Source organism: Ptychodera flava (genome assembly GCF_041260155.1).
Source record: "Ptychodera flava strain L36383 chromosome 23 unlocalized genomic scaffold, AS_Pfla_20210202 Scaffold_23__1_contigs__length_28996876_pilon, whole genome shotgun sequence".
Classification (NCBI taxonomy): Eukaryota; Metazoa; Hemichordata; class Enteropneusta; family Ptychoderidae; genus Ptychodera; species Ptychodera flava.
The window spans coordinates 25,217,830-25,289,918 of NW_027248277.1; the positions used below are offsets into that span (position 1 = coordinate 25,217,830).

General features: G+C 36.4%; 3 protein-coding genes across 3 annotated transcripts; 1 reads left to right on the forward strand and 2 right to left on the reverse strand.

Annotated features, from left to right (window-relative positions):
- Positions 1-20,610: 20,610 nt before the first annotated feature.
- LOC139124144 (scavenger receptor class F member 1-like) lies at positions 20,611-30,046 on the reverse strand. The gene is made up of 6 exons (XM_070690284.1): positions 29,667-30,046; positions 29,032-29,090; positions 26,067-26,915; positions 24,372-24,639; positions 22,980-23,041; positions 20,611-21,934 (listed from the first exon to the last, which is right to left on the reverse strand). The coding sequence occupies exons 1-6, from the start codon at positions 29,795-29,797 to the stop codon at positions 21,888-21,890; spliced, it is 1,416 nt and encodes a 471-aa protein (XP_070546385.1). The 5' UTR covers positions 29,798-30,046; the 3' UTR covers positions 20,611-21,887.
- A 3,375-nt stretch (positions 30,047-33,421) lies between these two features.
- Positions 33,422-39,658, reverse strand: LOC139123871 (uncharacterized protein KIAA1958-like). Its single transcript, XM_070690022.1, has 3 exons — positions 39,622-39,658; positions 39,200-39,312; positions 33,422-34,567 (listed from the first exon to the last, which is right to left on the reverse strand). The coding sequence occupies exons 1-3, from the start codon at positions 39,656-39,658 to the stop codon at positions 33,422-33,424; spliced, it is 1,296 nt and encodes a 431-aa protein (XP_070546123.1).
- LOC139124145 (uncharacterized) lies at positions 35,938-42,678 on the forward strand. Its single transcript, XM_070690285.1, has 4 exons — positions 35,938-36,032; positions 40,422-40,744; positions 41,437-41,541; positions 42,342-42,678. Exons 2-4 carry the CDS (start codon positions 40,430-40,432, stop codon positions 42,495-42,497), a joined length of 576 nt encoding a protein of 191 aa, XP_070546386.1. The 5' UTR covers positions 35,938-36,032; positions 40,422-40,429; the 3' UTR covers positions 42,498-42,678.
- The last annotated feature ends 29,411 nt before the right edge of the window (positions 42,679-72,089 follow it).

The window sequence follows — 72,089 nt, forward strand, 5'->3', positions numbered from 1 at the left end:
GTCATTGTCGGTTACCGCGAGGTAGATTTCACCGACCCTGCTCTCGAGTCGGAGAAGTGCGGGGCACTGCATAACAAATATGGCGGACGACAAACTAAAGACACTAGTGCTCATAGAGAAAAAAAAAATCGCTCTATGGTTGGTACAGTTAATCAAAGCAATTGACGTGACATGGTGGAGTTGTTGGAATAAACAGGCAAAAAATAGCTAGTCTGTGGCGAAATCTTTGATGTCCGCTGTATTGTTGTTGTCGTCTGACATTTTGTTCCCCGGTAACGTTCGATTTTCCGATTCCCAGGGGAGCGCAATCGTAACGTTAAGACGTCACTTAGGGCTCCCCGAGGATCATAATCGAACGCGGCTCTTCTTCAGAGTAGGCTAGCTGATTAAAGCCTGGTATAATTTTAAGTCACAAAGACTCTCTCTTGTGTCGCTGTTCATTTTATTTGGCAAAAAATAGTTTTTTAGTGACGATGTTGAGACAATGTTTACTTCGAAATATTCCGTCTCTGATTCAGCTCATTTAATGCACTCGTTGTAACACGAACAATTTTTTTTCTCAAAATATTCGCAAAGGAAGAAAGGCATTCTCTATCTGTTTACGTCCTTCCTTGAGGATTCAGTAACGGCAATTTTTTGACGTTGTTGGCGCTCTTTTGATTTCATTACAGCTCTTTCTGCGACATTGTTAGTACGAGAAAACTGAACATCAATTTCAGGAATGTTGCTTACAAAGGAACACACGTTCTTAAATAAGCAGGCTCCAAACTTATGACGCTATGGTGCATCTAGATGTATAATTTTGCAGAAGTCTACTGGTATTGTTCTGGTAAATCGACTTAAAACCGACGTAATATAAAAAAAAGAGAATCGAAACTAAAAATCGTATTAAAATAAATAAATAACTAAATAATAGACCCCCTACAAATTTTATGACACAATTTGTTATCTTAAGCTTATTGTCGTCTTCTGCTTCCGACACTCTTTGTTCAGTTGGTGTTTTTAAATGTTGCTTAGGATTAATATTATTACTGCACTAATTATAGAGTAGGTATATTCTGGTATACAACAAGAATGTTTATGGTGCAATATCGTTTGGGTGTAAAGTGCAGACAGATTTTGAAACTTTGTGATTTCTTGCTAAACTGACTTGAAATCGGGTGTTCATAAATATTATATTTCCGCATGTCAGTGCAAATTCCTCACATAAGTTAATGCTATTATGTTTGAATTCGTTATCTTGGAACATAATGATGATAAATATAATTATTATGAGGAAATATTTGCAAAACTACGCCTATTCAACTGTAGCGGTTAATTGTATACGAAAACGTTTCCTGTAGCATCTAGAAATTGATAGTCTAAAAGTTACAAAGCATTGAACTTTTCCATATGGCTATAAAAGAAACCAGATTTTATAATTACAGTTACACCATGAACCTTATCCGATACTGCGATGAAATGACTGAGGTCATTTCACGCACCATTTTCGATGCAAAATTAAAGATGTTAGAAACAAACCGAAGTAAGACAAGGTATCATCCATAGCGATTGATAAAGCGCAAAGGCGGAGAGAGAGAGAGAGAGAGAGAGAGAGAGAGAGAGAGAGAGAGAGAGAGAGAGAAGAATACACTTGCAAACATAAGTAAGGAGGCAGGACAGAAATAGTAAGGCTTGTGCTCAGTTTTTTTTCAGTTTTTTCATATTTTACTTTCAATTCTCGACAAAGTGCTTTATATACAACAATATATACACATATACTGACTCTGTACATGGGTCAAATAAATTAAGTGTACACGTACGTATACTAATATAATGAAAAAGTACAGTGTTCACTATAATTTTTTATTAAGTATACTCTTGATCTGCACAGATACACGCTACGCATATCAACATATTGAAATGTTCCATATACAAAGATATACTTTACTTATCACGTGAACTGGCCCGTATCTCCACCTGTGTGACGTACACCAGCACAGATGAGAACTCCATATTACCCTGTTGTACGTCATCAACCGGAACTTTTTTCTGCATGGTACCGTTAATACCTACACGTCGCGACGCGACGGACACAGACCGATTTGTTGTGATCGATGCCGTGCTCTAATGACATGGATGTACCAATCACATTTACATTGTGTTTATATTACAGATGTGAAAGCCATCACAGTCACTATTGTTTCGACACATGCCACTTGTAAAACGAGAGTCACATGTTACCGGAGTCGAAACATTGCATCTGTTTCCTGTCCAGCCAGGTGTACAGTGACAATCACCAGGTGTGGTGATTTTGCATAAGGGACCATTGAAGCAATGTAGGCATCTCTCGGTGCAAAAGATTGTCCCGTCGCTGTCCTTTTCAGTTTCGTCACACTCTGTACATTCGTCTCCAATCCAGCCAGGTACACATTGACACTTCCCAGAGTCTCTATCACAAATTGCACGCGTGTAGCATTGGCAGTTGTTTTGACACTGATCTCCCCACCTTCCGACAGGACACGTACATCCACTGACGTGATAACATCTTTCATGACTTTCACACTTGCAAGTTTCCTTACACTCGTAATATATATATATATATAATATATATATATATATATATATATATATATATATATATATATATATATATATATATAATATATATATATATATATATATATATATATATAATATATATATATATATAAAGTAAGGAGTCAACAAAGAAAAAATACTGGAAAAGAATCAAATATTTGGCAAGAGCAAAACACATTAACTCAAAATTATTAAACATGTTGATTCAAATTAGTATGTTTTATAACATATATCAATAAGATATTTAGTATATTTTCAAATTATATTACAGCTTTGTCAGTACCAGTGAATTTTGTGACGTCCTATACCCACATTATTACTGATAATGTATTCCATTATTCTGCATTGTGGTTCCACAGTGACCATAATAATACAAGTGTGGTTTTTTTTAAAAAACGTAAACAAGACTACTCATTTAAAAGGAGGGAAAGTATGGGATATATCATGTAATACACAAATGATAAATCTTCATAATGGTGCACAATATTATTTCAGTCCTTCCGCATGCACTCGTCGTCTGCTCTGTCTGACTCGATACGATGTAGGTATAGGTATATGTGAAACAGAAAGCTCCTAGACGATACTGGGTTTGACACATGGCCTATTATGTATGTCAGTGGCCATGTAAACAACGCAAGCGTGAAAGACTACTCGAACCAGCCATAAACGGGCCAAAAACGGCAGAAGTGTCTACGAAAATGACTTTGGAGCCATTCAAAGTCTCGATCCACGGTCAGCTACTGCCAATAATCATGACGACCGTTGATCTAACATCTCGGCCACTTAGTTCTGGTGCACTGATTGTAATCGGAGACAACACTCATTCATTGTTTTGTTCTCCTTGTCTGTGGTTTCACCTTGCCTTGTTCTCGACATCGCGACGGAGAGACCACCAGCATGTTTGTCAACTGTACCTTTCAAGCACCCGTTTTCATCGAGTTTTCTCATTCGCCGAAATAAAACAGCTGTTCTCAAGAAGCACCGAAATCTACATTTTTAGATACAATTATAAATGAAATTTATACATTTGAATAACATTGTCGAACTATGTTGATATCGTTTGCAATGAATGCTGTACTACTAGCGACATAATAATGATCGTATTGATCAGCTGATACCGCATGCAGCTCGCTGATCATTATGATGTCGATGCATGAACATTCCGTTTTCTTTATGTCTGTCACTTCACCGTGTCAGTTTTTGAATAGCGTGATATCGAAAGGTGATGTTTCAAGTTCGATATGGACGCTAGGGATGCAATTCATTTTCATTTTCCTCGAAAATACATTGTTTTTTAATTCCAAATTGCTGCTCCTTTTATCTTGTTGGACGTGCGTGTTCAGTGGAGTGTAGTGTGGAGTGCGTGTAAATAACAGTACACAGAGTCAGGGCCGATCATGCCAGACGACGCTCACTGGATTCAAAATGAGTTTAAATTTTCTTTTTATTCGTTTTCTATATCTACAAATTCACTGGCATCGGAATAACTGTAAAATAATAGCAATAACGTACCCCCTCCCGGCCTATAATGGACGAAAACAAACTTTGCACTCCATAATGTACTCGGCTTCGCCTCTTACATTTTGTCGTGCAAAGTTTGCTTTCGTACATTATGGACCGGGAGGGGGTACATTATTGCTGAAGTCATTGCTCTTCCTTAGATTCAATTCAAACTGATCTAGAACTTGATCTAGGTTTATTGTTTTAAATGCACCTTTGCACTTATTTGAAAAAAATTGCTCACTCGAACAAAAATCTTTACATATTATGTAACATTGGATGTTTGCACTCGCCTGTATTTTGCTCGACAACACATGTTATGATATTTTATGTTACAATTTACTGAATCTAAGTCTGTGAACAGGATGTAACTATTGTGAACATGCATTGTACCTCTACCCACATACCGCCCCATGCAATTGAACTGGGCAACCCAGGATGAAGAACAAACGGCATCATTTTAAAGCCTGTAGTGTCCGAATAGTAAAGAAACAGATGTTTTTTTTTACAAACACCCTGGTAAAACGGGAAGGTAGAGTAGTATGATGCCTTTCCATGATATGGTTATTTTATAGCCAACTATCATTCCATCTCAGAAAAAAATCATGAAGAACACAGGAAATGCCGAAACTGAAGGAAAAAAGAAATCACACTTCTCGATTGTTTTAGCATTCTTCATAAAGGTAATCGAAACTGTCTGTTAGCCATCAGTAGCTGGAAATGACATACCTGTGCATCGGGTGCCATTTAAATGATATCCTGGACAACATTGATAAACTTTTGTATCTCTATGAAGGCAATAAATGTATAAATATATGTTAAATTTTCAAATAAAACTAACTACGGCAAGTGAAAGTAGATACCTGAAGGAAACGTGATTATCCCGACCAACAATAAATGTTTTGCATTATTTTCAGAGACACAGTTAACTCAACTAAGAAGAATTGTCAAAGATTTTGATTTCAAAATTACGATTTCTTCACAATACATGATTATCAAAACATGATTTCTAAATCACTACCAAGAGCCAATAACAAAAAGCCAAACTTGCCACTTGAGTTGCTAGAGAGGGTGCACATTATTTTTAAATATTAATGAAACCCAAGGCACACTTCTTTTAGTAAGCATTCAAATTTTGTCAACCTGCGGAATTCTTGGCAACTTTTTTGTGCAAGATGAAAATAGAATTGTGAGGAAGAGACTTTTCGGTTAAAAAGACTAAACTGTGATGATTATAACATGATTAGTGTAACATTACTCACATCCCACACGGTAAAAAGAAAGACGCCGACTCTTCAACTTTACCGACATTCGAGTACATTCCGGCAATAAATTTACCCTGTTTTAAGGAATCGACATGCGTGTGGGTCTTTCCTATCAACAGGTCCAAGTGTTCGTTTTGATGCATCAACTACGCCAGAATAAAAAACAAAAACTGGATGAAAAAGAAAGCTAACAACATTGTTATGCTAATCATGTTGAACCCTAAACGCCAAGAACGGCATTTCTGTAACAACAGAATCACCTTTGCGCCTTTAACACTAAGGCCGAATCATTCGCGTTGGTAATGAGCTATCCGTTTAGCAGAAACCGTTCAGGGGATATTTAACGCTATGCTGTTAAATGTTTGTAGATGCAGAGTCGTTCGTTGATATCTCTTCGCCAGAGTGTGTTGTCGGAGCGGATCAAACTGGTACCGATACAAGTATAGCTATGCATAACAAAACACGTCATTGCAAAACCGGTTTTTTGACGACCAAAATATTGTCGAAATAATCGTAATCATAATCTTTTTTCTTTCTATAGAGCATTACATATAGAAATGTCTTAATGCACTTTATATAAAAAATTAAAAATGACAACAGTAAAATTGTTCAATAAAAATAACACCCTATAAAAATCATGAAATGGTTAAAATACATTCACAAATAAAACGCATGTACAATAAGTCTTAAAATTGTATAAAACTCACGTATAAAATGATTTAAAAGGGTAGGTTTAAACCCGATTTAAAAATTATCAAATGACTTAAGTGAACAAAGGTGTGACGGTTATGAATCCCACAAACGAGATAGATGTGCGACTAACGGGTTGATGAAACGTAATTTCCCCATTGGAAAAGGAACTCAAGGTATGACTCGTACTACATGTAATCAAAAGCTCATCAAGGTAAGATTTCCGTTTCCTCTAAGTTTGCCTGGGGAGGGCGCGCATATCATGATGGCACTAAGGTGCACATTTTTGGTCTTGAGCGGACTAGATGATTAATAGCTAGTATTTAAATATAAAGGCCCTCTCATGTATCGATGTTCACTGTATTTGACAGAAAGTGGTTTCCATCAAAAGATATTGAGACATTGTTTGTCATGTTATATTGCGATTCTATTTTATCTCGTTTAATATGCTCGTATTTACACAAGGAAATCATTTCTTCATATTTGCAAGGCACAAACCACCTTAATGGAGCAGTTTAGGCGGAGGCTATCACCCAGGGTTTGATAGAAGGCATTCTCTATCTGTTAAAGTCCTTCCTGGAAGACACAGTAACGACACTTATTTTATATTTTTGGTGCTGTTTGGCTTTCTTTATAGCTCTTTATACGACATTGTACGTACGAGAACACAGAATGCCTATTTAAGAAATATTGATTGCAAGATATCACACTTTCTTCAATTATCAGTGACTTAACCTATGAGTGTGGGCAAATACAGACTATGGTGCATTAAGATATTAGACAATTTTGCAGAAGCATACTTGTATCGATCTGGTAAATCGCCTCAAAAACAGAACGTAAATAGGTATCGACATAATCTCTGAGCAAATAAATTAATAAATTCAATAAATCAATCTAATAAATAAATTAGTCAATTAATAAATCAGACCCAAAAAAATAGGACACAATTTATTTTATACCAGAGATGTTTCTTCCTCTTCGACACCCTTGTCGGTGGTTTTTAGTCCGGCGGACACCTTCCGGGGGACTTATAGGTTTGGTCATGTCCGTGCGTCCATGCGTGCGTGCGTGCGTGCGTCCGTTCACGCAGATATCTCAGAGATGCCAGGAGCGATTTCATTCAAACTTGGTACAAGTATTACTTCATATGTCATACAGATGCACGTTGAGTTGTTATGTGATACGATCTACTATGGCAGCCATACGGCCATTTTATTACGATTTCATGTACAGAGCCATAACGCAGACAGTTTCAACCGATTTTATTCAAACTTGGTACAAGGATTACTTCATATGTCATACAGATGCACGTTGATTTGTTTTGTGATACAATCCAATATGACTGCCGTACGGCCATTTATTACGATTTTTTCATGTAAAGAGCCAATACTAAGGCATTTTTCGACCGATTTATTCAAAGTTAGTACAAGGACATTGACCAATGACATAGATATGCACATTGATTTGTTTTGTGATACAATCCAATATGGCTGCCGTACGGCCATTTTGTTTCAATTTTTTTATGTACAGAGCCATAACTCAGGTATATCTCAACCGATTTTATTCAAACTTGGTACAAGGACATTGATCAATGTCATAGCTATGCCACACAATTTGTTTTGTGATACAATTAAATATGGCTGCCGTGCGGCCATTTTGTTACGATTTTTTCATGTACAGAGCCATAACTCAGGCATATCTCAACCGATTTTATTCAAACTTGGTACAAGGACATTGACTTACGTCATCCATATGCGCATTGATTTGTTTTGTGATATGATCCAATATGGCCGCCATGTGGCCATTTTATTACGTTTTTTCATGTCAAGAACCATAACTCAGACATCTATCAAGCGAATTTATTCAAAGTTGGTATAAGGAGATTGACCAATGTCATACATATGCACTTTAATTTGTTCTGTGATACAATCCAATATGGCTGCTGTGCAGCCATTTGTTATGATTTTTTCATGTACAAAGCCATAACTAAGGCATATCTCAACCGATTTGATTCAAAGTTGGTACAAGAACATTGACCTATGTTATACATATGCATATTTATTTGTTTTGTGATATGATCCAATATGGCCGACCATGTTGCCATTTTATTACGATTTTTTCATGTCCTGAACTACAACTCAGACATGTGTCAAGCGAATTTATTCAAAGTATTTTTATCACAGACCTAAAAAGAGGACTCTATTCTCTCTGAGGACCTGCAATCAAAGTACCCAATAACAAGTGGGGACTGTGTCATCAAGGATGACTTGTTCATGTTGCTTTGTATTATTTCCGAAGTAACGATAAATTCGTGTATACAACCATAAACATTACTAATGCAAAGATGTGCGGAGGGTAAAGAGCACACAGATTAGGCAATGTTGTGATTTCTGGCTCAACTGACTTCAAATTGTTGTTCATAAATATTACATTTTGCGTCAAAGTGTCGATTCCTTACATAAATCCTATTCTGTATGAATGAATTACCTTTTGAGCATACCGATTAATGATTATTTTATAATTAATATTTTCGAAAAAAAATACTTATTCAACTGAAATCGTCAAATGTAACCGAAAAAAATGGGTGATATTTTTTGGAATAATAGTCTAAGAGTTATAAGACATTGCAATTTTTCATCACATATAAATGTAACCACATTTTACAATAATGAACCTAATCCGATTCTGCGATGAAATGACTGAGGTCATTTACGCATATACGATGGCAAAGTTTGCTAAGCTATTAGGAACAAACCGAAGTTGTACAACATAGTCATCCATAACGATTGATAAGCGCAAAGGGAGAGAGAGAGAGAGAGAGAGAGAGAGAGAGAGAGGAGAGAGACAGACAGACAGACAGATATAGAGAGACAGAGTATCATGCAATAAAAGTGAGAGACCAAAGACAAAAATGGAAAAGCTGTAAATCAGTTTTTATTGGTAAGTTTGAGCTTCTTAAGAATAAACGATTACAATCGCATCATGTTCATTTGTGTTTAATTTTTCAGTTAATCGCTTTTGCTATGTATTTCGTTTGGCGATGAAATAGAGCCCTGCTTGATTTGTGTCTAGTATAAAAGTTGAAGTCCATTAGACTGCATTCAATATTATCAGACATACGTTAAAGTATTTTATATTTTATGAAATTAAGCAGCATAACTTTTCAATTGTGATAACTTTGAATATACCGTTCCAAACAACAGAGACAAAATTGTAGTTTACTTCCGATATAAAGGGATTATACTATATTTTGAGACAAGCAAGACAAAATGTATAAGAATGACAAGGTGTCGTTTTTATGATACGTCAGTATGTGAGAGAAAATATATCCATATATCTTTCTTTCATGAATTTGACTTTGTTTGTGTACCGCCTGTTTATTGTCTATTCTGTGGTGTTTTGTGTCTATGTTTACAACTATTGTCTTAAGAATTCTGACCTAATGTTATTGGATTATGGATTGGTATTATTGTGATTATGTAACAAGCATAATATAGTTTTGCTAATGTAACTCCAGTTTTTTATGTCTGGATATCTCCTTGTGTCTTCATTCTTCCCAGGATTGGCAGTCAATGTCATCGGGCTTGTTTGGTTCTATCATTTCTACTGATAGGGGATGCACGTCCTGACTCTGAACCAGACAGCTGGGTCCAACGTTGATGTATCTCCATTGAGGTATGTAGTCAGGCTCTTCATACGAAACGTCGGAGAATTGGGACATATTAAAGTATCGTTCACTATCACTGTCAAGTTTTTGATCAGGGTCCCTGATTAATGGTTGATACCCGAATGTGTCAGCATTACATAGTGGTTCATAATCATGTTCACAAGTTCATCTCTGTCGCCTCGGCTCGATGCTGTCCATCATGTTGCGCTAAAATGAAATGAGAAAATGATAGTTGCAGGCGTCTTTGCAACTTGAATTAATCATTTGTAATTACATTTATGAGTTTGAGAAAGTCAGTTTTTAGTGTTATATTTTAAATTAAATTATGTATGCGAAAAGCCTAGGCTGTCTAGTGTTATAAGGAATTTCAATATATTGCTACTATTAGGAAGTTATGAAAGCGTCAAAGAGCTTTTTAGATTATGCTTTCTTTTATACTCCCTTATGTAAAATAAGTGAAATATTTTTCAAGTTTCACACAGTACTTCAGACCATACTCGTCTGCTCATGCTCCTAACTTCAACTACAGAGGTATGAGTAACTTCTGGCCTCTTGTATTTGTTCAAAGAAAATATTTAGAATCGAAAAGAATCAATTAGCATCTTTGGAATATTAATTTTTAGAAAAACCCTGAGTTGTAAATAACATACATAAAACAGCAAATCGTAGGTGCTCCCCTTATTTACAAGCGAGTTCGTAATGTTGCAACCGTTGCTTGCACGTTTCAGAAGCATTTTAACAAAAAATATCAGAAAAAGTTGCTAGTCTTTACAAAGTAATATCTAATTTTTCATTCGCTTTCAAAGAAAACCAGATCCAATGTATTTAAAATAAACAATTCAAAATTTTATTTGCAAGTAATAAAAGGGATGAATTAATGTTGATGATCTCTTGATTTGCACATTCAAAGATTTTGAAGTACATTTATACGTTTTACGAAATGATTAAAGAATGTCCAATTAAAGGTTAGATGCAGACTGTGTCATAGCTTCGGATAGAAAATTCACGCGTAGATTCTCCTCACCTGTCAATTCAAATGACTCTCTTTGTAATCTAGTCTCTGAAGCGGTATCATGCCTGTATCTGAAAAAAAAAGAAAAGTTGAACTACACAAAATAGGAGACACCGATTGGATTATCTAGAAATGGTCAATCTAACAATGAAACAATGAATCATTCATTCAGATTTGTGTGTAAATTTGAAGGCAATTCAGTCATTTTTCAAATAGCATAGCCATGCAAACAATGAGAATACAACCTTTGATAATTTTCCAGCAACTGGTGTTGTCAACACGATACATAAGCCAGGTCAATGGCACATGTTTTCTACCAACAGGGTATGTTCTTCAGACCTGATTTTAAATTCGCTTTGAGGTCAGAAATATTGCAAACAGTAACAATTCCATCTGGCAAAAGCTTTGATATTGCAATGGTAAGGGTCAAACTTGAAATAATTAATACCTACTGAACTTGGAATGAGTTACCATTGTAATCTACATATAATGTATATTTTTAATGTATGAAAACAACTTTTAAAGCAGAGGGCAAGATCAAATCATAAACGTGTTATACATACAATAGAAATACCATGACATTTACCTCGTATCTATCCATTGTCGTCGCACAAGGTAAACTATGAGAGGTACTAGGATGACGATGATCACAAAGATAATGACAACGGTGGAAATGATAATTGTCGATAACATCTCCATTTGCTCGAGAAGATCTGCAGTTTTAAGGCCTGGCACAGTGCCGTCATCATGTAGCTTTGCCTTGTCTTCTTGTGGATCCGAGTCTGGTGATATTTGGGAATCCTTTCCTGCATCTGTACCATTGGCGCCTGAAACAATACGCGGAGAAACGAAACATATTTGACTTTGATCCTCCGCCGGAAAACATGGCTTTTCAATATAAATGTAAAGTAAAAGGTGTTATCACCCGTTCAAAGAATACAATAGTTGATAAGTATATAAACCGTCGAATCTCTCTTAGCAAACCTGCAGTATGGCTTCTTCGCGTGGCCATACTCACACCAATTGCAAAAAGGCTTTTTATGTAGCGACAGTTGTAACATTCTATGTTGTCCATCATAGCAAAACAAAAAAGGCGAACGTAATAAAAATGTTATTATCCTCGTTTCATTAATTTTTTACATAAATTCCGTCGTGCATATCTTTTCTGTAGAAATTTGACACATAAATCAAAACACCCATAAAATTATTTGACAATGTCTATCTGTTTCAGCAGCACCTGGAAATGTGGAATGAAATCTTGCATTATCTTGTATTATGCATCTTTCTGTTCCTATACATTATTTAGAGCCAATAGTTCACTTTTCATAATGTGTATGGAAAATCATATAAGCATAAAATTGCACAGGTTAAGATCATCTTCATAAAAAGAACTTTTTTCAGGACGTCATGTGTTATGAGTTTACAATGATTAATATTTATAATATATTATTATTGATATAATATATTATTATTATTTATCTATCACAACAATTATGTGACTTGTGTAGTGATTTTTTTCAATGAAGTTGTCTATGTTGATCTTTTAACAGATTATCAGAAGCTTCCATAAACACTAAGCTTATATCCTGAGAAACATACCTCTACATCGGTACCCATCGAAATAGAATCCAGAACAGCACCGATATACCAGTACATCCCTTTGGAGGTAATGAACACATAAAGAATAAACACATTTCAATTAATGATAACCTAAACATTATAAATCCATTACCATGCATGCAAATAATGACAAACTCGTCTCTAACATTCTATCACGCGCACCTGGCACGTATTGTTAATACGATCGGAACTGAATCGGGATAATTTGATATTTCTCAAAAGTGTTAGGTGCCCTATAGCTGTAAAGTCATCATCATCAGATTTTCATGTAATTGTTGTGAGGCTCTAATAAGCAATATACACCTCCAAATTCAAAGTTAGCTAATGATTGATATTTGAACAAAGAGCTTTTTCCTATGAGAACAATTGAACAAAATTTACACCAGAGAATTTACATGTTTGTTTATATCTTAGGAAAATTAACTAAACAAGTACTACACTATGTAAACATGACAGGTTTGACCAATTTTAGGCGGGCTGCGTCATTTTAACAATATTCGATAATTATTCATTACTTCACTTCCCCTGAACTCGTTTCATTTGTGCAGTGTAGGTAATAATGATATTTCTATCAGTCACATTTAGGCACGTTAATGTAAAAATCTTACCCTGTTGTGTCGTTGTACGACGGGCATGCATGTAGGTCGTCTTTGCCCAGAGGTGCGACTTCGTGTGACATTGCATCAGTAATGTCGATCGGGAAACACAATGACTGAAAGGCGAGGTAAAATAATAACAGAGCAGTTCCGATCATGTCGCTTGTCTACGATACAGAGCGGTATTAATTTGTCCCGCAATATCATCACCTTTACGTATGCGTGTAAAAACAGCAAAATTAAACGTCCGTGTTCCGAGAACTTTGTCCGCTTTGCAGGTTAATAGGGAGCGCCAGGTAGATTTTTCGTCAGTGCATTAAGTTGTCAAATCTTTCTAAAGACAGCTGTTGATGGGTAGGTAGCCTTGATCGGTGAACGCTACGTGTGCTATTTATAGCAATTTCTGACATCATTATGACAAAACTTGCGTAGCTCCTCGTGTTCTCGGGTTTGCTAGGTCATGTGGGCGCATGTCAGGAAAGATGACCGTATCCTATCACATATTAGATAACCGTGAACATCTGTTAGGTTTAGAGATATTGTTTCATTGTTATATTATGGCACTGTTTGGTAAATTCGCTGTATGTGAAAGTGAACATCGATAGAGGTGAGTATTGTTGATACGATTCGAACTGATTCGGGATGATTTGATCATATTTCTAAAAGACTTAGATATCCTGTGATAGCTGAATATTGTAATGTTACAAATAACTCATAAAAAGAAAAACATAGTAGTTTATGTAGATTAACACAGAATTACTTCATCATCCAATTATCAATCCCAAATTAGTTCAAATCGTGTTAATTGTTGTGTAAAAACATTTCCTCTATCTCTACAACAGTCCTTTGTAGTTTATTGTAGAATATTTTCACCGATTAAGGTAAAGCAGTCACACGAATGAGAAGCAGGGAATAGACAAATGTTGGCAAGAAAATACTTTTATTCTGTACAATTTATGACCTTAAACAAAGACAAATACTTTTTACCGCATGCATGCCAGCGAAGTCAGCTCGTTGTTTTGTTAAGACAATGTGTTCTACCGGTAAATACTGCAATTAATTTAATGTTTCTTAAAGTTTGTGAATGGACATATGAGGGGGTACAAAGCTTCGAACGCTTACTAAAATCGGTATTAGAAAAACAGCGAATTTACGATAAATCATGTTAAACTAATTAAAGTCCGGGAGTTTTCTTATCTACCTTTCAGTGATGAAAACTGTTATAGTTGACGTCATGGGTTTCGGCCCCAAGCTTCCTGTGAACTTTGACACATACAGTATGCTATATTTGGAATACAATGGAATATCCCAATATGCATTGTATTTTATATTTTGACTGCTATGTCTTCGCTAAGTGGTAGGGTACCGTACGTTTTTAATTCAAATTTGATCGAGAATTTCCCAAATTATACAGGTTGAAGGGCATTAAAAAGGTGTCATATTTTTCAGGGAGTCCGCATACTAAACTACAATATGCCTGCTTGGTGATATCAATCTTCAGGCCTGGTGAAGTGGTTTTGTATGCCTTGAAGCAAGATTTGTTTTTCCTTATCGCAGCTTTAACAAAAGCCTAAGGTAATTCCTAGCATTTGTTTGTGACAGGGACACGACCTGACTGTTTTGTCTTCCCTTATACAATGTTATAATCATGTAATTATTGTTCGTCAAAGTCCGGTTTTACTTCAAAAAGTGCAAAAATGTCAAGAATGGTTTTTCAAAGTCATACTAACTATTGTTAGATTATTATCTGCACTGCTTTTTCCATATCAATAAAACGCTTCTAAAGAAAATATGCCAGCCAGTAGCTTTTCCTAGAATTACTATTTTATTTTAATAGCGATTGCACAGTGCCGTAACCATCTGCAAAAAGCTGTTTCAACTAAGAATACAGGGAGATACCGTTGGTTACTAAAACTTTTGTGATTTTACTCTGCTGTACAGTTCACTGATTCTTTACTTATTTTGTTCTGTCAACTTTGGACCCTGTTTAATAGTTTCATTTAAGCCATTAACCAGAGAGTCTTGTCTCAATCACTTAGGGGTTTTTATAATGTTTTTGTGTACCGTCACAACTAACTTAAGAACTGTGATCTTGATCTTTGCAGTTTTGAAAATTATTGTAAATCTCTCTTGTATTTAGTTTTATGTTTTAATCTCTGTCACATAGCACGGCAATTTTCGATATTGTGTATTGGCTACGCAATGTAATAATGCTTTGCTATAGTCACGCTTTTGAAATGTTGCAGTATGGATGAGACTCAAATAGCAATTCTGACTTTAGTGCTTGCTGATACTTCCAATTTTACGGAAAAGGAAGTGTGTCACAGCAGCTGGTATTGATGTGTTGTTTGAATGTGTGGTAATGTTAAAAATAACACCAATGTTGTTCCTCACAGAGACAGCACGCACGATGCCATCTTATTAGATGTTAATGCCAATGAGTGGAGACGGCGAATGTTCAAATTATGGTTATGTTGGTAAGTTGGAGACAGAACTGTTAGATGTAATGCGTTGTGTCAGAATTGATAGAATTTGCATAATGTAAATTATCTTCTGAATGAATGAATGTTTGTTTGCCTCCGAGCTTCATAAATTTGCAGTGATGTTCGATCTTCAGCCTAAGCAATATCTGTTATTTTCTTAAGTTAAAACCATTTAATTTGTTGCAATACATTAAAATTGTCCTGCTCCATTATACGAAACGGACCCTTTACATGTAACATAATGTAAATTGGCTTTCAGGTGAAACAAGCCGTAGGGTAAGGGCTTGATAAATTAAAGGATGTTCAATTTCGTGAAATGGCATCATCATATTTTCTGTCTACACCGTTTAACAATCTGGTTCAACCACAACGATCTTATTCAGTGTTTTGTCAAACCTGTGACAAAGAATAATTATTTAAATACTTAAATACATGACATTCACACAAAGTTATTTTTCCTTCGCTGTCGACATCATCAAAAAAAGGCACATGCATACAACTGATATTTACCTTACGTTTCATTTTATTGTCTATATCAGCACACCGTCAGAAAGCGAGAGTTGCACCCTGTAAACTATGACAATTTCACTGTTTACCTCGACGCCATTCATCTTGTTATATTTTTCATCCACATAAAATACGTTGACAAAAAAATGAAGATATATTTCGCATTTTCCTTGAAGATATTAAGCTGAATTCATAAAAGAAATGTACAAGCAGAAGGACAAAGTTTCCAATCGTTGAGAGAAAGAGAGAGAGAGAGAGAGAGAGAGAGAGAGAGAGAGAGAGAGAGAGAGAGAGAGAGAGAGGAGAGAGAGAGAGAGAGAGAGAGAGAGAGAGACAGACAGACAGACAGACAGACAGACAGACAGACAGACAGAGACAGAGAGAGAGAGAGAGAGAGAGAGAGAGAGAGAGAGAGAGAGAGAGAGAGAGAGAGATTGTCTATGTTCCAACGTAGGCCATTTTTATTTCTTTTATTTTTGTTTATTATATATTTAGTTCAGGAATCTATACATTCCATATAAAATCATATCTTACTAAGGTATAAAAAATCCAAAGAATACAAACAAGTAAGAATAAATTATTTTCATTTGCGAGGGTCAAATTACATGTTTTCGTATCTATTTTGTTTCTCCATCGAGCTTTCAAGTGCGAAAAACTTAAATCAAAGGTATTCAACTACTCTTTGACATTCTCATAAAATGCACAAATCTAGTCCATGCCGTTCAGTTTAGATATGGGAATTGCTATAATAATTTAGCGAAGGGGTTTAAAAACAACCACGGTGTGCTGAACTGATAAAAATGGTTTCTGTACGTATTGCGCGTTGTGTACAACACTGTTGAATGCTTAAACGCCACTCTATACAGATCAATAGCGAGATTCCTACACATTTTGATGTATTAAGAGCAATCTAGTTGAGACACTACACATATAGCGTGTAAACCATGTGAATTTAAAATGCCAGAACAGATACGTGTTACTGCCGTCTGCACAATCGCCTTTACCGCCTGCTTGTCATTAAAACCCTAAACATCAATAAAAGCAACAGCAAAACCATACAGCAAAAGACAGTTGTTTCGTGTTTGCAGTCCGCAGATAGTGAATATCGCCTGCTAACTCGACACAATTGATATATTGTTTCTCTCGTCGTTTTTGTTTCTTTTGTATGAGTGGTTTTTTTGCATTTCCCCCTGTAACTCAATTAAAGGAAATTGTAGGGTTGCCAAAACTCTGTCATCACATATGTTTTACTATATGAGATAACGTTCAATGTAACGCAAAGATATTAATTTCTGACTGTTTAAAGGGATTGAAAATTGAAATTGCGGTGCCTCACTGCCAACAGGCAAGAAGAATTACGATTGCTTCGGCTGATTGTATTGGGAAGCTAAATAATTTACTGTTTTTGGTATGCGTTTAGCGTAGGAGTGACCACAACTCTTTGTTTTAATGTTCCCTCTGAATGTAACACTGACAGCATTGACGGATAATATACCTATGGACTGCGACACAAGTGACATGGTTATCAGTACGAAGAGATTTAAGCTGTTGTTAACATTGTAACCAGTGTTGGCATAGTTGATATTCCCAGCATGACAAATACAATATCACTTTTGCAATACTTTGACAGCGTTGCCCAAGAGGTTTCTCTGTACATATCTCATAAACCACAATGCATGGTTCTCTTCCGATTTCCGTTCTCATTGACTGAATAAAGTCGTATAAACAAAGTAACGGGAAACGAAACAGGCAATCGTTGTGTGCATGAATACATGCATTGAGTATTACTGTTAAACTGCATAAACTAACAGAATAGACAGAACGAAGTATGGCACTGCTTAACAATTTTATTAAAAATTTAAGTTACAAAGCTACGAGGTTCAATTTCATGGACATTTTAAATTAATGCACAATACCCTTTGAGTATTGAATAAACGTCGAACTCATGTAAAAGTATGAAATCAATACCCAAAAGCACTCTGGGTAACATGTCAGTATGAACAAATAAAGATTATCCATCACTCAAAATATAAATTATTTACATATGAAGAATTAATAAGTGAGAGACCTTGGTCAAAAGACTTCCTGGATAAAATGTAGGAATAAACCAAATTTAATATTAGTAATATTGAGAAGGATGTTCACATGTGAACAAAGTTCATTGAGGAAATACAGTGAAGAGAATGACCTCGACCTCACTTGTCAGTCAAGTGCAAGCAAAAAGCCTTTATGTCAGGATGATTCAAGCAATACGCATTTATGAAACAAAGATGTAGGCAAAATAATCCATTACAAACTTACAAATCTCTTCTTTCAAAACTGCTTATTTGATTGCGTAGACTTTAATATTTTGTAATAACTCATATTGATTTTTCATATAGATATGAGATTATGTAAATTTAAGGGAAAATTTTTCTTATTATTTGTCAGAAATGCTTGCCCTAAGCTTACTGTTCCTGCAAAATAAAGGGTAAAATGTTGCTTTAAATAAATAATGAGTGGAATATGAAATGTTGTAAATTTGTTCTTCATATTTTGAATGAATAAGAAAATGTAATCTGCAGTAGTTCCCCGTCTCATTATTCGGCTACTATATTTTTGATCGAGACAACTCTATAACAGTAAACTGAGTATTGGCCAGCTAATAACGCATAATCATAGTCAAGCTTTTCAAATATTACAGCGTGGACGAGAGAGGCACACGAACCTTGATACATATGCTCTCTGAGGCTACCAATGTTGCGAAGAAGGAAGTGAATGACAGTTATGTGGTGCAGATGTGTGCTTTGAATGTATGACTGTCGCCAAAACTAACACCGACGTTGTTCCGCAGAGAGAAAGACACACGATACCAGATGTTAATGACAGGGAAGGAAGACATTTAGTGGTCACATGATTGTTATGTTGGTACGTTACAGACACAGAGATGTTAGTGTAACTTCAATATGTTGTGTTTAACTCGACAGACTTTACAGACACATTTTTCCCTAAATCTTGTCGTTGAAAACAGCCGCTCTACTTTTGAATTTTAGGGGTGATAATCGAAATTTCGAGCTCAACAGTGTTTACGAATTTCAATTCGATATAATTTGTTGCATGTCATGAAAAGTTGTTTTCCGAGGGTCCCGCTCAAATTGTTAGAAACAAAGCCTTCGAATGAAAAATGGTGTAAATCTACATAAGCGGACCGTCAGAAATCGCGACTTAAACATTGTAAACAATTAAGGTATGATTTACCTTTGTGCCATTGATTTTGGTTATTTTCTGTCAGACTATGATACAACAAAGTAAAGACTTCGTGAAGAATTATCCTTAAGTTGAATATAGATGTCACTCCAAAAGCAACGTTTCAATAAAAGAACAATTTACAATTCGATCGAGAGAGAGAGAGAGAGAGAGAGAGAGAGAGAGAGAGAGAGAGAGAGAGAGAGACAGAGAGACAGACAGACAGACAGACAGACAGACAGACAGACAGACAGACGGTCACAGACAGACAGGGGCACAGATAGCAATGGCAGAAAGGGGAATGAAGGAGGTTTTACTCACTTTCAAACAGACTAATTAAACATACTTCGTCTTGTCATGTTTGCAATATCATGACAATATTAAATACACGTCTGTTATCAGTAGCTGTGTAAATAGTACGTCTCAATATAATTTTACCTTCGTTCTAAACATACACTCTTATCACAGGAAGCATACTGATGATTCTCAGTTGTACAGATTCTCATTTCATATAACGTTTCTATTTGGCACTATATCGAGCTATCCTGTGCATTTTTGGCATTGTCATCAAATGCTGGAGTCTTGTCAGAACCTGTTGAGTGTAATTTCTGAGAATTTTAAAACTGTTTATACAGGTGCAAGTCAAGAATTACGATCTTTGGAATTTATAAATGTTCGTGTCAATAGGTAATGCGAGTTGAATGCAACTGCACAGATCAAAAGCCGCCTACATCGTCTGATCCCTTTAAGAGCAATAATAATTGAAACCGCACTCCCCCAGCATGTTGACCGTGTAAATCTTAATAAAGCAAATTTGTGTTTTCATTGTTACCGCCATCTGTGCAAACTTCCGTTTATGTCGTCCAAAACGATAATTTAATTTTATTTATATGTTTTCACTGACAAACTGTGTAAAAAGATCAAGAACTATATGACCAAACAAATTGCCACAGATAATAGGAATTTGACATTGTAATTCCAAACACCAAAAAATCGGACGATATTCAACAGCTTCGTAATAGTTTAATGGCGTAGGTGTTTCTTTGGCTTCATGTCAGTCAACATTTAATTTAAAATATTTTCTTGACTGTAAGACTAGTATCGTTACGATAATAGGAACCACAGATTTTGTGTTTTTATATGGTCCCCTGCGCCTTAAGTAAAGCAAGTTTAGGGGATGCTGAAATGCTGTTTATTCGTTTACGAATTACACACCCATGGACTGAGAAAAAGAACTTGCTAAATGTATAGATTTACATGGTGTTGCACTAAAACAAAACACTTTTTTCAAAGCAATGTTAAATATGGCATTAAAACCTCGTAATACTATATATTTTCAAGAGAAGAGAATCTGAAACATACATTTCGGTATTAATGGCACAACATAATGGAAGTGAACACTTGGTAACACTTCGTGAAATTTCGAATCTTATTAAAATAAAGAGAGAAAACGAAAATTTTGTTTCATGGTTTTCATTTTTTTATTCCAGTTCTCTAATAGTAGGGCTAAAAAAAGATATTCAAAATAATTACTTAAACTCTTAAAAGCAAAGTCGAAATAGCTCTTACTCTTTTTTCTTAATAGTTTTAAAAGATCATAATATGAAAAGTTCAAGAAATTTGATCAAGCGAAACTGAATCTTAATATATTTAGAATGTTCAAAAGGACAGAAAAAAGACAGCCAATCGTGTGATATACCTAATTGCGCACAAATTTACCCTTCATTCTCACCTTACTTACGACTCCTTGCCATGGTATTGAGTAAGCCGAGCATACATTTAACAATGTTAACAACTAATGGCAAGTATTGACGAATCCTTGCGTCAAAAAATCATGACTTTCTGAAGTGCGAACATTTTTGTTATCTTGAATATTCAACAATTAAAACAGACAAGAAATCAAGTGACAAACTACAGAATAGGAAAAGATATGGTAAAATTAATAAAGGCAAAAATCTGCACTTACTGATGTTAAATCTGGAAAACATTTCGATAGAAGTGGACTAATCCGATGCAAATATCGACATATAACGTATCTAGATTATTAAATATATCTATACTAAAAAAAAATAATGTCATAACACCATGGTCATACGATCGTGGCAGACTGCTTTTGCTACCTCTCATGGGTTTTAAAGCCAGGTTATGCTGTCTTTTCCCGTATAAACTATCTGTACGCCTGCCAATTGTGAATTTCTCGTAATATTTTTGTACAGAAGGAGATGGGTCTTTATATAAGAGATTCTAAACATTATTAGAATTTGAATGAAATTGATAGTCGAGCAATATTCTTGATTGCAAATTGATTTAAAATCTTTGACAACAAGGGCACTTTCTTCTTCAAATATTGACAGTTAAAGTCTAGTAAACAGCTATAAACATAAGACTACAACAATAAAAAATAATGCGAATGAAATGTTTTCGTTCTTGCTGCCTGTATGTAGAAAGAAAACAAAGTCTGAAGTAGCTTATCGTTCCTATGATTGGTTTGGATGGACTAGACTGTAAGTGCCGTTGGCCACGTTGTTTATCTGTTCGCATCTTTTGGAACGTATGTCTTGATTGCAGACATTCCAAGTTATGGCCAGCGTTGATCTATATTATGTCCAGGTTCGAATTAGTTAGCATCTGCATACTATGAAATGTCCAAAAATGAATCTCTTTCACCATAACTTGCACTGTCTGTTTACTGATAATTTTCCTGACAACCTGCTGACATGTGATCGATAATTGCAAAGAAGTTCATACTGCTGATGACCATCGTTTATAAGCACCACTTTGTCGATTACCTGAAAAAGATCATAACACTTACTGTCATATGTAATATAATGAGGCGCAATTCATATTTTTCAGTTTTTCTTTTGTTCTCCTGACATTTTTCTCTGCTATTATTTTTGACACAAATAAAAGCTAAAACTTTAATTTGTAGCTTTTGATGTGTAAAGAAAGTGCAAACAGAATTTAATGATAAAACAATTGAAAACCATTTGGAAAATTACAATTATTTCCAGGAGATTAACATTAAGCTCATCATTAGTACCGATCATGATACAGTGTGGAAAATCGATTTTAGGAGTCTTAAGAAGTTGAGACTTTCAGAAAGAAAAGAAGTTTCCAAATTCACAGTATAGAGGTCTGGTCACAATTAGTCTTTTTAGTATCGTACGTCAAAAACTAAATTGAAAAGAGAAATTTCAGTTGAAAGTTGCAACTTACTGTTCGTAGTAAATGTATGTCATATAATATATTTTAAGATGCAGCTTTTATTCAAATGTGTTGATAACCTGTCTGATTAGGTGCACACCCAGCAACTGACAAGCTGAGGCCAGCTAACCAGGGTAGTTCGCATGAAATCGGTGGCCCCTGACGCACAACATGATAGCTGCTATCGACCGATGTGAAATATTTTATAATGAACGAAAATGTCATATCTTAATTTTACCCGACATTGTTGCCTCTACTTGTTGTACTTTATGGTTTGCAAATCTTAACAAAGAGGAAATGCAGCTTGGGCCATGGCGTGTCATTACGCGCTTACAAGCATTTTGGGATTGCAATGGCGATGACGTTATCATCGCTACTCTAAACGTGGAGACGCATTTGTGCGTGTCGGCCGATTTTGTCACCTTTATCGACCCGCTGGAGAGCAATTAAGTAAACTGATAGAGATAAGCAAGACTATAAACTTGAATGTATTTTATTATACTAGCTGCTCTGTTGAGATACACTAACGTATAACATATGAACAACTAATTGATTAACAAACATATGTTGAGCCTTTCTGTGCCAAATTTCTACTGTCCTACTACTTATACGTGGCCTGAGGTATTTTACCTGGCATTTCCATGTCGTCACTTCTTTCGTCTGCAACATGAGCATTTTCGTTATTCACAATTCTGAAAAAGTCAAGAATGGTTACCCTTTTGCATGTAATCCAGATATTCCAGCGAAAAGTCCCATTACTACCAAAGGCCCCCCCCAAAAAAAAACAACAACAACAAACAAACAAACAAACAAACAAACAACAAACTAAAACAAAACAGAGATGCAACACATGATTATTGAAGTCAATTAAAGAGGCACTCCCACTTGGTATGATTTTTAAAACATATTTTTCAATGCCAACGGCCGATATTTGACGTGGCGATTGCGCGGATCGCGAGATATTGATAAAACATGTCACTTCCCGAGCGTATTTTTCACCTCTCGAAGTTTTACGATCATTCTGATTTTGACCCGAAATCCCCCGAAGGTTTGTTGTTGTGCTGATTGACGATATTCTAGGGAGTCTATAATAAGTTCGAACGACGCAATGAATTTTCTTCCCACTGCAAAGACTTTATATACAGTATTATGCCTTTACCTCAGGGAAGTTTATAAAAACTTCTCCTTAGTTTTGTCGTTTTCATTATTCTTAATCAGTTTTATTATATTTTTAACCAAAACCACATGAACATCAGTTTTTACGTGTTAAATATAAGCCGCCTCCGATGACTACATTTTGTCGTCTGCCACACAGTACGTGTGGTTCGCCGCGCGCGTGGTATGAGTGTATGCATACCACGCGGCGGCCGTTATGTATCAACCGCACATAACTGTGCTAGTCACCTACGCGAATTCTGGTGATCAGCAAAAATTGTTTTTTTGTTTTTTGGCCAGTCAGTAAGACTCAGCTTTCTCCAACGGGGCATGACCGATCACCGACGCAAGTGGTACTGTGGCGTACAGCAGTGTTACCGTAGACTCGTACTCCATAGCTTAGTTGACAACGGCCCCAGTGCTGAACGTTCGATGTTCGGAAGCTGAATTTAGGTCGGCCACCGGAATTCAAAGTTTTACTTTTTTGAAGACATGTTTTATCGATATCTCGCGATCCGCGAGCAGTCGCCTCGTCAAATATCGACCGTTGGCATTAAAACAATGTGCTTTAAAAATGTTACCAAGTGGGAGTGCCACTTAAGATGTTGTTATTATTGTTGCTGTTGTTTTGTTGTTGAGACGGAATAGTAGACGCGGTTACCTATTTACGTGGAATTTTTACCAGGAGTCTTACCCTAATCCGATCTAACCAAAGTGAATGGCACCTAAATTAACCAAAAATATAGTTAGGATATCGCTAAAGTGAGTAATTGTAATGCAAAGGTACATAAGGAGCTTCACTAACTTACTACACTGGTATGAAGTAAAAATAGCAAAAATCAATAAAGAGGCCAAAGAAAAACTCACTCGCTATTGTTGGTCCTCTTTTTCATTCGACGAATCACAAAGTAAACAACGCCAAAGACGATTATCAATAGAACAAGTAATACGCAAATGGCAATAATCAAGGACGAATTATTTCCCGAGTCATGGGGATCTCCTTCTGTTTGCTTCACCAAGTCTTGTCCAGGTTCTCGAGGCCCTGTGCTGTTGTTCTTACCATTTGTCTCCTGGTCTGGACGATAGGTCTGTCCTTGAGTCAATGATTCGGGCAGTGATGCTGTGATGCCCGTGGCTAACAACGATTTAAAAATTACATAAATTATTCCTTGAAATTTACCCCTCCCAAACCTGTTCGGAAGTTAATCAAGACATCATGTCATCAGTAATATAGGCCTCCTACATGTATATGACTGATGGCATGAATGTTGATTTACTCGCGAACAGGTCTAAACAGGGTTAAAGTTCAAAGAGTTCACGACGCATGACAGCAAGGTAGGTTTTGCCAATCAATATTATTCTTAGATCTTATATATATGCTTAGATCAAACAAATCTTTTCGTTGTACATGTCCAGGTGTGTGTCGTAATATTACTAGGAAATAACAGTCTGCCTTCATATCGATTTCCGCTTTTTTTGAAATGATTTTTTACTTTCATTAGCTGAAGTCATGAGTGAGATATATTGGGTTTACTTTAACTGAGGTACAATTCGGCGGGTACTTTCTGTTTTGCCTCTGCAGGCAATATTTGAAAATCGCATGTACAACTTGAAGCAGGTTCAAACTGTAGCATATATGAAGCGGCATATTTAGACTACCAGAAACTTACACAAAGCGCTACGCAAAACTCTTTTATCCAATAAGCTGTCAGTCTTTTAAGGCAAATTTTAATCGTTGACATGAATCATTCATTAACATTCTGTTGTTTTTTTCACGTTTGTTTCGTTGTGTTTTAGAGGTTTTTAACTTGTCAATCTGCTGTTGATATGGTTTGTCAGTTAGGCATTTAATTGCCTTCTTAGTTCTCTTATTTTATGTACAGGGGTCATGTTTCACATATTGTTAAGGTTGACACGGGCATTTACGTTCAGGCATATGTTCAATTATCAAGAATGAAAATTCTCAAATAGATGTACAAAGCCACATTGAGAAATACCTAATTTTTAATAAAGGTGGGAATCTCAGTTGATGACATGTGGCTTATTTTAAACGAAACAATATAAAACAAGGTTCTGATTGGCCTAATACCTTAGAGTTTGCAGTCAAATGGTCAGAAACATGTTATAAGGGAGTCTTAATTAAACGTGATCTCCAACGAGTTTTGTTGTCCCTGAAATAATACCTGCACATATATATTGGCATTGTGATGTCAAGTTTTAACCCAAACACTGACCAGGCATAATCTACCATACCGGCAATATTTATCTGGTTCATAGGGTGTATCACATATTCAAAATACATAACGTATTTCAAATAACTGGAATTAATCATCAACAGAAACTTAACTCATATGTTTCGATACTAAATCACAATAGCGATCTGTCTCTTAGGTGATAAGAGGTTCTACTATAAACATGTCTATCCCCATTATTTTTACTGATTTAAACCAAATGAATATGGCGAAAATCATTAACTTTGGTAATGAATGGTTTTGGTCAGGGGTGTTAAATTCTGATATCTGCAAAGTAAACACAATTTCAAGTCTATGGCCGTTCACTTACTTTGCATTGGAGTTGTTGAATCTTCATTTGTGCAGCCCACTTCATGGTTACATTTATCACTGCACTGGCACTTTTTCTGACAATTGTAACCATAGTAACCAGCGGGACATTGTGCATCACAGTTTTCACCATGGTAACCAACAGGACATGATATACATTTTCCAGTGACGTGATGGCACTTTTCAGACCCACAGGCATCAGAACACAAACGTTCGCAAGCATGTCCAAACTTTCCAAGCTCACACGGCAGATTGCAATTTTCCCCTCTATATCCGAGGATGCACTTGTTACAGGTACAGCTTTCCTGATTACATAAATGAAGGTCATCGCAATCAGTATGGTCTCTACAAATCTCAGTATTGAAACGGGGGTCACATGTTACCGGAATTGATACGTTGCATTTGTTTCCTGTCCAGCCAGGCGTACAGTGACAATCGCCAGGTAGAGTGATATTGCAAGAGTCACCATTGAAGCAGTGCTGGCACTTTTCAGTGCAAAAGTATGTCCCATTTGTTTGACGTTCACTTTCGTCACAGTCTGTGCAGCCTTCTCCAATCCACCCTTTGAGACACTGGCATTTTCCTGAGCTTCTATCACATGTTGCTGTGTTGTAGCACTGACAGTCCCCGTCACAACTAGACTCTCCCCACTTTCCTGGAGGACAGCTACATTTTCCATTCCTCTTATCACATTCTTCAAAGGGATCACATGGTTGACTGCAGGGTTCACCGCAATAATATCCCCATTTGTTACCATCACATTGACATCCATTAACTGGATTACAATGTTCATATCTTTTACACTTACAAGTTCTTCCACAACCATAACCGTACTTGTCTTTGGGACATTCTGAATAAACAAATTAATAAAATACATGATGAAACCTGTATATAGTGGTCACACAAGGGAACACGCAAAAATGACATCTATATATCGAGGAGGCTTTCTGTAGAGGGAGGGCTTAGCATAACTTTCACTCACTGTCAATAATTTGACAAGAGGCGAACTAAGTAATATAAATTTTACTATAACCCAAACGGGATTCGAACCCCCGCACACTCACGGCAACATTGCCTAGCTGCTAGGCTCACACAAAACCAGTCGGCCACTGCTTCCAACCAAAAAGAGTTGGTCACAGTAACCGACTTAGATGTTTCAATTCTATGTGCGACCGAGCAACACGGTATTCGTTGAGCAGACAACACACAGACACAGTACACACACACAGTACACACATATATAGTAATCGGAAAAGCACGAAGCTTTTTACTGAGCTATCAGACAGACTCGGGGACAAGTAAATATCCACCAGCAGAACTGTCCACTCAGGTTAAAGAAATATAAATTTTACTACAACCCAAACGGGATTCGAACCCCCACACACTCACGGCAACATCGCCTAGCTGCTAGGCCTCACACAAAACCAGTCGGCCACTGCTTCCAACCCAAAAGAGTTGGTCACAGTAACCGACTTAGATGTTTCAATTCTGTGCGCGACCGAGCAACACGGTATGCGTGGAGCAGACGACACACAGACACAGTACACACACACAGTACACACATATATAGTAATCGGAAAAGCACGAAGCTTTTAACTGAGCTATCAGACAGACTCGGGGACAAGTAAATATCCACCAGCAGAACTGTCCACCCAGGTTAAAGAAATATAAATTTTACTATAACCCAAACGGGATTCGAACCCCCGCACACTTACGGCAACATCGCCTAGCTGCTAGGCCTCACACAAAACCAGTCGGCCACTGCTTCCAACCCAAAAGAGTTGGTCACAGTAACCGACTTAGATGTTTCAATTCTGTGCGCGGCCGAGCAACACGGTATGCGTGGAGCAGACAACACACAGACACAGTACACACACACAGTACACACATATATAGTAATCGGAAAAGCACGAAGCTTTTTACTGAGCTATCAGACAGACTCGGGGACAAGTAAATATCCACCAGCAGAACTGTCCACCCAGGTTAAAGAAATATAAATTTTACTATAACCCAAACGGCATTCGAACCCCCGCACACTCACGGCAACATCGCCTAGCTGCTAGGCCTCACACAAAACCAGTCGGCCACTGCTTCAAACCCCAAAAAGAGTTGGTCACAGTAACCGACTTAGATGTTTCAATTCTGTGCGCGACCGAGCAACACGGTATGCGTGGAGCAGACGACACACAGACACAGTACACACACACAGTACACACATATATAGTAATCGGAAAAGCACGAAGCTTTTTACTGAGCTATCAGACAGACTCGGGGACAAGTAAGGATAACAGCAATACTATAGTTCGACATACAAATCGCTTGAAAATCCTCCCGTAGACCCTGTCATTATAAGTAAACAGAGATAATACATTTGATTTTGGAGGTGGTTTTTTTTTCATTTGTAGTGTATAATGTGTGCTTATTTGCATAATGGTCATATGAAAATTTTGCATTAGTTCTTTTTTGGGTAGTTTTTGGTATCCCAAGGCTATTATCACTTTCCCATTATAAAACAGATTTGCATATTTAAGACGTTTACATCGTAGAATATTGCATCCGTGACGCAAATACATGCACACTCAAAATTTAAGTCTGATAAGTTCCATTGTCTCTGAGGAAATGCAGAATATTAATATCCATACAGGCAAGACAAACAGCCTGACACACACATAGACATCAATACACATATACATACACACATACATACATACATACATACATACATACATACATACATACATACATACATACATACATACATACATACATACATACATACAAACAGGCAGACAGACAGACAGACAGACAGACAGACAGACATAGAAATATTACAAACAAACATTCAGGAAGATAGACGTACAGAATGATTTATGGTGTAAAATGTCATAAAAATGCAAAGAACAAATTAAACGATAAAGTTGGAAAATAAACATCTACCGTAAAAGTCATCAAAATAAGTCACATACCTATGCATTGGCTGCCATCGTAATAATATCCAGAACAACATCGATATATATCAGCGTCCCTGTGGAGAAAATAAGTGCTGAATTTCGTATGTTTTGTACAAATAGTATAAGTGCTAATAATGTGCAGCGATAGAGTTCGAACACCTAATTAAGCAAGTACAAATAGACTGTATTGGTTTCCGGTGACCGATGGGCGTTGTAAGGGATATTTTAAGAACTCTAAAACCAAGAAGCATTGCCAAAATACCCTAAAAAACGGTTGCTAACAAGTTGACTCCGACTTCTCCTCCAAGGTCACTTTGGAGCTAAATGCGGAAATCCGAATCAGAATTTAAGGTTCCAGGGCAAATATTGAGCCCTTTAAACAAGGAATGCTTTGTGAAAGAATGAGATCGTAACACTATTAAATTGTATATTTTGAGGGCCTAGATATATGCAAAGGAAGTGAGGTGATTTTGTTATCGTTCTTTGCATAAGCATTGCTTAACAGTACATTTGTCTAACCTATTAAAAATGGATGTGTTTCTTCCCTGTAAAACTGCTTCATAACCACAAGTGACTTCAAGAATGTTAGCGTGACCAAGACAGCTTTTTTTTCTTAAAACAATTAACACTTTTCGCTTTATATAGCTTACCATGGACATGCGTGTGGGTCGTCTTTATCAACAGGTCCAACTCTCGTCAACGCATCAGCAATGTCAGTCTGAAAACCCAACGACTGACAGACGAATAAAGCAGACAACAGTGTTATTGTAATGCTTATCATGTTGTTCCCTTACTTCACAAGCAACGTGTATATATCACCTTGCGTTACCTTTTGAGTCTGGTGAAGACAAACAGAGACGGTAGGAAGAGAGAAAGAAGACTCCGCGGCGTTAGCTGTTGCCCACAAAGTTTTGTTTGGGCGTCCGATAAGGGTCAGGGAGGTCAACGCTATACAGTGATTTTTTCAGCAAACTTAGTGTTGCCCGGTGTCTCTTGATGTCTCTGTGACCTCCTGCTTTATAACAGCAGACTGAACTGATGTATACCTGCCCTTTATGAGGAAATGTCATGTGAATATACCATTGGAGCTTCATGAAGTTTCCATTATTAAGAATCATTAAATGTTAATACCGAAACAATGCCCGTTTATATAATACGTATACACTGATAACAATTTACTCGCAACTTGCAGCAAGCGCTGGGACATAGATATTAGCTTTACCAGGAGAGGGCGCGCCTACCAAGAAACTCCGTCGATAGCAAAGTGACGTCAGCAATGGTTAGACTAACGCTATCAGAGCATGCAAATGACTCCATTGCAATGGGTGAAAAATGAGCCACCCACCTAACTGTTGACATTGCAGTTTCAATGGAAGGAAGTAAAATGGAAAGAATGTAGCCAGTCAAAACACAGCATAAAAGCAGTGTAACACTGATCAGAGTACACAGACAAAGGGATCTGATAAAGTCCTAAGGTTGCCTCCGCAAAGAAAGATATCATGACCACACACAGGTGGCAATTAATGCCTCATAAGTAGAAAACGTTGCTTATCGTTGCTTTCCCGTATAGTAGGCGTTTGTCCTAAAAGTGTCTTTCGTTACTTTATGAATGTCCGTTTTATGTGAAAGTTTTCGAAAAAAACGGTATTAAGTTTAGCAAAAGACTCCAAAAAATAGCAAATGACTACCAAAACTAGCGAAAGACTTCACAAATTAGCGAAGAGTACCGGAATTAGCACAATGCAGTGAAATAAATTATATAACAAACCTAAGTAATCTTTGTTCCATGCGCCTTATTGAAACTGGTTCAACCGTTCGCGGAATGAATAGAAGGCCATGCAATGGTGGCTGCATTACCCAGTGCAGTGTCAGGACCGGTCAGTCTTAAAATTTGCCACCGGGCTGTTTGTTTACTTTCCTGTTTTGGTCATTTTATTTTGTTTCAAATCTATCAATGTCTCGATTTGTAAAAAATTAAATGTAGGCACGATAACCTTCAAGTCACATTTCTATCACTGCAGAATCATCAATGGCATAGGGTTTTGAATGCAACTTGATATCACAAGGTCATGATGCGTTTACTTGTGTCTTATCTTAACAAATAGATGAGACATCGCTCCCATATTAGTTGCAGTCTCCCAGTTTTACGACAGGCTCGAGCTTTGCTGCTTGTAAAAATGTTATCCCTGTATTTCCGATATACGTTATAAAGAAACCATACATATTTTGGCTACTGTGTAACGCACACTATATGATGAGGCAAGAGAGTTAGATTTAGAACTACCTCTGCAGCATCTGCTTCCTGTAAGAGAACACTGGTTTATTTGTTTTTTGCTCAGAAGGAGGCTTCATTTAGTTAGTTCAGGCGTTTATTTTGATCTTAATTGCCGAATAGTGATCCGAAGAATAAGATATTCCTACTCCTGGAATTTCCTGCAAATAATTGAGTCTTTTATTTGAATGCTTTCCGTCAAAGCACAACTTCCACAATTACTTAGACATTATTCATACTGCAATGAGAGAGTTGGTCAAGGGTGCACTTGACTTTAGGTTTTCGTCTGCCTTAACTGACCAAGGATTACTTTTTGGGAAATTCACTCGCAAAGTGAACCAATGAGAGATCAAAACATCCTGAGAAAACAAACGACGTCGTTTTTGGTAACTACTTGTCGATAGAAGTCAAGCAGACATTACAAAAGGCTTTATTTATATATTCGTGTTGGCTTCTCCTGTTTATTTCTATCACTAAACGATCGGTTTGAAAGTCAATAAATACCTCCTGAGCACGTTGTGATATGTATGTTGTTCCACCGAATTTTCCTGCAAGTTACTAAATCAAAATGCCCATGGCCTGTCAGTAAGATCATCACGGGATGAATGACAAGTTGTACAGCTTAGAAACAGGGCGCCCTCTTTGGCGCAATATGGTTGTTTCTGGTAACAAGTGATTCGATACACTGCTTGGAAATTTGCTCGTGAAGTTAGCTTCATTAGTCTATTTCGCATTTAAAATAATAAGCTTATACCAAATAGTCATACTTAGGGGTTATTACACGAAGTTTGGGCGATACCGCGTCGTATTCGAGTGATGTGTCCGTATTTTGACTCGTTGCGCCGCAACTCGTCAAAATACGGACACATCACTCGAATACGACGCGGTATCGCCCAAACTTCGTGTAATAACCACCTTTATCATACATGCATATATATTTGATGACCGTTTTTGTTGGGACTCTCCGTATCATGAGCGAAAGCGGCAGAAAACGATCCTTCTTTTTTTCCTTATGTAATGTTACAGCGATGGTTGAAAAGGCGTGATGGGCGATGTCTCATTCAATGATATCAGTCCGCATAAGGGCAATGCCATTCGATTATTGGGGGTTTGGTAAAAAGTAGCATGTAAAATTTCATTATTTAGTTATTAGTGTTGTATTCATCGATAAGTGTAAGTTAGCAAAGAGTTTTAAAACGATTGGTAGACTTGGGTGGTAGAATCTGAAGGAACTTATGTTTGTTTTTCATACGTGAAAATATACGGAACCCTTTAAAAAGTCATGTGGTCCACAGAACATCCACAGTTGACCCGCTGGTGACCCGCTTGCCCTACGTCCCGATCAGCTGGTTTTCAGCGCGAAAATGGTTGAACAATCATTCCCATGCATCCATAAAAACGATTTGGATATAGTAGCAGTCAGTCAGATCAGTACAAAAAGCACGTATTTTGGTACTTGTTGGACTCTAAGCATTTTAGGAAGTGTTGTCAGTGAGCAGATGGGGAACAGAGTCGACAACACGTGAACTTGAAGTGAGTACGCTTTAACAATTTATTGATCAATTTGATGTACATACAATTTTGGTATCGTTACAATAAACATTTAAAAGCAAATTTCTGTGTCAAAATTGCGTTCCTATATAGTCAATAAACTTGTCGAAACTATTAAAAAACTAAAATTTCACTTTCATAACGATAATTTAATATGGTGGGATTCAACAATAAAACTTCAATTTGTTCAAAGAACAACATTTTCAATATTCAATACTCCAAATCACTATCCGAATCGAGCACATAAATGCGTTTTCTCTTTGGTTTACTTTCGATTACATTGTCGGATCTGGGTGGATTGATGGTAATATTGAATGTTGCACCCGTTATTGTTGAACCAGCGCCAAACAGTGAACTTAATTTACAATTTTGGGGTTCATCTGAAGATTGAGTGTTCATTGTGTTCGCTGATGTGGATGTATTTAGCTGAGAGTGAGATGTGTCGGAACTCATGTTGCTCATGATGGCGGACATTTTTAGCTGCTGCTTCTGTGAAACTGTGGCGTAGTGGGTGATACTGTTAATATTCTTATGCGCTGTGAGTTGCATTATTTGGGTTGGAGGTACGTCAGCATTATTCAATTACGTCACGAGGGTCTTCCGAGCTGAATGATTGGTTTTCTTTCCGCTGAGATTTGCAGCCAGTGCCATGGTTTTCATCAGGCCTCTGAGAGAATTGATACCGAGTCGCTGGTTCTTGTACCAGTTGCCATCCCCGCAGACTTTGTAATTTATAGCAAGGTATACCGGACTGTCAACTGCAAGCATTGACTTTGGACGCATTTTGATGAATTTCTTAAAAGCAGCGACAGGACATCTATCCGAATTTGCTTTTTTTTCGTACATTCTGGGCTTTATTTTTCTGGTGTTTCGTGGGTTTTCTCCTTGCCTTGTCTTCGTCTGACGTTCTATGTTGTATTCGATGTATTTCACAGAATCACCATGGATCACTTCTTCTCCCTCAACGATATCACCAAGTTCCATGTTGTAGTGTTCCTGTACACCTCGTAGGCCAAATTGCGTTGTGAGGAACCACCACACGGTGTTTTGAAGCGCCGACGGACTATGCATTCCGAGTTGGCCGGTGTTGTATAGTTCATCGATGTCGTCGGCAGTTAGTGGTTCGGTTTTATTCGGCGCGTTACCCTTGCCCATGGCTTTCAGATTTCTTTTTTTGGCAGCAAGGACCCGTCGAGTTCCTTCGAAAGGAGCATCAGTTTTTACACTCCACTGATATTTGTTTTCTCGCAAAACACGATCAATTGAGTTGAAGAAACTGTGCAGTGTCTCCGGTTCATATTCGGTTCCATCTCGTTTTCTTGTACTGTAGAAGTATTTGCTCAGGAGTTGGTCTAGTTCATTCGGTGGAATTAGGTGGATTTCACGATATTCGGACTGAGTCAAATTAAGCCACGTTCGAAGCTGATTTATGTCAGTTCGGTGCTTTCGGATTGTGTTCTTTGGAATTTGATTTCTGATAAAGTCATTCATTTCTTCATTCGACGCTTGACAATTGCCATACCTTTCGATGCTACCGGTGTTGTTATTGTTGTTGCTGCCGCTACTCTGTGGTATCGGCGTTGGCTTGGTGTCGATGTCGTGCTGACCTTGAGAATTTGGCCCATTTGTACCTTTCCGACGATAAATGTCCCACCACAGGATTTGTTGGCGAGAAGTTTGACTATCAGGGTAATAATACTGCTCCTCCTCAAGAAGATCTGAGAACAGCTGTTCCGCCGTGATGCACTCTCAGCTTGGGCTAAACGCAGACGACGCACAAAACACCATGGCAACTGATATTCCGTCGTACATATTTTGGTCAAAATAAATTTTTATTCTTTATAATTATTTTAGCCTAAACATATTTGGAATTAAATATAGTCGCCAAAACTGACAGTTAAAAATGAAACTATATTTCATGAGACAAGTTTCAGATATTTTTAGTTTACTCGATCAGCTGTTCTATGTAAACATCTCAGCGTGTGCACCATGCTGAAAATAGTTCCGGTCAGAGTGAAAATATAATCCATATTTTCACTAGTCAAAATACCGGTTCATATCTACTCTTACTGAACAAAAGGAAAATGGCAATACAGACATAGCATGTATGATAAAGCCATATACGTCTTACTTGCATGGTCGATACCAAAGCAGTGAACTCCCGGAAGTTCATCTTTATTTTATTCGATTCAATCAAATAAAAAAATGACAAACTGAGGAACGTAATCTCCTAATCATTTCCCTTTGACAATTTGCCAGAATGCGATGGTAAGGCCTACAGTTTTCTCCATATCAAATTTAACTTGTTCTCAAATATTGATCGGAAGATCTTCATGAAATGATGTCGTCACACTTCCGCATACCTAGACCAAAAGTATGGGTGTGTAACAAAAATACCAAAACTTTGGACTTGACAGGTTACATTAAGGCATGTTAAAAAGTAGCTTGATATTTGGCTTGCATCCATATGCAGTCTTTTCAACATAGACTATCTAGCGGTAGAATTTCTTTTTCCAAACTAGCTTCCTATCGCACCAGTCATTGGTGATACCATCTGCATCCCTTAATGTGCGTATGACTAGGCATGATTTATGATTCATAGAATATTTCAAAGTCGAGACTTGCATGAAAAATACAGATAAAATTAAAGGTTTATTCGAGTCATCAATAGATAGTAAATGCGCACGTACGTTAAAACAATGAAATCTAGATCTTAAAAAACACGGTAAATCCTTTATTAAGAGCGAGTTATCTTTCACAAGGGAAGACAAATCCAACGTGTTTTTGCAAATATTTATACTATATTTAACACAGTCCTTATACAGGTCGTTACAAGCAGAAATATCGAGTACTATACTTGAGGACCATGTATTGCCCCGTATTTTTCTATTTTGCTTGTATTTGCCCCAAATGAGGGGTGCAAATACGTGTTTGTAATTGGAATTATAAATATATGCCTTCACTGTTCTCATTATAGTAACAAGTTGTGGGTTGAGAGTTGTGAATTATGTATTTTTAGACCATGAAGAATGAAAAACAAGGTCTGTGAATGGCTGCTTAAAAAGGGAGTGTTTTTCGCTGCAAAACTCAATGAAAGACACAACACCAACGACTTTCTCCAACAAAGGTGTTACTATCAGATAACTACTCACTTTTCGTTCGTAAAGCATTTAACACAGTCTTACAGGTACAGGTAGGTGAATGAAAAAATATTTATGTTACTGCTTTTCAAAACAGAGAAACATGCAAACTATTTTTTTTTAGTGTTATGTGAAAGGAAATAACAGTTACTGAAGCACCCCCACTGCGAAAATTGCTTCAGAATTAACGTATTTCGTTGCGTAAAGTGCCATCAGAACAGTTTACTGTATTGATTGTTCGGTGTCTTTCACTTAACATAGGAGTATATGTCAACAAATAGACGATTTGAAGTTAGGTACTTAATATTAATCGGTAAACGGTTTCAAAGTTTAGCAGCCCCGAATTGAATGGCACTCTTCACCGCAGAAGTGAACGTTTTTAGAGAGGATAAACTCGATTCAAGCTTAAACTTGTAAATGCAAAATGTTTTGTTTGCATTTATAGTTGAATTATTGGCATCACACCAATCAGTAATAACACTTTTTAAAAAATAGAATAATCTGTAATAGTGCTTATTCTGCCTGAAAAAGTGTGAAATATATATTCCATTAGTCCACAAATAACCTAAAATCAGTTAATTTCAAGGAGTTCGGAATAATGTAAATGTAAATTAGGAACAATTTAGGGCCACGTGTCGAGCCTTGAGGGGCACGACAAATGACAGAAGTGGTTCCGTCAGCAACAAAGAGCTATGATCTATTGCTAAGACAATCTGATAACCAGGAGAGTGCGTTTCCTCCTGCTCCGTAATGTTGAGGTTCTGTAGAGTAAAATACCGTTTTTATGGTGCTTTGAAAGCGACGACAATGCAAGACAGCTTTGATCTTTTGTTTCCCCGAAAACAATATTGGTGACTCTAAAGTAAGTTATATTAGTCAATGAATTTCATTAACCTATCATCATTACATATTTTTTTCAAAAAAATTAAAAGGGGTAAAACCGCAATTGTAAGATAAGTACCGGAAATGTCTTTTGAGCCTTTCTTCAATATTTGGATAACAATTGCATTGATATAACGCAATCGGACACTGAGACTGTGTTAAAGATGAGTTAAATGAAAGTTATAGGTTTGGCTATGTGACCAAACACAAGTAAAAGAAGTCCAGGCGGTAATTTATTATATACAGGGTCTTCTTAAAGTCTGGGCTTTTTAATAAGTATGGTACTTTATAAATCATTGTCGGTTGTAAGAAGAAAAAAGTTTTATCTGAGATTTTGCAAGAATTCGGAAAAGGTTTCTTTGGGTGACTTGATATCTCTTGGCAGACTGCGACCAATATTCACAAAATCATTATTAAAACTTTCCACAGTTTCAGGAGTTGAATTACATGATATCACAATTTCCGTTAGCTTCAGTAATTCTTAATTTGTCAGGTAACCATTTCCCATGATAGGAGTTTTTACCAATAAATAGAATTTCTTGGCAGCCCCTATAATCTTAATAAGCGTATTCAGTACTTCTCTTTAGAAGTTGTTGTAGAAAAGAATCGCCATTAAATTAATGGCTTCACTTCATAAAATCCCTGAAAAAAAATATTGTATTTGGATGAATTATTGTCTGTATTTTATCCTAATAGTGCATGTACAGATGAATACAGTTAATAGTTCATTGCTTGTGTTCAGCAAGCCTGTATTCGTGTAGATGCATTTGAATTTACGTGTATTATTCAATGAAACAGGCAAATCATTAAAGCAAAGTCATCTGTGTTATTGCATTTGATGCAGTGTTTGAAGTAAGGCCTTTTTGATCAAGTGAATTTCTTAATAGATTGTCATAATCCAAGGTTTACGTTTAATTGCTGCTGTTTAAAGAAATTTCGATAATCGGTGGATGCTTGTGCAACAACAACTAGCTTAGAAACGAACTTATTATAGGTGTCATCAACATTTTCGCTGCTGTACACCTGGTTCCGGGTAATTCAGAAAGGTTATTTATAAAGGAGTTCAGAACAATGTTCTTAATATACTTTCTATAAGACACCTTTACGTAAGAAGAATAAAGAAGACAATTGTCTTGAAAATTGGTAAAAAAGGCTTGTGGTTAGCACCACGGTCTATTACAGTCTGTGATGTTAGGTGATAATTCATGTAGGCAGGGAAAGGAGTTTATTTAAGCAATTTAACGTTGTATGTAATTTTTTCATACTGCCATCCTAAAACGACAGGTCCACATTGAAGTCGCAAAGGAGAATACACTGGTAATTCTATAATTTTTTTTACAATGAATAATATCTAATATACCATTTGTAAAACCCTCCAGATTTGTATTAGGTTTTCAATACGACATAGCCACAATGAGTGTTTACTTTCCTCAGTTATTTTCAGCCAGAGTGATTTAGAATTGGCTACCTTAGAGGACTTCTTATAATATTTAACTGAGGAGAGTATATAGGCAGCAACAACACCACCCCTTCCGACCCCGAGGCAATTACTATCAAATGAATATAAATCCCAACAAAAGACGCTAGGATTATCAATCCTCCAAATTTCAGAAACGCCAAATACTTTGAAACTTTCTCGTAAGAAGTCTTCGAAAACCAGACGCAACTCCTCAAAACTTTATTTAGGGAATGCGCATTTACATGAGAGACCATAAATGAACTACAAACAATAAAATTATATATTGCGTCGATGAAGCTGTCATGTCGGAAATATATCATGATGCTGTTGTTACAATCTACACGGATTTTTTTTCATGCGTATATTTTCAAGTAGAGCGACATAAACAACTCGTACACTTTGTAGGTTTGAGACAATAGACCCTATTGATAATTCCTTTTAAAAATAGCTGTGGATATCTACAGGCTGATAAAATTACACCATCTGATTGCATATGGGCCTACCTATCCAAATTAAAGCAAAGCACTTGATGTTAAACAATTGCATGCGTTTAATGTCACCGTCATTTAATATAGCAATGGAACACGCGGACCTGTCTTGTTTCACAAAGATGTTACCATTGTTTTTTTAATAATTACTTAAAATTTAACTCTTTTCCCGGCACAATTTACTTTCTATAACAGCTGCCGTTGTGTCTTGCACAGGTTTTCATTTATGGATATGTTGTTTCACTTATGGTATCCTAGTGTCGCTGTTGAGACGCTGTGCAGTGTTCGTCGCGATTCTTGTAGATACTGTCTCTCTTCTACCGAGTTGTGAATTTACAATAATCCGTCGTACGCAGCCATTACCATTATATCAATGCTTTCTGTCACTTACCTGTATAGTATCTTTTATTCCGATTCGATGAGTGATATCAATGTCAGTTTCGGATCTCGAAGGATAGACTCTCGGCGAAACGGCATCACTATCTTTCTGGCCTTGGCCAGGTTCTGCAATGCCAGTGATTTCAAGGTTGAGGAGTCAATTATGCTGGTCTAGGCTATGCAATTCTGATTCAGGGCCTAGCACAGGTATCCATTTACGTAACTGTCCATTGTCTAGTTTAAGCGCGTCGTTTGAGATTCCATGGTTGCAAATTTCAGATTCAGATTTTAAAAAATCCATCGATTTAACCGTTTTTTTTTAGGATTGTTTTAGTTATTGCACATCATCTTTGATTTCCATTATGACATCCAATTCTTTTGGGTGTTGATTTGACTCCATCTCCGTATCTTGTGTATCAGGCATTTTAACTTTACCTGCAGCTGTAAAAGTCGGATGTGCAGTTCCCGCCATCGTCGTCGTACATGTTGCAGTAGTTTCACATAGGCCTTTTCCAACTCTTCAGCGTTCACATTCTTTACAAACCATAAGATCCCCTCGACAGAGCTTCAACTTCCCCCTCTAAACTTTACAGTCCCAAAAATTCATTACTGTTTGGATTAAGGTCACGGCACCATGAAAATTAAACATAAAATTGAAGAGACGTAAAATAACTTGTATCTACGTCCATAACGCCCCAACTTTCTTACTTGTAAAACAAAATGCTGCCATCGGTGAACTGTAAAGAAACAATAATACTTCCATATTCCATATTGTCAATTGTTTAAGTGCATAAACAATAACTTCATATTCATCAGTGGCATTACTGAAGTAATAATTTTTGAAGCTGAAGTTTAACATATTTTAGCTAGTTTAACTTTCCAATAACAATATCGTTAGCTAAAGTGTGGTATCTCGGAAACTTAGATGCTAATCAGCTTAGACAATAACGGTTTTTAAGATCAGGTCAGTTACTGACAATCTATTAATCGCATATAACCTTCTGTGCCGCTGCACATTGGAAGTGCACAATGTAGACATGCCCGGTAGGTTCTGTCGCTCCTGATACAAAACAAATATTTTGAAACGATATTTACCCAATCAATTATGCAAATATGTCCCCCGAAAGGTCATACGCAGAAAAGCCTGCCTTGTGACGTAATTTTTTGCCTTTCACATTGACCACTGTAAATATTTCTGCAGTCTTTAATAGAACATATATTTTCTTCTCAATTAGGAAACGAAATGAGGTTTACGTATGTCATCGCAATTATTCTTGCTATGGCAAACGGCTTCGACAATGCCGATAGACCATTTCATTCTAAGCCGTGGATTTGTACACATATCGTCAAGAAATTGTACGATAACGCGATTTGGAATATCCTTGCAACGCCCGGAGTCGACTGTTTTGATGACTTGATGGTCTTGCCCGATAAAATCAAAGGTATGACCCCGATCATGACCTTTCATGACTACATGGTTGTCGGTCCATACATTGGTAATAGTAAAACCTTCAGAGCCGTTGCAGTGGTGGAAGATCGACTTGAAAGTATAGACCTGGTAATGTTCTACCGTCTATTATGCTTGTGATTACATTTCCCTTATTGTGAAATGATTTTAACTGTTGTGAAAATTCATATTGCAAAACAGATCATCATTGTTTTTTTGTGTTTTTTTTTTTTTTCATTTTGTTAAACTGTTTGTGTTACTTTATCTTTCCCAGTGCTAATTATCAACTTAACTGTTGAACTGTGAAGGTCTCCAGATTTTTCTTTCAGACGTTTGGTGTTTCATCTTCATGTAGAAGAAATTCACATTCAAATATGGTTTTACGGCATCAGATTTTGCTCATATTCCTACCTCTCCGCGACAACATATATGCCATATGTGTGCATTTTAAGAACTGTTCTATGGTAGTGAACAATCTTGTCTTTATTTAGGTATAGACTTTGTACTTACAGAAGCTGACGTGTGCCGGTGAATGAAAAGTGTTGCCAAGATGTAGAGTGTGTTTTTTCATTTGGGATGTCAACAACAATTTAAGACTATCATAGCATTCAAATTTATTATTTTGCTTACAGCATCTTTTAAGATAGAATTTTTATAAATGTCCATACAGCGGAGCAGAAATGAAACTCGTCCTGTGATTGCATTGTAATTCTCTGCACCTTTTCTTCCACGCTACTAAAATATCAGTGGCCCCTGGCCAAAGATCATCATCTCTCAATCATATTTTATTGTTTTGGTTATAGGGAACCAAGCTTGAAGGAAAATTTGCCGTCGAATGCTTGAAATGCAACGGTTCATATTATGGTAATAATATTGGAAGTGCCATGTGCAACGAACTGACTATGGAAGTAAGTATTTAATCAGTGATGTAGCCCCCGGGCCTGAAATAGACGAAAGCAAACTTTTCATGACATTATGAACAGGAGACTGTACATTATTGATGATTTTTATAGTTGAGGCAATGCCAGTAAATTTATAGATGTAGAAAACATATGTCGCCATAATTATCGATACTGTTAACATTATCAGCAATATTAGCTTTAGATGACGTCTCAATTCTGCTGATGTATGGAATCATTGAAATGATAATCTCCTTTGAATACTCACTATTAATAAGCAACATAATAATAAACCCAAGTATTTTTGTTTGCATATCTAGCTAATAAAAGCTATATTTTCTTGTCCTTGTCACCACAGCTATTCAATATCTCATTTTATGACACACATTGATGGCACTGTGTAATGTTACTTTTCTATACAAAAAACAACGTATTCAAAAGCGAAAAAAATACCTAATTGAGAAGGCAAAGCGTATCAGGTAGTTCCTATCCTGTTTAATACATATTTGATTGCTAGTGACATTACGTCGTCATGCAGACCTATGAGCACATTAATCAGAGCTTTTCTTGCACGCCGAGATAATCCCTACAGAATGAGTTATTGGTGTTTCACATCAAGCAAAAACTGATCAGAATCTACTAGCAGTGTTTCTCATGACTGCACTATCCTGTGTCCATTCTAAATCATGACACAAGATTTCCACATATACAATTTGTGTACAAGCTACACCGACTAATTCAAATAGCTTAATATATGCTGGTGCAAAATGCTTACCTTATTCTTTTGCTGTGCCATCTACTCTTTGCAGGAGTGTCCTAAACGACTTTCAGAAGAAATGTACTGGAATCCACCGGGGAACATTACATCTTCTTCAGACGCCGAGTTCTGTTTGTATCGCAATGAAAACGGAAAACAAGGATATATCTGTATGTTCCTTGAAGCTGGCCTTGATGTTGTGTCCTAAATAATGCATATATAATGAGGCAGACAGACCGTTCTGCAACACATTGCTCATGACTCATTGTATCAAAGTTGATACATAACCTTTCCAATGAATACGTTTGTTTGAGTTCAACTTTATCACTGTCATGTTTACACTTCGATCAAGAGTAAGAAAAGGAATAAATAGAGAAACTTCACCAACACTTTTCTGACATGAGACCTTTATTTCTTATTTAAAAAGTCCTTTTTACTAAAATACCTGTTGGCATGGACAAAATAAATAATAAATAACGAAGTAAAATTAATATCTATAAAAACGTACTTAACATAATAATAAACGAAAGAAAAATAAATAAATGAATAATGATTGAGTGAACAAATAAGTACAAACGTACATGAATAGTTTTGTACGTTTACATGCAATTAGCTAAGTAAATGAATAGATATGTTGTTCGTAGTCACTCTCAGTATTTTTACGACAAGTAGATATTTTTGTATGGTTCCCGCAACTAACGTGAAATACATTAGTTATTACGGCCTAAAGAACAAGTTTACCATACATGCTTTTATTAACCCAAAATACAAGTTAAAAATGTACACCTAGATTTACAATCGTTACAAATATATTCCGTAATTCTGAAAACGCTGAATTGTGTAATTTGTGAGCATGAAAGATGAACAAAATACGTTCTTTCAATCGCTGCTACAAAAGTTAATTTTTAGAAGTTTTACTGCTATAAAATCAGCATTCAGTGCATTTGTTCAACGCGTCACCAAACAAGTCTTTCCTTCTCTGGATTTATTTTGCAGTACATTTGTTTTCATTCTTGACGGTGATAACCACATTGAGGTAGTCGCAACTCGAACCTGCAAGTTTTTCACCGACTGATTTCATAAATCAGTGAAATTCACAAACTATGAGTGTGTCCGATGATTAAAACCGGTCAGCGGTCAGATGAGTTGCATAATCAATCTATCGACTTGCTTCTTTTGCCCAAAGCATACCTTACCCTATGCTGCAGGTAAGAAATCGTTCCCAAATAGACTGGGCACACCAAACACACACTGTCCATTTTGAATACGCCCTGTGTAATGAACGCGCATGCGTAAGTCGTCTTACAATAAAGAGTGTGCAAGCAATGGGCCAACATAAACATATCAGTACATGAGGCAAATAATTATTTTCACCAATACCGTCGCGTAGCTGATATGTATTACACACTATCAGTACCGAGCCATAACGAGAAAGAGCAGCAGCAGCTTCTCTTGCGATTTGATACAGGTAAATTTGAAATGGCACTTGTTTTGGCGTAAACATGTTGTAAATCACCCTGTCCTACTGTTTGTCAAAGGTAAGGTAGCCTTGCCTAGCCAAAATCAGATTTGGCGAGGTTTACAATCAACATTGCCTTCCGCATGAGTTTGATGTGTTCCTCCCAGGTGTCACTGTTCAAAATAACTCGTTGACGTAAGCTTCACTTCCATCGAAACAGGATATGACGTTGTTAACCATCCGTTGAAATGTTGCGGGAGAGTTCTTCATTCCAAATGCCATTACCTTGTACTGGAACAATTCGTCAGCTGTAACAAAGGTGGATATTTCACAAGCACGATGCGAGAGTAGATTAAATGTTCTGACATACTCAGCTTTTTGCATTCGATCGATGCAGACGTCAATTCTCGGGATTGGGAAAGTGCCTGTCTTTCTGAGTGTTCCCTTTCCTGCAGTCGGTACACATACGGTACACTGCGGGCCGAAATGATGCCTGCGTGGGTAGTATACCGCAAAGCATATTTCGTAAGTGAGAGCGCTTCTACACAGTCGCTATTGACGACAGTGAACATTATTTCAATTTATTTCCAAGAGTAAGTATATCGATAGAAATCTGCTAGCGTACCGCTCATGTAATCAGGTCATCTCATCAATATTTCATATGCCATATCATCAACGTATCTTTTGGTTTCTTGTATTGAAATTAAATCAACGACACTTTTTCCAGATTTGGTGTTACTTTTACGTTTCAACATATTTTGGCGAGCTTTGGCCAAGTTTGGCGCCATTTTGAGCTGGGAGAAGCCTGTGAGTCAGCCAAACAACACTGCATCAATTTCAGATGAATTAATATCGATCGAAACGCTTACTACACGATTACACTGGAGACTCAGTGCCCGTTTGCCTCCGTTCTGTTTATTTTTTTGTTTTCAATTTTCTGCAATTTTTATCAACTCATATTAGCCGAAATTTGCATAAAGTTCAACAACTTGTGTATTTGGTCTGTACAATTTACGAGATGCTTTCTGATTAAAATTCGTCCCTTTAACACCCTTGTTCTTCATATGTAATTGCCGTCATATCACCATTTTATAGAGTGCAGGAGTATATTTCAGTGATCGGAATTAGTACAATGCAAATAAAACAAGTTTCGTCAAGAAAGTCAAAAATCTAAAACCAGAGGAATTGTTTATATAAATCACGTACCTCTTTTCACCGTCATTGTTTCAGAATTGAGGAATTTGAAATTGCGAGAAGTTTGCAATCTCTTTGGTGTATTAGACGCCATTGCGCTGTTGGCTGTGTTTTCACATATTTTTTTCATATGACTATTATCGTTTAGGTATTTTAGCAATTTTTTTCCTTGAAATTCTAGCCAAACTATTATAATTGAAAGGGCAATATACATACATGAAATGGAATATACAACTTTTCATCAAGATGTTACTTTGCAGCGAGGAAATTTGGAAAAGTGTACTGCCAAATATAGGGCGTCTTTTGGCCGTAGTGTTAGATTTGATCCGGTTGTTGCAAACGTATTCATGGTGAACTCACGTTTCTCTTTTGTTTGATTCATTCTGTAAGGATGGTGTTTCACATTCTAACTGTCGCCGACATCAACATTGTGAAAAATTATGTTTGCCTTCGTTCGAACACCTTGGATTGAACAAGTGTTCGTTTTTATTGATCACTTCGTTCACCTGTTGAAGTTGTTCTGGAGGCTCGAGATGTGCCAACTTAGACTCAAGATTTTCCGGGATTTCTGTCCGGTGTTGTTAAGATGTATTTTAGATCGCTGGATGTCTTATCAATTCGATAAGGACCAAAGTCACGGGTATAGAGTGGTTTGCCGGGTACAGGAAGAAAAAATAAAACCTTTTGGCCTGGATATACTCAGACCAACCCTAAACCTTGTATCTATTCCTATGCATGACTATACATGACAGGTCCCAGAGTAATTTCGGAATTTCTATTGCGTTTCAGAAAAGTAGATTTCTGTGGTTGTTTGAGCGTACATACCTTTTCTCCTCACTGTGAACGTATCAAAACATGACCTAAATTTTCAAAGTACACTTTCCGTTTTAAGATCAGGGCAGGCTAACAGTTGCTTTGCAGATAAATTTGCGATTTTTGTTCTCGCAAATGTATGTCACAATATTTTACATGTCCCAATCGATTGGGACAATGCTATGAGAGTCAGCAACTAATTTTGATAGATAAAATAAATTTGAAGGTTGAGACTTGCATGACAAACACAGATTAAGTAAAAGGTACACGCAAGCTATCGCTCTACATACGAAATGCGTACATACAAACAATGAAATTAAGGCCTTAAAATTTCTGGTGGACCCTTAATGAAAGATGGTTAAAGCCTCACAAACAATTAAGACAGATCCAACTTTTTTGCAATTATTTATAGCATATATTGAATACTGAGTACTGTTCTTGTCGACCACGTATTGACCCCAATGGTTCTTTTTTGACAGTATTTGCCCTAAATAAAGCATAAAAATACGTGTCTATAATTAAACTACTAAAAGTAATTTTTAGTATATGCCTTTACTACACACATTAGAGTTATACGTTGTAGATTTAGAGTCATGAATTATATACTGTGAGACCATGAAAAAACAAGGTGTCTGAATGGTCGCTTAAGCTCATACTTCCTCCAACAACTGAGTTACTATCCATCCTCACTCTGTTTTGACAAAGCATTCGACCCGGACTGACAGGAACAGGTAGGTGAATAACAAATATTGACATTGATACTTGTTAAAGAATAGAAGTACGCAAACTATAGTTTCGATTTGTTTTTCCTGTGTTCTGTGAAAAGAAATTAATGACAGTTAGAAGAATCCAAAAACAACATACTTGGCTTCAAAAATTGACCGATTCCGTCGGGTAAAGGTGTCATTTAACACTTTTTATTCTTGTTATCGGTCTGTTTATTTCAGTTATCATAGCATTGTGAAGTATCACACACATGTAAAAAATATGGGGGAATTTCCCTGCTATAAGAGTAATTTGAATTGCGTTTGCTTAAAACATCAATAAACGCACATTTTTTCTGTGCAATTAAAATAAAATTTAAATAAAATGGCAACGTAAGTCACAATATTTCTAATTCATACATGATATTCCATTTGTATGTCTTGTATGTATTTTAGCACAGAGTTTCTAACTTTACACAAAACTACTGGTTTCTTTCTGTTACAATTATTAACATCTTTGATATGATCTTTCGAGTTCAGATGTTTGTCAATCATTACCCGCTAACAAAAGACGCTTTGTCAACCGCATTCATTGTATGTCATGGTCCTTTACATAAAAAGCACCAAACAGGGAAACAGACACACGCATATACAATGTAGATGGTTTTGTTAGTATTGATAGTTGACTTATCGCATCTCATAAAACAGTTAGATTTTTGAAGTGTGAGTTTAATTCATTAAGATCTGTATTGCTTATTCTTCCTTGACAACAATGTGAAATAAATTCAAAGTCATCTACAATTAAACAAAAATCTGTGAATATGTATGATATATTCTTAGTATAAATTCGGAACAATGTCGGACCAAGTGTTGAGCCCTGAGGGGCCCAACAAGTGACACACAGTTTCTCAGAAGTGGTTACGTCAGCGACAACGAACTGTGATCAGTTGCTTAGATAATCTGAGAACCAGAAGAGAAAATTTTACCTTACTCAGTAATATCGACGTTTTGAGAGTAAAATATGATCTTAGTTTATGGTGTCAAACGCTTTTACGAAATCTACAAAAGCCCCATTAGTTTATTTTTTCACGGTCAATCTATTGCATGAAATTATTTACTATGTTTATCAGGGACAGTTTTCCAATTATATTGGAAGTGCCTTGTGCAACGAACTGACAATGGAAGTAAGTACTTAATAATGTAACCCCTGGGCCTTAAATATACGAAAGTAAACTTTGCATGACATAATGTACATAGCGAAGCGTAGTACTCTGTTGTTTTAGTTTATTATGGGCCGGGAGGGTTACATTATTGCTATTATTGTATAGTTTCGGCAATGCCAGTAAACTCGTAGATGTAGAAAATATCTCGCGCCATAATGCGCGGTATTAGGAACATTATCAGCAATAATTTTCGGATGACGTTACAACATTCACTTGTTTTCACAATGTTATAATATTGCTACTAATTTAGCAATCGTTCTTTGAACATTATGTTTAGAAAGATGTTAGTCAGATAAATTGCTTAGTACTTAAAATGCTTTGTTTCCTTTTGTTGTTTCGTAATTTCTCAGGACGGTTTCCCCATTACGATAATGCTAACAACTTGTATCCTAGGGGATTCGGTATATGTTGTAGCCTGTTTCCATTTTTTTAAATTACATCAAAAATGATCAAATATTCTAATACATTCGAGCTAAAACATTACCAGGACTGAGATATTTTTGTTAGGAGCATAAGTTGAAATATCCTGATCCTTTAATATGAAATGTTGGTACCAGCTTTGCGGAAGGGGTTACCGTACCCAGCTCCTAGTTCGCTAAAACCGTCAGAATCCAAGATTAAGCGATAGAAGTATCATTGTTGTCCATAGTATCTCCATATCTGTCCTAAAACATTTTAAGGACCTTGCCAGTCTAATTTCTTAATCCCCCTGTCTCAATACTTTACATGCTGATGCACTGTGTCTCATTCGGAAATCTTTTTTTTGCCCAAGTTCATAAGAAGCCGAGAAAATTCGCCAAAATAAGGAAAATTTATGATTTACAAATCAAAATAATCACTCTTGTCATTAGAGTCTGGTCAGTCTCTTCAGCCCCCGGGGGTGGGGGTGCGGGGGTGGGGAGGGTCGGTGGGTTTTTCTTGCCGACGTCAAAAAGTGGCTGACCAGTATTTTGGATGAAATATGAAGGTGTTTCACACAGTCTATGCCTAAGCAGATGTCCAGAACTGATGTACGTACATTAATATCAATCATTAATACCAAAGACTTTAAAGCAAAACCTTTGACTTACTTACTTGGATAAATTTAAATCTTACACACTTCCTGCACGATGCAATCCCTGCTAGCTCAAATACCTTAATAAATGCCGGTGCATAAAGCTTACTCTTTCCTTTTATTGTGCCATCAACTTTCCAAAGAACTGTACTGGAATCCTCCGGGGAACATTACAGCTTCTTCAGACGCTGAGTTCTGTTTGTACCGAAACTAAAATGACAAACACGAATATATCTGCACATTCTTCGAAGTCAATCTAGAAGTGGTGTCATAGAGTAATGTGTATGTTATTAAAAATACACTAAATAAACTAATAAACTAACCAATAAATGAATGATGATTGAGTCGATAAGTAAGTAAATACGTATCAAATTAATAGTAAGTAAGTTCATATGCAAGTAAGCAAGATAATAAATAAAACTATGAGTATATAAATGTTTTGCAGTTATTTGTAGTATTCTTATGACAAGTATACATGACAGCCCTGCGCCCACACAGAACTTGACGGGGTGCAAACCGTCGATGTGGCCCGACACGACGTCCCCCATCCCGATTATTAATTACGTATATTTTACTTTACTACTTTAATGAAAGATGCGGTTGGCACATTTTGATTGTCTTAGCAAACGATCGGCTGATCCAATTATACTGTTTCTACCCGACTAGAATTTACCACCAGCGCACCGTCACAGGGTTCACAAACAACCAATCGAAACGCGACATTCCAAAACAAAGGATAATCGCATACCAAATAAATAAAACCCATGAGTGAAGGCAAGGAATGACAAACAAGCGAACAGAAGCGACAGAAATAAAGCGTCCCAAACACAAGCTTTAGCAAATCAAAACAGAAACATCTAACAACACTGTTAGAAGAGAACAGCAATCTAACATGAACCTAAACCTCATTAAGTCAGGCGACTAATGGTCAACATATCTTGATCAAAAACACGAATTCCAATATTGCAAAACTCGATCAATGAGAAGAGACAACAAAATAAAAGATACAACAGTGAATGCAAGACGTCACAAACAGACAAACTAACACAAAGGACGCGATGACAGCGTCTTCAACCAAGGAGCTAGCAAAAGAAGATGAATACAAAAATGCAACAAATTAATTTAGTACCTTTATTCATGCACCGAAGAATGAAATGCATTTAGCTATAAGGTTGTTTAAATGAGTTTTGTCCGTAACTCTATTTTTACGATTAACAACTCATAAATAATTAAAAGAGTGGAAGTCATAAACGTATGAACTGTTGATAATGACACCTTGACTAATTTCTGTTAAACGCCATTATGCCACTCATTTTTACTTCTAATGATACAATTTCCTGAAAATAAGATGGAATAGAGCCCGTGCATGAATTTTACTGGCAGCAAGTTTCTTTTATTGAGCTGATTTTGCCCTTCTTTGGAGAACAGAGAGCAGTGGTATGAAAGCCATTAAAATTCAGGTATTATTACCTAACAGGCAACACCTACGATAATGAACATTTAAGTCTATTTCGGAACAATCTTAATTTTCGCTTTAAAGAAATGAAACTGACAGCTAACTCAAACTCTGAAGTGAATAGGATAATATTTCGTGTTTATATACATTTCACAATTATTCTCGCAACGACAAGAAAGTTTACACTTCTAATAATTGCATTATGTATTAGTCAATATTACATCAATTACGTGCTTTTTGAAAATTCACTCCCAACAGTTTACTGGAAATCCTATCCAGGCATCGAGATCAAAATGATTATAGTAAGTACGTTAATGGATTTAAAAAAACTAAAGAAACACTGCTTCTGACATTAAAATCTAGTGGTACTGAATCGTGTACATAACTTCAACTTTGCATTAATGATATTGTTATATTGACTTCAATCTTTCAATCCTTCAATGTATTTATACGCAGGAATGTTGTCTGACATTATGAATTAAAAAAACATGGAGGCCACTTCACTGATTCGAACTGGATTCGAAACGTTCCTGCAGCTACGGAGATTCATTCGATCGCAGGCCTCCACCATAAACCATTTCTTTAACTTATATCAATATCATCATTCATAACGCGTGTCAGACCAAGCAGCAGTGAAAAATAATGCAGTATACACTTAACGAGATCTATTCGTTTGTGTTGGCCTAGTTTCGTAAATTTTGATTTGTACTACGGTGATCTGACATATGAACAACAATGAATCAGCCAATCCAAACCATCTTACCTTTGATGTAGGGTATAAAAAAGGTACCAAATTAAATTGACTTGTGCTAAAATAAGCTAATAACCAACGGTCTTTGTATGATACTGCTGTCGTGATAAAATATACCAGGGTCCTAATGGATGATGGGAAGCATAAGGTATATCTTTATTTATTAAATTCTGTAAATCTATTTCACAAACACCGGAAAAAAATTTGCCAGGATAACTTGTATTATCATGAAATCTGCAAGGGACAACTATCGAGAAGAAGACGCGAAGGCATAGGTATGTGTTAAGCGTTTGCGCATTTACTGTTCTTGAAATCCGTGGCACATTTCGGCTTCCCAATAAACATTTTTTGCACTTTCAAAAAAGAAAATAAAATGGAGCTAATTTTCAATTGGTAATGGTTTTTTGATCTCGAATAATGACTTTTAGAGCTATTTTTAAAATTTGAAGCTTTTGGCTAGTCTGAGATTAAAATATAGGAAGCAGCTGTACATTGCCGTGAGGATGGCACTTTTCGGCAACTCAAAATTCGCTCTGACAAATTCTATTTTCACCATTGCAATATTGCTGTTTTCCCGATTTTCAATTTACCAAAGATCTCATTTTCCTACTTTGTTTTGGGCTTTGCAGGGGATAGTATCTATCTTTGACCTAGGAATGCATCAAATTGTGACATTGTTTTGGGCGGGCACCTTGTTTCATTGGATTGAGGAGGCGTTATGTCTTTAATTGATTGCTGCTTTACAAAAGAACCGCGTTTTTGTTAAACTCAATCCGAGGCCATTTTTAAACCTTTCATGCTTAGCACTATGGGTTTTAACTGTAACGTTTGCACATCTACATGTAGGTGTTTAATTTTATCCGTATTTAGGGCAAAAAGCGCTTGTTTTTCTAACTCGTATTTAGGGCACGTATTCTAAATAAGTTGTTAGAAGCATAAAATATGATAGTCGTGAAGATACGGAAAGTGGCTTACAAATACTAATTTATTCTTCAATTTATTAAGTGCATTATTTTTGCTTGTAACATATTAAGTAAATTTACATACTCTATATTTGTTCATATTTTTTCGTGTATTTATTTTCATGTCACATTTTATGTATTGATCTCTTTAATTTCTCAAGAGCAAACATGCATTTGGTGAGGATTTACTGAAAATCTGAAAAAAAATATCTTCTAGGCTATGTTGGTTTATTTTCAAATATTTTAAGTCGTGGTTTCATTAGCTTAAATATAACTTGAACATAATACCTATTAAGCAGAATTCAGAAAAACGTGCTCGTTTGGAAAGGTCGTGTATCTACTATGACCTAATGAATCGTAAGCATTATGACAAATAAACTCCTTCTTCTTTGCCTTAACATATGCATTTTTTCTATGGCATCACATTAAGTTCGGCATCGAGGAAAATGCAGAGGTATTTGTGAAGGTCGTTTTCCTTCTTGTATACACAGTACTGAGCGTCCGAAGAAGATGTAATATTCCCCGGCGGATTCCAGTAGATTTCTTTGGACAGCCGCTCTGGACACTCCTGGAAAACCATTGATGGGATAACAACAGATTAGAATAAGCTTACTGCGAAGACATTACTCAGCTATTCATGTCAGTACGGTTGGCGTCTTGCAGGAAGAGTAAATGTTGTACTATGATTTTTAAGATACAGATCAAATACAAGTTAATTCACTCATCGGAAATAATGACGGTACACTATGATCAGTCTGTGCTTGATGTAAAATAAAAATTACTTGTTGCTTTGAGATTACCACGGATGACACGTGCTTTGAGAAAAACGCTGATAAGGTGTTCACAGATCCGAATAATGATTTAGTGACTCCTCTCTGTCAATATTTTATCAAGCATCATTAGAAACTATCGGCTATGCGTTTTGTTCTGTTCTGTTTCGGGTTTTTTTCGCCTTTGATACGTAGTACTGTATTAAGAAAACGAAGCTTTTGCGGACACACCCATCTTTATAAAAAAAAAACAAAACAAAAAAACCCAAAAAACCCAGATGGATTTTGACAAAATCATAATACCAAGATATGCCCATACACGTAATTTTATTTTTTTTTATATTTTAGTATATTAATGTTCTATATTCAGAAGACATAATAATGCACAAGGATTAGACGTTTAATTGAACATTTTCACTTATTTTTTACAGAATTTTCACTGAGCTTCATGTCTGGACCTGTTACTTATCATAGATAATCAAAGACTAAGCACTAATAGCACAGTTCATGGTTTTGGTTTTGATTTTGAAATTACAATTTATGTTTATTCGTCAAGTAATGATCCTTCACCGCCAGCTTAAGGTATATACATCTCTGCGTGACACTTCTTCAAAGCGCATTGGTATTATGATGATTTCCGAATAAAACACTGAATATTAGGTTTACCATGAGTGAGATGTGCGTATTCGGAAAGTAAAGTGATCAGGTCTTGCAAAACGTTCTAGGGCAGGTAACGGGATAACTTGGACAAATAAGAGGTCTCTTTCAATCAAATGAAAATGATAGCATACCTAACTTTGTGTTAAATGAGTGATTCATTAAAAGGCATCACAAACAAATTTGTCAATATTGGATCCTGATAGAGTAAGAATGCTAGCAGAAGGATACGTTTACCCATTGCAGACAGCTAGTATCACTGCGTATTGGTTCAGAATGTTGTTGCAAAAATGTAATATATATATCTTATTTTATTTTTTGTCACCCGTCCAACAAGAAAACCAAACTAAAGGATTAGGTCTTCATAATGAAATACCCAATAGAGCACTGACGAGTAAAATGCCTTGCTAGCCTTTCGAAGGGCAACTGGCATTCTCTGATAGTGACACGGGTACCCTAACCACTGTTATATGGTGCCCCGAGTCTCACAACCCTGGTAACGAGTTACCCTAAATGGATATGATTATTGTACCTGATTTGGTGTCACATTTTACGATGTTTCAAAAAACAAATATCTCGATGTCTTCTGGATATAAGAAGAACACCCTGATACGAGCGTGCACGGAGCAATTTCAAAACTAAAAAGAAAACCATTAGACATTTCAACCGATAAGTAGTTTACCCGACGAACTTTTCTCTACAAAAAAATGTTTGAAAAGCCCTTTGGTCGTTTCAATAACAAATAAATACTTACTTCCATAGTCAGCTCCTTGCATGTTGCACCTCCAACATTATCACCATAATATGTACATTTGCATTTAAAGCAATCGGTTGCAAACTCACCTTCAACGGTTTCTCCCTATAATTGAGACAGTAGAAGGTTATTTCGATATAAGAGTCTTCTGCGAGGGAAAATGATAATATTATGAAAATGATATGGACAACTCACAAAATAGACAACCTCGTCAGTTGAGTGCACAAATCAATGTAACTTGCGAGTTTCACGTCTGACAATTTTGAAATATATAAAGAAGTGAAAATTGCAAGACGATGTCGCAACATATACTGATTTTTAGTAAATGATAGTACTGAAATATTGCAGAAATTCTCAATAAGAAAATATAAATTACATCATGACAAAGTCTTCACTGATACACTAAAGCCCTTATAGTACCCCCCAAAATCAGCAAAAAACTCAACAAAGACCATTGACACAAAACAAACAAACATAATATCAAAATGATTGTGTCTAGTTGTAGAAAAGTGATTACATCGACCAAAAATGACATTCATGTTGTTGCAGAGATGTTAGGAATATTGAGAGAAACAAGATTCCATAAAAATATATAAAACGTTTTAGTACATTCTTCCTCGTCCAGTTTAAACACTAACGTCTGTAGGCGAATCAAGATGGCTTACAAGGGTTAAATACCTGACTTGTAATTTAGCTTCGAAGAAGTAACAAGAAACAGGTGAACGAACATGAAAAAAAAAAATTAAAAACAAACAATGATGCTCTGAGGCGTAATATGAATATTGCTTTAACAGTTCGTACTTGTTTTTCTATGGAGACTAAGGTAACCAAGAAAAAGGAATGTCAGACATTACCATATTTATATTTTCAAGTTTGTCTTCCAGCACTAAAACGATTCTGAAAGCTGTACTTTCACCAATATATGGCCCATAAACCATGTAGCACGGGTTTGTTTTGACCGGGGTCATTGTTTTGACTCTATCGGGCAAGGCCAACGGCTCTTCGAAGCAGTCGATTCCCGGCGTTGAGATGGCATTCAAAACCGCGTCATTGTAGACTTTCTTAACGAGATGTGTACATTTCCATTGATTGGCATGAGATGGCCGATGGGCAATTGCGTCGTCGCTAGCCATGGCAAGAATAGTTGCAATAACACATGTAAACCTCATTTCGTTTTCTAATAAAGAAGAAGACATTTTTAATAAGAAAGGCCGAAGAGTTTGAATAGTCACTTATTGTGAAGTACTTTCAAATCACTTAACTTTAATTGGTTGGATTTGCAGTATATCGTCAGCAAAATGTCAATATGTTAGGCATATTTTCACATTTTTTGAACGTCTCACTACATATTGTGTATCAGGCCTGGCAAAATCTACAGAATAGCAAACACACTTACCGAAGCTTCAGAGTCTTTTTTCTTTGCTTGTTGTCCCTGTCAGAGATTTTGTAAATAACGGGTCTCGTGACACCTTTCCCTGCTTTTATGAAAATAGAGTTACCGAGTATCACAGGTACAAATATACCTTACACTCCCAATCATCCAATAGGAAGCGAGGTATATTTTCTAGCAGACAGAAGGGTCCCATAAAAGCGTTGGTTATTAGTTCATTTTATCATCGGCCAATCTTTTTTATGTTTTATTTAATTTACAGTTACTTCAAACTACTGCATAAAACACGATTGGGATTAATTTGGGATAATTGGATATTCATATTTTTCAAATGTCTCAAAAAAGTTAGGTGCTCTATATTCGAATGTTGCAATATTGCAATTAACTCATAAAAAACAAGTGGTTAACTTATAAAGAAAAGCAGATAAGCTTACATTGGCGGATGAAACTGACATTATTTTATTATCCAATTATCCAAAATTAGTTCCAATCGTATTACCACATATCGCAGTATCCACAAATGTTATTGCTTAAACAAGTGAACTTCATGGAACAAATGTTTCTATAATGCTGTATGCATACAATTTTCTTTTTCACTGTCGGTTGGTATTACATACATCGTAAAAAGTAAAGCAGATCTAAGTTAAGCAAATAGCTTCTGGTCAAGGGCTGCAACAAAATGGAAGCCTAGTCTCAGTAACTGCAGCGACGTTTTGACTTCAATTGTCATCAAAAAAAGCCCTTCCCGATTTTTAATACAAAAATTCAGGACAACAGTCTTATTACAGGTAAGAATAATATACTCATTACCTTCATTTTTATTTATTATTATGTATCGAATGATTGCGGACTCTTGTTAGTTTTAGCTTCAGGTCAATCACCTTGGACCTAAACTGACTTCAATATGAGCAGAGTTTAAGGAGTTACAGTGATTCAGCAAACTTTAATCTTGCTGGAGTTATCTTGCTTTAAATAGAAAGTATACCTTGAGGAACAATGAAGACAGCATGATTAGATTGTAATTTTCCTCTTTTAAGGGAGAATTGCAAGAGAACAGAGCAAAACACGAATCTGCTGGGCACGTTACTGTATGGTGTATTACAGCCAAATTAAGGTTGTCGGAAAGGCTAGAGCGTCAGTTATAAATTTCAACGAAAATATTAAAATATAAAAGTAGTCAACATTCTCTGTGGAATAAAAAATAGACATTTGGGCACAAAGGAATTGCAGAGTTCTAGTTTATGCTGGTTTTGACACCCGGATTATCGTGCACGTCAGTAGCCATGTCAACGAGGTAATGTGAAAAGCTACTCGAATCAACCATCAGCGGGTCAACAGAGGCAGCTGTCTTCAACCTGGACCGGCAGCTACTTTTGAAATGATTCCGAAGCAAGTCAGAGTCTCTACTCAAGGTCAGCTACGTCAAGCAATCATGACGACCCTTGGCTCTCCGTTGATCTAACACCTCGGTTACTTAGTTCTGATGCATTTGCTATAATCGGCGACAAATTTCATCATCGGTTTCGTCAAGTTGATGACAAGACCCTATACTATGTTTGTCTATTCCCTCTCAACTGTCTATGATTTTTAGAATTTATTAGCTTTCAAGTACCCGTTTATTGCATTTATTGTGTTTATTGGGTTTTCCCGTTCACAGAAATATACTAGCTCTAACCAAAAAACCATAAAAAATTATATAGACGCAAATATTAATATAATTTAATCATTTGAATAGCACTGTTGAGCTCTAGATATTGTTCGCAATTTTATGTTGTGTCACTAGCGACATATTATGATGGTATCGATCGGCTAATACAATGGAGCTCGCTACGTTAGGCGTTGATGTCGATGACTTGATGCATGATCATATTCCATTTTCTTTATGGCTGGCATTTAATGTGTTTCAGCTTTTGAATGACATTATATTGAGAGTTGATGTTTAAAGTTCGATATAGTCGGTGGGATGCAATTCTTTTCATTTCCTTCGAAAATACATAGTTTTGTTTATTTTCTGATCGAACCGTGAAAGTACTGCTTATTTTTTGTAACTGAAACGTGCGTGGACAGTGTCGTGTGGAGTGCCTGTAAATGTATACAGTATACACATTCAGGGCCGATCATGCCGGACGATGCTATGTGGCTTCTATACTAGTTCACTAGTCCTTTTTATTCGTTTGTAACATCTACAAATTCATTTGCATTACCAAAACAATAATATTATGTACCCCCTCTCGGGCCTCATGGACTGAAGCAAACATTGCACTCAATAATGTGCTCGGTTCGATCTCGTACACTAAGTTGTGCACAGTTTGCTTGGAGGGGGTACATTTCTGCAAATATACAAATGTCGGCGTGTTCCGAACAAAGTGTCTATATGTAGATAATTTCACGAGACTGTATTTGCGCATTTCGTTCCTCTGAATTTAGAATAAAGAAAATGCAAATCGACGTAAGAATTTTTTCTAAATTGCAATCGTTAACAACATTTCAGCTATAGCACCATTTTACAACCATACCAGTTTTATGAGAGGTATTGGTTGGCCCCTAGACATTGTAGCAAAGTTGGATGTAAAAATTAAATGCCACAAGCATATGGTGCCTATTTTTTCCATTTATTCCAAAGATCGTTGAAACTATCTAGATGAGCTTTGTCAGAAAATAAAACCTTCGTGCAGCAAGGTTGAGTTTTGATATATTGTCGTTTCTTGGTGTGACATGCCAGTAAAAATGAAATTCATTTTCTACTATGTTTGTGGAACGCAGGTCACCTATTCTGCCCTGACGTGGCGTTTTGTTCCATATTCCTGTTTTTACTTTAACAAAATCTGCCGAGGTTCTGAATTTTAGAGAGCGAATCTGACTACAGGTTCTCCAATGTGTTACAAGTATAGTTCTAGACAAATTTCCTTCTTAAGCGTAAATTATTGATACAATGTACTGCTTTGTCTTGAATGTTCTGCCCATTGCTGTATATCCATTATATCTTTAAAAACCTTACTTCATCGCCAACACCTTGGTTTTCCCATATTTTTCAAAAGTTGCATGATAGCTTTGTAGTTACAACTTGGTATTTTCCTCTAAAAGTTAAAACGCTGTGCATTTTTCAAGGGTCTGGATTTGTTTTGCACCAAAAGGACTTCTCGAATTGAGAAAGAAATTGCGCTGAGTATAAGCGAAATGACACTAGTTTCAGCGTGCAAATTAACCTCAGCGACTATGGTATACAGCTTTAAGGAGAGTAATGTACAATTTGTAACAAGCACTTCAAAATGGAAGTGCGCCACTTGCGAAATATAAAAAGCCATAGAGTTCTAAACAATGTGCAACTAAGGTAAATGAAGCCGAACAAATAGAATGGAGAACATTACCAGGTCTGTATTTTCAAGTTAATCTTCCACCATGCCAACACCTCTGATTTTTTTACTTTTACAAAACATTATCGGACAATCATCTTATTCGAATAGGTCTTGATCAAGGTCATATCTTTGATTGTATCAGGCAGGGCAAACAACTTAAAACAACCGATTCCTGGTTTTAAAACGACATTAGAAATCGCTTTTACGCACACTTTCTAAACGAGGTATGTGCAAAGCCACGGCTTGGAATGAAACGGTGGATCAGCACAGCCGTAGATGTTTGTGACAGCAAGAATATTTGCAATCACAAAGGTCAACCATATGTTGTTTTATAAATGAAAAGGAAATATTTGTCACTACAAACTCTGCCAGTAATTTTTGCACAGCAAGAGTTGTAGGTAAAACACAAACATAACAATGAAGTGTATTTGTTGCGCACGAGTTTCCTGGTGAAGACGCCTAGTGCTGGACATTTACACGTTTGTCGTTTTCTAATCTGGTCATTTGAACTCAAATCAACGGAGAAATGAAATCAACTAAAGTCTAACACATTGAGATTGCCAATAGAAAAAAATATTACACAACATTTCTATCGTTAGATATAGGAGTTATTACATAACAAATTGCTAGCCTCATTAGAATTCATGCGTTTTGTATGACTTGTTGGTGAAATTAAAACAACGTTTGTGCAATGAATAAGGTATTGAAGCTAATAAAAGTAGAACAAGCTATAGTATACATAATCATTGTTGAAGTCTCTTTCTCGCTTATGGTCACTCTAAGATGGTCTGTTAATAACAGTTCTCCGGTTGGTCAGTTCATCGCAGTATATTCTACGAAAGCCAATGAATGTGGTCGAAATATGCAAATGATGCCTTTGCTAGGTGACAAGGTGCCGTACGCTGTGAGTTCGAATCCGATCAAAATTCTAACGAATTGAATACGTGTCTTTAGTTTCGAAGTCCAACCAAGATTAACTTTTTTCTATTCAAGTTTATGGGTAGAGGTTACTCTGTCACGCTTTATATCTTCAAAGCTTTCAAGTTTGACGTTTACCATGAATGTCTTAAACACCAACATATATGTTATAGCTTTCGTTGACACGGGTTGTGTGTTTTGCCTTTATTTACTGACATAGCAGACACATTGAAACTTCGAAACTTCGCTTTTTTCTCTTACCAACCTTGCCTTTTGTTTGCTTTGTTTTGAGACGGACATTAAGATTGTTCAAAAATGGGATTGATTCTTTATTGGTCGAGATGTTTCCCGTCAGCTATCTAATGTGGGAATAGCAGTAGGTCATACATCAGTGCACTCTCTATTTTAAAATTTGCAATGTCAGTTTAACAAAGAAGCTTTTTCCCAGTTCAAAAGTCTGAGGACACTCCAAAAATCCATTTAAGTCAAACGAGACCAAAGATCAAGAATGACCTGCATATGGCAACTAAGGTATATTTACCATTGTCTCACATATCTAGGGTTGCGTTCATTTGATTCCTCATTAATATTTATTGTAAAGTATCTAAACTACTTCAGTTGCATGCAAACGGAAATAAGATGATTACATGGCATTTGGAAAGGCAGTGTAAGTGTCACCATGGCTTTGTAAAGTCCACGTTTTATACTTTTTTCGAGGGAGGGTCTCCGCTCGACAAAACATCCTTTGATAGCGAAGTTTTGAAATAACCGTATTCACTGAGAAGGGGAGCTGAAAAAAAACCGCAAGCACCTAAATTACACAAATTAAGCATTTTAAACGTGGCCACATTACATAGAGTTTGTGCTGTGAGAGGATCTTGTATATATCATCCGGCACGTATTATTCACACACTATCACAATGATAATGCCTTTTCCTATCAGCTAGTTTGACACTGAAAAAACCCGTGCATTACAAGTACTTTGCATCTCAATATGTCTATGACTACCGTCAGCACAGACTGGGAAAATCAACCGGCAGTTTTGTCTTCATGATAGACACAGTGAGCAACTGGCTAAACTTCATGTAATATAATCAATTAATATTAGGGTAATCAGAAGAAAACGGCATATTTATGTCAACATGTTTAGTTTACTTAATAGGAGGTTCATAGGATATGGCCGCTTCACCAAGTGCTCAAAAAATAAATTAACTGAAGTTGGTCACTGTAGTGAAGTTGTATCTGTATGGACAGTCACGATGGTTAAGGTAGGACTGTGGGTTATAAGTATTCGGTTTATGTTTTTTAAAAAAATCTCCATCTCTTAACTGGTTGTGTAATAGAGAATTCATTTATTATATCAAAGAGCTTTCAAGTAAAATCCAGACTCTTCAAAATCATCCAATTCGTAGGATGTTTAAACACCCCTGATTAACTTTTATCAACAAACACTGTCTTGACCTTATTTCCAACAGAGGCAAGATGAAACTTACATTTTTTCAATTAATTTGTCTTGTGAAGTCATACGTCATTGTATATATGTTAAGAGCAATGTCCTTGAAAGAAGTTTGCCTTCTGCTGAAATTAAGCCAATAGCCATCAGCGTTTTAAGTGTCAACGGACTTTTTAAAAGGTCACATTACAATCAATTTAGTGGACAACCTCATGGCAAACTGCGATGTTGTTGTCTGACTGTGTATAAGTGTATGTGTATCATACGTCAACTGAAAGAGATATTGTCTATTTTACTTAGTGATAAAAGATAATGAATTACCGATTTCAGGAGGGTATGTTGCAAAATTCATGAAGCGGGAAGAGACAAATTAATTTGATGAAAAGATTAGAATAATCGCAATCATACCAGTCAATAATCCGATGACATTAAGTCAGAATTCGTAAGACAATAGTTGTTTGTAAAAATAGACTCAAAACAGCACAGAACAGACAGTAAATAGACGGTACAAAAACAAAGTCATATTCATGAAAGAAAGATGTATGGACCTCTGGCCAGAAGACCAAGAAGTGATATCAGGTGTTTCGAAAATAGTAAGCGCATCCTGCCCCACACTTGGCACCCGCCAATTATCAATCTGTAAGTCAAATAGGTAGTGGTCACTAACTAAGGCCAATGTCACTGATGCCATCAGCAATCATTTGTCGAAGAGAGATATTGTATTTATCTACCAGCTTGCGATTCCTGCCAAAGAGTGTTTGAATGTAGAGACAAGTCTTGCACTGGTGTAACCTTGATTTAATAGTTTGAAAGAGAGATGGCCAGGTCTCTCTACAAAATCACCATATGAACTGCATGCTTTAGCATATCGAATAAGCTGGGAAATGTATACCCCATAAACTGGTGAGAGTGGAGTATTACTTATTACGTATTAAAAATTGATTATACTAAAGTTGAAATCATCTCTCTTGTCATATAGCCTAGTAGAAAGGTGACCATGAGTGTCAAATTCAAGTAAAATGTCCACATACGAACCAGAGGAGGTCGTTTCTGTAGTTTCTTTAATCTCCAATTCTGGAGGATAAATCATAGCGAGATATTTACTGAATTCAGAGTTATTCATTGAAATAACATCGTCTATGTATCTATATGTTAGATTGAAAGTTCTAGCTACAGAGACCTTAGTCTGTTTGATTAGGTTCTGGATAAATTCTGCCTTGTATGAGAACAGAAATAAGTCGGCAAGCAAGGGAGCACAGTTAGTGCCCATAACCAGCTTCACATAAGTAAAGTAAATGAAATGGACTCTAAATCCGTGTGGTTTGTTTCAACTCAAAAGTGCCTTCATTTGAATCGCATGCTGCATGCTGTGGGCCCACTTCAAAAATGGTTCGCCCCAACCAAGGGCCCACCCCCAAACACGGAATATCCCCCGACACGAATGCGTTCAGCTCAAAAAGCAAGACGAATGCAGAGTCATCAAATGAGTTGAGCTTCAAAGGTAATCTAGGGAGCATGATTCAAACGAGTCGCGGCGCAAAGCAAATGCATTTCACGAGTCGCATTGAGTTCCGTGAAAATTGGATAGGTTGGCGACAATATTGGATGAATGGCGCTAGTTAAATGAAGTTGGCCACAGTTGGGTCGCATAGGGTGAGAGCCGAATGAAGGTGGCCACAGTTGGGTCGCATCGGGCGAGAGCCGAATGAAGTCGGCCACAGTCGGGTCGCATCGGGCGAGAGCCGAATGAAGTCGGCCACAGTTGGGTCGCATCGGGCGAGAGCCGAATGAAGTCGGCCACAGTTGGGTCGCATCGGTCGAGAGCCGAATGAAGGTGGCCACAGTTGGGTCGCATCGGGCGAGAGCCGAATGAAGTCGGCCACAGTTGGGTCGCATCGGGCGAGAGCCGAATGAAGTCGGCCACAATTGGGTCGCATCGGGCGAGAGTTGAATGAAGTCGGCCACAGTTGGGTCGCATCGGGCGAGAGTTGAATGAAGTTTGGCTCAAAATGTAAGGTATTAATTTTGGCATGGATTACGCGCCATACATGGTCCATGTATTGCCCCGAATAGTTCTTTTTTTGCATCGATTTGCCCTAAATAAGGGGAAAAATACGTGTCAAAAGCACTTAAAGTAGTTTTAAATAAATCCCTTTGATGCCCGCATTATAGTTAACAGTTAAAGGGTCAGAATAAAGAATTATAGAGTTTGAGACCATAGAGGTTAAATACAAGGTATTTGAATGGCTGCTTAAACAGTAGGATTTTTTGCTGCACAAGTCAATGAATGACACAAGACCTTAGACTTCCTCCCTCAACTGAGTTACTATCTGATAATTCCTCACTTTGCATTAACAAAGCATTCAACCAAGTCTTGCGGAAACAGGTAGGTAAATGACAAATATTTATATTGCTACTTATTAAATGCAGGGAACCATACAAACTATAGTTTTGTTTTGCTTTCTGTGTTAGGTGGAAAGAATAAAAAACAGAAGAACCAAAATATTGCATACGTGGCTTCGGAATTTACTAGCTTAGTCGGGTAAAATGCCATTCAACAGAATTTTTCTGTTGTTATTGGTCGGTTTATGTCCGTAAATTGAAACACCATACAGTGGTACAATTATTGAGGAATTTTTCTGCCATAAAATCAACATAAGCTGAATTTTAAGAAAGAAACATGCCCTTCAGTGAATTTATCTTAAGCTTGTAGTCTTTTGGTTTCCATCCTTGGCGGAAATAACCTTATTCATTCACTGTCACTTTCTATAACACTAATTATCACAGGAAACGGGCAACATTTAGGATTATTTCTTGTGTGGTCACAATGTTCAACATACTCATACCTACAAATATTCATTTTATGTAATAGGTTATACACTTTGAGTATAAATATCCAGCAAACCAAATGTTACAGGTAAACCGGAAGATGGTTCTCTGAAAACATAAAATCTTATACAGCGTACATTGATTTTCTGAGTGATTGAAATAGGTACTTTCACAAAAAAACATAAATGGTGACTGTAAAGTAAATAATACTTTGTAAAGCAATTTCATCAACCTATTGTCATTACAGATATTTTCAAAACTTTTGTTGGAAAGAGGTAAAACCGAAATTGGACGATAATTACCGGAAGTATCTTTTAAGCCTGTCTTGAATATCTGGAAAAAAACTTGCTATTTTAATGTCTTTGCGAACTATGATTGCGTAAAAGATGAGTTGAAAATTTAAGGTAAAGGTTATGCTACGTAATCAGGAGCAATAATAAGGTTAGCCAGTAAATTATCTTATCCTGATGATATCTTAATGCCTAGGCATTTCAGTAAATTTGCTACTTTAGAAACCAATGTCGGTTGCAAGAAAAAAAAAGTTTTCTGAAGGATTTCGCAAGAATGCGATCAATGGTTAAAGAGATGACTTCAGTTGACAGGTACCAATCTTTACAAATTAATTATTAAAACTGTTAACAATTTCAAAAGTTTTACTACATGATGTGATGTTTCCGTTAGCTGCTGTGATTCTCAATTGTTGATAAGGTACACATCTACCTCTGTTGGATTTCGTATTAGCAATATAACCAATTAAACTGTCGACAGTGTCCCATGTCTTTGTTGTATTACTGCATTTTTCAAAAACTACAGACGAGTAACTAACCGTTTTGCCAGCCCTTAGAATACTGTGTCTTTATTTCGGGGTTCGAACTCACAACATACGACAGTCGGTCACCTAGCGGAGAGGCAACGGACGGAACCGCTCAGCTTATGTTTGTACTTTGTTTAAGAAGCTACTTTGAAGAAACGCCCTCAGAACTAATATGTGTAAAGTAAAGCCAGTGATTTCTAATATATATTTTTAATTCTAGGTTCACGTTAAATAAGGTGTTTAAATACATTTAGGTAATTGGTGCGTGCTTTGGAAAATATAACAATTGCTGAAAATAGAAAAGAACATATCATAAGCGTCATAAACGTCAATGCGGTTGTACACCAGGCTCCAGGGTGATTCAGAATGATAATTTAAAAAGGTTTCCGAACACAATTCTATAAGTTTCTAAAAGGACTTTTTCGATCGTCAGACTAAAATCGTCGATGTTCGAGAAAATTTCGCAAATAGGTAAGTGGTCAGCAATATCACAAGCTATTGTACCCCAGTCAATTGAGACAGTTATATTTGTTTAAGTTAATACTGGCAATTACAGTCAGTGATGCAGCGATGGTTCCTTTTTGAAGTGAAACGGCTTTATTGAAATTGAAATACTGCCATATAGCGCATCCTGTTTCGACAGGTCCCCATTGAAGTCACCAAGGAGATTACACTCGTGTTTGTCTCATTTGATAAAATAAAGAAAGTCTAATTAATCATATTTAAAATCATCCAGATTTGTATCAGGTTTTCTATACACTATTGGCACAATGAAGGTTTGCTTCACGTCAGTTATGTTCAGCCATAGTCATTCAGAATTGGTTGCTGTAGAGAACAGATTCTTGTTCTAACTGGGGAGAGTATATAGGGAGCAACACCACCACCCTCTTGACCTCACGGCAATTACACTCAAATGAATATGAATCCAAGTCAAACAAGCTACAATTATCAATCTTTCAAGTTTAAGATGTACCAATGACTTTGAACTTTTCTAGAAGACGTCTTCAAAAATCAGACGTAACTGCTAAAATTTTCTTTTTGGGAACGCCCATTTACTTGGAAGACGGTAAATAAACTGTTAAAAATAGAATCATTATTGTATATTGTTCAACCGTTCCAGTTTTGCAAAAGTTTCCATGGACCAAGAAAATCTAACCAATTAGAGATTGTCAGCGGGCGGCCGCTTTTTAAAAACAGCGCCCTCACATAGGCATTTTGAATACCAAGGAACGCCCCTTTGACCATATATAGGCATATTTAGATTACAGGTGACTATATACTTTAAAGTAGGAAGGTGTCATAGAGCTACTGTCACAGTTCACTAGCATGTCTAAAAATTTTCTTCATTCATATATTATGTTCAAAAGCTTTAATAGAAACAACTCGTACACTTTGCAGGTTGAGACAATATACAGTATTTCTTATTCTTAAATAGTCGTGAGATAAAAAATGGCTGCAATTACATCATCTGATTGCATTAAGCTGTCCAAAAGGAACGAACTTGATTGTAATATCTAGTGATTCTGTTTAATGTCACCTAAATTTTATATAACAATGGAACTCGTAGACCTGTCTTGTTCACAATGATGTTACCCTTGTTTGTCAAGAAATACTTAAAATTGTCTCTCTTGCCGTTGAAGTTTACTTCGTATAACAGCTTCCCTTAGTGTCTTGCACGTCTTGATGATCTTGTTTTACTGATTGTATCTTACGAGCTGTGAATTGTAAAATAATTTATTCGTACGTGAGCATTCATCGATCTCTTTAAAATATTTTATACCGATTTGATGAATGATATCGATGTAAGTTGCAGATATCAAGGGATCGATATTTCGTAAGACACTCAGAGCAGCGGCATCACTATCTTTATGCCTCGGCCAGGTTCTTGAATGCCAGTGATTTGAAGGTTGACTCGACGTTTGCACTTGACTACTCTGTGCAAATCTGATTCAAAACGGAGTAACCCATTAACATTACTGTCCATTGCCTACTTTAAGCGTATCATTTGGTTCTTGGAGAATTGGCATTTGAGTTGCCATGGTTTCATAAGTGCATTTATGAAATCAATCACTTTAAATATTTAGAATTGGGATTCATTCAGTTGTTTCACGTCATCTTAGACTCCATTATGATATTCAGTACGTTTAGGGTTGATCTGACTCCGTCTTCCTATCTTTGGTATGAGGCATATTATTTCCTGCAGCTGTGGACGTTAGACATGCATTTACAGCCATCTTCAAATTCGTCGTACCTGTTGCTTTAGTTGCAGATTGGCGTCTTCCACACCTTCATTTTTCACATCGTTTACACGGCACAAAATTCTGGTTAAAGACTTACGGCTTCCTCTAAACTTCACGGTCCTAATAATTCATCATATATTTGTTTAAAAGTTAGTACACGATAAACATTATACAAACAGAATAGAAGCGACGTAACGTACGTGTACTTTAAGTCGGTAGTGGCCAATTTTCTTATTTGCAATAGAAATGCTTCCTTCTGTGAGCTGTGAAGAGGCGACAATATGATCTTCCATTCTCATTATGGTGTGTTTCAATTTCATTAGATAAACATTAATTTCATTGTCATCAGGAGCATTACTTGAGCTAGTTTTAAAACTGAAGTCCTATACGTTTGAACACGTTCAACTTGAAAATAGTGACATTGATAGACGTACTTTCTCATTAATTTGTTTATTTTTCAATTTATGGATACAGCGGGCTAATGTGTGGCATCTTTGAAGCTTTCGGCAAATTAGGTGCTTAGGGGGTTAGACGATAGCCGTTGTTTAAGACCCGGTCAGTTGCTGTAGGTAATCGCAAGTTACCGAATTGAATATGGTATAACCTTTCGAGCCGCTGCACATTGCAAGTACACAAAGCAAGTATGTCGGAGACATTTTGTTCTGCCTAAAACAAATACTGCTCTGTAAAGTTCAGTTATTTCAGTCAATTATGCAAAATGTCATTCATATACCTTGATTATGGTATCCCACTACCCACAAAGGTAAGCCCTACACAAAATGCCTGCCTTGTTATTTTTAGCCTTTCTCATTAACCATTCAAATTATTGCATTGTTCATTATAAAAATATTGTCTTCTCACCTAGGAAACGAAATGAGGTTTACAATTGCAGTCGCACTCATTTTTTCTGTCACATTCGCTGACGACAGTGTCGACCTACCATTTCATTCTAAGCCGTGGATTTGTACACATCTTGTCAAGATAGTATACGATAATGCGATAATGAATGTGGTCGCAACGTCAGGAGTGGACTGCTTCGATGAGTTGATGGCCTTGCCTGATATAATCAAAGATATGACCCCGATGAAGATCTTTCCGACCTACATGGTTGTTGGACCATATATTGGCAAAAGTAAAACCTACAGAACCGTTGTTGTATTTGAAGATGACCTTGAAAGTAAAAACCTGGTAATGTTTTACATTCTGTTCGCTTGGTTACATTTCCCTTTATCGGAAAGTGGTTCGGACTATCGTGACAATTCCATATTTCGCAACATTTACTTCAAGCATTTAAAAAAATTATGTTACTCTATTCGTTTCTGGTACCAATGTGAATCAAGTTCCATGAGTCGAATTCCCAAAAATGTCAATTTATATGCCAGATTGTGTGTTTTTTCAAATTTATAGAAAGAATATATTATATGAAATAAGTTTTCACAGTATTCGGTTTCGTTCGTATTTCTAACAATACTGCGAGAACATGAAAGCACTTTTTTGTACTTTTTAGAAACTATTATGATTTTCATGGCATGTTCTTTAGTTTGTCTTTCAAACGTGACTGCAAGAATCTGAACCTTTTTTTTCTTTTGAGAACTATTTATACTTTTTGAGAATAATTACAATAATTAAAAATCCAATTGTTCTGACAGCAGCTGAAATTGGCCATTTTATGAAAAAGTCTCTTTGATACGTAATGTTTATTGTTTATTATGCATTGAAACAAGGGCTTAGGACTCCGTGGTCCGAAAATTAATGGACTTTAAAATTGTACAGCATCTTTGAAAAAACATTATTAATTCTCTGATAAATTTTACGGAATCAACGAAGGAATGATAATAGTCTGGCGCGTGCATTACAAAAATGAGCGCCTTTTTTCTTCCTCCTAATTACAATATCAGAGGCCCCTGGCAGAAGATCCTCACGTCTAAGCTATCTTTCAATGTTTTAATTATAAGGGAACAAAGATGAAAGATACATTTCCTGTTGAATGCTTAAAGTGCAATATGGAATATTATGGTGATAATATTGCAGTGGCCTCATGCAACGAACTGACTATTGAAGTAAGTATTCGCTTATGAAGGAACCATAGGCATATTAACAAAACAGAGTAGCTTGGCATTATCAGTATTAAAAATGGTCATGAAAATCATTTATTTACTTAAAATACTTTATGATCATCATTAGCCCGCGTATTATATACATGTAGCACATCTCTCTCTCTCTCTCTCTCTCTCTCTCTCTCTCTCTCTCTCTCTATCATCTCTCTCTATTCTCTCTCTCTCTCTCTCTGAGTGTGTCTCTGTGTCTGTTTGTTTACACAATGTTTCAAGAATTCCTAAGCGATTAAAGTCAGATTTAGAAGACAGTTACCATATTCTTATTTAAAAAACTTATTCTAATTCAGTTAGTGTGGCTTGCTGGAATCATGCTAATTTGCATAATAAATCACTTTAGAAAGAAACAGACAAGCAAGAAAAACGGCTTCGAGAATTGAATGAGATTTGCTACAAATATTGATCACAGAACGATTTATCTGCCATGAAAGACATAAAGGTGTGACATGAAAGTGAATTGCTAATTTGCATATTTAATGAATTTCCCTAATTAGAGATATACAAGAATTGAAGTAATCAGCATTGTCGAAACTTTGTATGTTTAATAAAGATATTATGACTTAACATTATTTGAAGTCTTAGGCATTTTTACATCAGCCAATATTCCTAATTTGCATATTCTATAAACTTTCCTATATAGCGATACATATCTGGATTAACTGGACCGAAGTTGAGGAAACGTGCTATGTACATTGAAAATACTAGAATATAACATTGAGTATTTTTACTTCAGACAATTCTCAACTTGCATATTTGATGAACTTTCCTAATTAGGGGTATATATCTGAATTGATTATCAAAATTGACAAAACTGCTCTGTACACTGAAAAAGCTATAATGACCAAAGATTTGTTTAGTGTTTCGGAACTTTTTTTTTCTTTTTTTTTTTTTTTGCATTTTGAAACAACTTTCAAAATTACAGGTATTTATCTTGAATGGCTTAACCAACGTCGACAAAACGTAATATGTACATTGTAGATGCTGCGATGTAACGTTATTGAAGTCATTTAACATTTTATTCAAGTTAATTGCTATTTGCATATTTAACAAACTTTCCTAATAAGGATGGTATACCTGAATTGACTCGACCAAAGTTGAAAAACGTAGCCTATGTACATTTTGAAACTATAATATTATACTACCAACAGAGATTTTAGATTTTGTAAAATACCTTATAACTAATTTGCATATTTAACTAGCTTTCCCAATTAGAGATATAAGACTAGATGGACTCTAACAGAGAAGCATATGGAACTTGCTCTGCATATCGATGAGACAATCAAGTTGTATAAGTGAAATATATCAGCTATTCATAGTTTGTATATCAAATGAGGTTTCACAGTTTGGCGTATATAGCTTGAATGACTTAGCCAAACGCAATTACACTTGCTAAATAAAGTTGTGATACAATGACAGCAGTTAAAAAATTCAGGTAATAATATATTTATGTACATGATGATCTTTGAATTAATATGTGAAGACAATTGATCATGACTCTTCAATAAAGTTGCAAACATGTTGACAAAATTTCTATTCAAAATGAAATTCAATATATACTGTAACATTTGAGCATTTTCGGTTCATATCTGGTGTTATTTGAAATTGCTTCTTGCGCATGCGTAATATATTCTCATTTCACGAAATACCTAATGTTTATCTTAGAAGTTTGTATATAGTTATTTCCCCAAATAATAAAATATAAATTTCCCAGTTCTAAATATTTCACAAACTCATTCTCTTATCTGGATATATATCATTAAAAGAGTAATTTATAAAAATACACATTTGCGTTTTGTCTAGACGATACTAAAAATGTCATTTTCTCCACATCATCAAAGGTTAAAATGCACATATCACACAGGGCTCGAAATAAGCGGTAGTCACGCGTACACGGACTACCAAATTTTCTCTTGGGTTACAAAAATCCGTGAAATGGTAGCTCACACTGACTACCAAAGCCTGGGACCTGATACTCGGATATACGTGGCATGCCATGTCCTGTCCGTCACTTTGGGACGAGGTAAATGCAGTCCAACCCAGATGGACACAGATAGGCGATACCATGACTTTCTTATGCAAATTACAAAGGACGACTAGTCATGGGTGGAACTTTGCAACAAAGTTTCAATATCTGACCTGACGTACTTGAATGACAGGCACAGGAAATGATGGGCAATGAAAACGCATTTTCGTTGCATTTTGATCATAATGTATCAATGACAAGGAAATTATGCCTCCTTCCTATAGAAAGGCCATGGCCCATCTTTAGCCCGGCCTGCTGCAGCCTTGTCTCAGAGCTGAGAAGGTCGTGTCGTTGTCGTGATGACTATCACAATTTGCATACAACTCTGAGAGTGAAACGGGTTGCCAATAGGTAACCAAACTTTTGAGTACCACTGTCGTCAATTATACCTGTTTCCTTGGTATAAAGGTGTACAAGTATTCACGTCAAATGACTATAGAATTCACTTCATAGGCAGAATCTTGAAAAATAGCCTTTTCTTGCCCGGGTAACGAAAAAAGATATCCGTGAACTAAAATATGCATTGCCATTGTCACCGGACTACCAACTTCAAGAAATGGTAGCCAAAGTGGACTACCAGGGAAAATAGGTCATTTCGAGCTCTGTAATTCCTTCTTTTGACCAAAGATGGGTGTATAATTTACTTTCTCCAGCCATAAACTAAGTACTGCAGGAGAATAATACCCATAGAAGCTTAAATTAAGTTGATGATTGACCTGATACTTAAAACCTGTGCAATGAAGTTTTATTATACATATCATGAAACAGACCTACAGTGTACAAACTACTTGATCAGATCTTTCCAAGTAACTGCCTTGCCTCCTAAAATACTACCTCCTGAGATACTACCAACGAAACAAATATAT

Coding starts and splice junctions, on each gene's coding strand:
- LOC139123871 (XM_070690022.1), bottom strand. CDS start 39,658: ATGGCGGGAACTGCACATCCGACTTTTACAGCTGCAG. Junction 39,313..39,621: donor TCCGACTTTTACAGCTGCAG/GTAAAGTTAAAA, acceptor CTGGCATTGCAG/AACCTGGCCAAGGCCAGAAA. Junction 34,568..39,199: donor GAATAAAAGATACTATACAG/GTAAGTGACAGA, acceptor ACGGCGGAACAG/CTGTTCTCAGATCTTCTTGA.
- LOC139124145 (XM_070690285.1), top strand. CDS start 40,430: ATGAGGTTTACGTATGTCATCGCAATTATTCTTGCTATGGCAAACGGC. Junction 40,745..41,436: donor GACTTGAAAGTATAGACCTG/GTAATGTTCTAC, acceptor TTTTGGTTATAG/GGAACCAAGCTTGAAGGAAA. Junction 41,542..42,341: donor GCAACGAACTGACTATGGAA/GTAAGTATTTAA, acceptor TACTCTTTGCAG/GAGTGTCCTAAACGACTTTC.
- LOC139124144 (XM_070690284.1), bottom strand. CDS start 29,797: ATGATAAGCATTACAATAACACTGTTGTCTGCTTTATTCGTCTGTCAG. Junction 29,091..29,666: donor GACCCACACGCATGTCCATG/GTAAGCTATATA, acceptor TTTTCTCCACAG/GGACGCTGATATATATCGAT. Junction 24,640..26,066: donor TTCAACAACTCCAATGCAAA/GTAAGTGAACGG, acceptor AATCGTTGTTAG/CCACGGGCATCACAGCATCA.